The 72,089-nt window shown below is 34.6% G+C and overlaps 5 protein-coding genes across 10 annotated transcripts in view; 4 read left to right on the plus strand and 1 right to left on the minus strand.

Moving 5' to 3' along the window:
• The first annotated feature begins 21,740 nt into the window (after positions 1-21,740).
• Positions 21,741-29,176, plus strand: LOC108224588 (fimbrin-5). Of its 3 annotated transcripts, none has more exons than XM_017399257.2 (15): positions 21,741-21,877; positions 22,072-22,196; positions 22,332-22,502; positions 22,675-22,913; positions 23,013-23,184; positions 23,267-23,305; positions 23,481-23,549; positions 23,670-23,786; positions 23,918-24,129; positions 24,629-24,784; positions 25,045-25,244; positions 26,071-26,228; positions 26,318-26,414; positions 27,631-27,722; positions 28,084-29,176. In XM_017399257.2, the coding sequence occupies exons 2-15, from the start codon at positions 22,110-22,112 to the stop codon at positions 28,897-28,899; spliced, it is 2,625 nt and encodes an 874-aa protein (XP_017254746.1). In that variant the 5' UTR covers positions 21,741-21,877; positions 22,072-22,109; the 3' UTR covers positions 28,900-29,176. The 3 variants fall into 3 exon arrangements, with proteins under 3 accessions (XP_017254746.1, XP_017254747.1, XP_017254748.1); XM_017399258.2 differs by having other exon boundaries at positions 21,750-21,961; XM_017399259.2 differs by having other exon boundaries at positions 21,750-21,931.
• A 3,978-nt stretch (positions 29,177-33,154) lies between these two features.
• Positions 33,155-34,915, plus strand: LOC108225318 (V-type proton ATPase subunit e1). Its single transcript, XM_017400154.2, has 4 exons — positions 33,155-33,294; positions 33,382-33,491; positions 34,161-34,208; positions 34,615-34,915. The coding sequence occupies exons 2-4, from the start codon at positions 33,394-33,396 to the stop codon at positions 34,679-34,681; spliced, it is 213 nt and encodes a 70-aa protein (XP_017255643.1). The 5' UTR covers positions 33,155-33,294; positions 33,382-33,393; the 3' UTR covers positions 34,682-34,915.
• Positions 34,916-35,974: 1,059 nt separating this feature from the next.
• LOC108193006 (cell division protein FtsZ homolog 1, chloroplastic) lies at positions 35,975-39,524 on the plus strand. Its single transcript, XM_017359565.2, has 6 exons — positions 35,975-36,400; positions 37,093-37,192; positions 37,398-37,627; positions 38,076-38,243; positions 38,509-38,742; positions 39,073-39,524. Exons 1-6 carry the CDS (start codon positions 36,119-36,121, stop codon positions 39,334-39,336), a joined length of 1,278 nt encoding a protein of 425 aa, XP_017215054.1. The 5' UTR covers positions 35,975-36,118; the 3' UTR covers positions 39,337-39,524.
• A 344-nt stretch (positions 39,525-39,868) lies between these two features.
• On the minus strand, positions 39,869-43,367 carry LOC108224647 (F-box/kelch-repeat protein SKIP30-like). 3 transcript variants are annotated; one of them, XM_017399329.2, is made up of 2 exons: positions 43,246-43,367; positions 39,869-41,184 (listed from the first exon to the last, which is right to left on the minus strand). In XM_017399329.2, exon 2 carries the CDS (start codon positions 41,106-41,108, stop codon positions 40,071-40,073), a length of 1,038 nt encoding a protein of 345 aa, XP_017254818.1. In that variant the 5' UTR covers positions 41,109-41,184; positions 43,246-43,367; the 3' UTR covers positions 39,869-40,070. The 3 variants fall into 3 exon arrangements, with proteins under 3 accessions (XP_017254818.1, XP_017254820.1, XP_063934960.1); XM_017399331.2 differs by having other exon boundaries at positions 43,129-43,268; XM_064078890.1 differs by lacking the exon at positions 43,246-43,367 and adding an exon at positions 42,902-42,970.
• A 25,766-nt stretch (positions 43,368-69,133) lies between these two features.
• Positions 69,134-72,089, plus strand: part of LOC108227580 (uncharacterized) — a 7,567-nt gene continuing 4,611 nt past the window's right edge. The window contains exons 1-4 of one of the 2 annotated variants that reach the window (XM_017402812.2): positions 69,134-69,284; positions 69,436-69,881; positions 70,503-70,869; positions 71,147-72,089. The exon at positions 71,147-72,089 is cut by the window's right edge and continues 577 nt beyond it. In XM_017402812.2, the coding sequence (XP_017258301.1) occupies positions 69,456-69,881; positions 70,503-70,869; positions 71,147-72,089 (1,736 nt within the window). In that variant the 5' untranslated portion in view covers positions 69,134-69,284; positions 69,436-69,455. Of the gene's footprint in view, positions 69,285-69,313; positions 69,882-70,502; positions 70,870-71,146 lie in introns of those variants that run through there. The other variant, XM_017402813.2, reaches the window with a different exon arrangement.

Consider the following 72,089-nt stretch of genomic DNA (forward strand, 5'->3'; position numbering starts at 1 on the left):
CTCTGTGCAACAGTGCGATCATTAATGCCATATTCAACTAGTTGCTGATAACCAAAGTACGGTTCATCAGCAATAAGTGCAGTAGTCTTTTGTAAGGCCATACTCTTGGCTTCAGATGATCCACCACCATATATAATCTTCCTTTGTTCGAGTTCCATCTCAAACGTCTTCAGCTTTCCAAACAGTCTTTCCAGAGTCATGGTCCTGAAGTCGCTTCTTTCCCTGATGGTCTCAGTCTTCACAACCAAATGGGGTGGCATCACAAATGAGAACTTTCTGTTAATCTCTTTCTGTGGATAAGTCTTTCCATGCAGGGTGAGTTCATTTAACAGCAACATGAACCTTTCGTAGATTTGAGAAATGTTCTCTCCAGGGATTGCCTGAAATGCTTCATATCTGGCAATTAGCATATCGTATCTGTTTTCCCTGACTTCTTCAGATCCCTCCATCAATGCCTCGATAGCATCCCACATCTGCTTTGATGTTTTCAGACTCAGAATAAGATGTGTCATAGTCTTGGTCATTGATTCAACAATTATGAGTTGCAGATTATGGTCATGTGCAATATATTCCTTGTCAGTCTCAGTGTATTCACTTTTCTCTTTGGGAACAGACTTTTGTGGAATGCGAACACCACTTTCAACAGATTCAGGAATAATCTTCATTGGCACAAACGGGCCATTCTCCAGAATCCCAATGTACATAGGATTAGCAACTCTAATGTACAGCAACATTTTCATTTTCCAGTTGTTGTAGTCATCCTTGTCGAATGGAGGTACCTTGATTCCTAACTTGTGTGTCGACATTGTTATCAGATAAAATTACGATTGTACGGACAGCTAGCTTCTCAGATTGGTGACGGATCTCAGATCTGTATATCGATCAGCGTCGCTCTGATACCAATTGTTAGGTCCAATCAGACGTAGAAGGGAGGGGTTGAATACGTCTATACCAAATTCTTCGATTAATTCAATTGCGGAATATTACTGTTTAAGTCCAGTTAAATCAATCGTAAATAAACAACTCCAGCAAGTCGGGGAATATTCTTATATTAAAAATAATCCTCGGATGCTACAAACTCCAACACGAATGTCGGCTGCAGAGACTACAAGCACTCCAATACAAACTCTCGACTAAAATGATATTCTAACTTTGCTCTCGAGAATGTGTATAGTGTGTGCACTTTACAAAGTGTGTAGTAGCTCTCAAATGAAAACACAAAGCTCTATTTATAGACTTTGGGGGACAAACTCAGCTTGTGCTTGCTCTTGGCGCAAGGAAGCTTTCAACCAATCAGAACAAAGCTTCCTCGTTCCTTGTATTGGCTTCCTTGCTCCAATCTAACTTGCTCCTCCTTTAACTTGCGCCAAAACAATTCAGAAGAATTGTCTAAATAAATCAAACGGCGCAAGGAAGAAATTATGTGTGAATTCCTTCCTCGTTCCAGTTGAAACAATTCAAAAGAATTGTTTAATTCTGGGGCAACCAAACCAGTGTCTTCCTTGTTCCAATTGGCGCAAGGAAGATAATTCCTTCCTTGTTCCAATTGGCGCAAGGAGGACAAATCCTTCCTTGTTCCAATTGGCGCAAGGAAGAATTGGTTGGTTAAGAGTTGGCGCAAGGAGGGAATTAAATAGTAATTTCTTCCTTGTTCCATTCTTGGCGCAAGGAGGAATTATATTTAAATTTCTTCCTTGCTCCATTTATTCCTTGTTCCAATACAGAACAGGCTAGCACACTTATAAATATATATATATGTTTCACATATATATATATAAGTATTTACTAGTCAATTTGGAGGATGCTTTGCCTTGACTTGATTAAGTTATCCTTGACTGAATCCTTCGAATCCAATTCACACGTACTGACGTCCTGTGCACTGGTCTGGTTCACGAACGACTAATACAGAATTAATTCTCCGTCTTCTTTTCTTGAAAACATACTTAATCAGTCTCACTAGACTTGAGTATTGCTTCAGTGATTCTGATTACGAATAATCAGAGAGGATGTACTTGAATCTTTCAGAACTGAGAATCTCGATCTTTGGACAACCTTGACATCAGAAACCACTTAGACTTTATTCTTCACCGAGGCTTGAACATTTTAATGAACTTCTATCAGTGATTTGCTGTACGTCTCAGATATCTTGATTTCCTTCAACTTCTTGAGTCGTATCTTCAACTCTGTAGATTCCTGTACGATACTTAGTTATTGTTTCCTGTTCTTATTCTACTGTTGAGTTATCGACATTACATTACATATTACATTATGCTTTACAGATAATTATCGTATGTCTGGAGAAATACATGGAGGACGTACCATTCACATCAACACTGATGATGTGAATAGGATACTTGGGTTTCCGAGGGAGAATTTTGCTGAACTCCCTACTGAAGATGACATGACCCAATTCTTCGAGACGATCTTATATCAGGGAGAGATCAATTTGCCTAGGATTTTGAAAGGCAATCTGAAGCCTGAGTGGGACCTCTTCTTCGACACTTTGGCTAAAGTGTTTGCTCCGACCACTCGCAAGAACTTCAATGTAATAACTTCTTTGCTTCAGAAGATTGGGTTTAGTATTGTCTATAATCGTCCAATCAACTTTGGTAAGCTAATACTTCAATCCATTCTTACAAAGTTGGGACCACTGAGGAACAGATCAGTTGAGCAGAATGCCAAAGTCACATGCTTTTATCCAAGGTTTATCATGATGTTTCTGAATGATAAAATGACTGATGCTGAGAAGGAACACTATGTCAACTCTCCTGTGGCACCAGTTCCTCGTGCCTGTTCTAAGTTGATGACTCAGTTAGACAACAAGAACAAATTTGCAAATGTTCCTCTAATCACCACTCCTCATATGCTACAGATGTTCAACACTCCTCTGCAACCATATCAACTTCCAGTGGCTCCTCCTCCTCAGCAACAACAACATCAGCAGCAACAACAACCGCAAGAACCTCAACCCCTCCAAATCCAACAACCACATCAACAACCTCAACAACTTCAACAACATTCACCTCAACCATCTCAAGAAGCACAGTCTTCACACCATTCATGCAACCAATCATCATATCACTCCCCTACTCATCATCAACAACAATCTATCCATTCATTTGAAGATCAACCATTGGAATATGATTTCTTCGAGAATCAACCATCTTCATCTGAACCTCTCCCATATCAAACACAATCCCAAATCATACCACAAACACAATCTACCTCACAACCCCTTCACTCTGACTCTCCTATCAACCAGGAGCGCAGTCCTTTCGTCAGGACCTACAGGTAGCTCAGGTACTTTCTAACTTATCATCTAATTTTAATGTTGATACGTCAGATTATGGTTGTGATCTTGTTTGTGACCTTGATTTTGTTTTCCAGCCTGCCAGCAATGAACCTGACAACACACAGGTTCATAACCTAGCTAATGATTCACTTCAACAAACTCTCGTTTCTCCAAACACATCAACCAACACTACAATGCAACCTGTTCGTAAAGTTGCACGGAAACGGAGTACGAGTAGTTTAATAAGTCAACCCACAGCTTTGTCTCCCTCCAAGAAGCAAAGGGTGGAAGCCTTGGAGACACCTGTAGCCTCATCTTTGCCTTCCCAACAAGGCTCAGATTTTGAAATGGCAGAAAAACAGTCTCTGGACCCATTCTCTCTACAGGATGAGGCCATTGAAATTGACCGTCCGGCCGCGGTAACTTGTACAGAGTCAAGCACTGCGCTAGCACTCACGCTAGTGCAAGCCCAAACAGATACACAGGTTACTATGTTTACTGAGTGCACAGATTTTCAAAATCAATGTATTATATATGAAAACTTTGCTGATCACACTTTCTTTTCTGATCAGGCGGAACTTGGCAGCGTGCAAGTTAATCTGCCCTCACAGGCTTCCGGAGGACAATTTGTTCCTCCACTACCTTTGAACCCATCTCAGGGGACATTGGTAGTATATACAGGTACAGCAGGAAGAGTGAATACTATGAGTGAAGAAAGGCAAACACCGAGTGATACACATGCACGTGAGGCTAGTGAAACAGCTTTGAGTGTACGTGAGGTGAGTGCACACACTGACCCTGCTCTGTTTGAGGAACAAATGGCTAAGTTACGAGCTGAATTAGCCAGAATGATTGCTGAGAATGAAAAGCTCAAGGGTGCACAGTTGGTGACCCTACAACAGAAAGCTGAGGAAAGGCCATCCAGTTCTTACAGGGATGAGCTTAAAGAGGAAATCCATGAGTTAGCTGTTGAGATGAGATCCAATCATGAGCTTTACATGTCTAAATTTGAGACCATCGACAGCAAACTAGATCAACTCCTCAAGAACTCCAACAAGTCTGATGATCAACCCTGCGGAGAGGATCCCTCAACTAAGGGGGAGAATAGAGAAGACAAAGGTGACAGGGATGATAGAGGCAATAGCTCAAATCAAAGCAACAAGGGGAATACCACTTCTGGATCTGCCCCTGACAAAGAATCTGATAAGTCAAAAGGCAAAGAATTGTTACATCAGTCCGACAATGTCTTCAACTCTGATAGTTATGATGACTATCCAAATGATATGGATGATGATGACATCTTCGATGCTACCTATCGTCAAGCAGAAGAAGAAGGTAAATTTGATGAGGGTTATTTGTTTTAGGATGAAGAACCTGTTGACCTAGAGCATGAGGAGAATGTCCGGAAGTTCAAAGCTGAAAATGAAGCTAGGAAGCGTAAGCTTCGTGATTTCCAAAAACTTCTAGAGGACAAGTTGATCACAGAAGAGCAAATCAAGATCGAGAAACAGAAAATCTATGATGCTGCGTGCAAGCAGAAGAATCTTGATATTAAAAGGAAAGTCGGAAAAAGATGGGACATTGCAAAGAGGATATTCAATGGACCTCAAAGGGAACCTTTCAACGACAAAAAGTTCTTATCTCTGATCTATGATCTTCGAGAGGTAAACCCTGACGAGGATGTCTTTATGCATGCCTTTGCTTTGGAATTGAATTATTTGACTGTGGGAGTCAATAACTTGTTAGAAGAATGGGAGCTAATTGTCTATACACAGAGGAATGGTTCTTTCAGACTATCTGTCGAATCTCTGAAATCTTTCTCTGTATCTGAGCTCTGGGTGCTTCGGAACAAGGTAAAGCGCAACTCCAACCTGAACGACTCCTTCGTGACAAACTGCTGGAATGTGCTGTATTCAACAGTCCTCAGGTTGTCAGGAATCCGTACTGTGTAAAGTTCGTTCACAAGGAGATCTTCAGCACTGTCTATCTCAACGAAGAAGCCTTGCCAAAGTATCGCGCTAAGCAACTTGCTCTTGCCTCCACTCTTTTAAGAACCAAGGGCTTCGCTTCTGAAGCTAAGTCTGATGCTGATGATGTGATTCTTGCTTACTGCACTCGAAAGAATGTTGCTCAGTACTTTCGAAGGATGAAAAATGTTACAAAATCTCAGCCATCAGACTTCCGCGAAGACCCTGTGGAATTAGAAGTACTACACCAACTGGCTCTGGCAAGGGAACGAAAGAAGCGTGGTGAATCCACTACATCTGAAGTGCCAACCAGGGAAGAATCGTCAACTCCTATCCTTCACACTTCTGATATCGAAGAAGGAGAAGTTGATCTTTGGATTCATTAGGGACTTGTAATATATGTTCAGTAAGAACATCCTTTTGTAATCTAATGTAATCTTTTGAATTCTGGTGAATGTTTAATGAAATACCAGAAACTTTTTGCTATTTACAATTCATGTTTAATCCTTTGTCTTATCAATTAGTTGAGTTATCCTCTCGATAATTTGCATGTTATGTTAACAAACAAATAGGGGGAGATTGAAAGGCATAAATTAATCTGATTCTGTTTCAGATTATTTATGGAATATAATAGCTTGCAAGTATTAATATGATTCTGTTTCAGATTATTTATGGAATATTATTTTGTTTCAGATTAATTGATATGTGAAAGGCATATGTTTAGCCTATTTGTAATTAAAGAGGTACCAGCTCAACTTTGATAAGAAAGAAAGGTAAATAGCAAGTACTGTTGAAGGAATCCGTACGAAGAACGTCAAGTGATTTATTGAAATTATATGTCTGAAGAATTTCAGGATGCTGTTGCACACCACTGGAAGAAGTTCATTAATATGTTCAAGCCTCAGCGTACAAATAATCTTTTGTAGCACGTCCAGAAGTCCAGAAGATATAAAGTTTTAATACTTTATTTATTCAGAAGATTCCATACTATTGTTACTAATGAAGAGGAACTACGAAGACAAAGACTCGACGAACAAGCCACATCTCAAATGTTTATTTGATAAAGAATATTTAGTTCAGCTAGATACAGATGAACCAGACAATACATTTGTGTGTCAGCTACTCCGATTAAGTGTTCTACATCAACTACAAGTGGCCGTTCAATCAAGACAAAGATCTACAACGTTCGACAGAGTCAGAAGTCCCTGCTGCTGAAGGAATATAATTTTATAAGTATTTATTTAATTATTTCACTTATCAAAATAATTAAATTAGTTGTATAATTTTTTTATTAAATTGATTCAGCTTCGAATTAATTTAATTTATGAATTTATACAATTAATATAATTAAGTGAGTAATTATCTAATATTTATATAATTATTTAACACTGTTTTATACATTTTATAACTCGGTATGACTTTCTTGAAGAATGCCATACCGTGTTATTTATACTGACTTTAGCAGTCGGTATGTCTTTGCTTTAAAAATGTCATACCGTAGTCTTTTGTATGACATTCTGTACATGTCATTTTAATGTCATACCGTGTGAAGGTATATGACATTTTAAATGTCATACCGTGTTAATCCGTATGACATTCTGTTGTGTGTATGACTTGCGTGTGTATGACTTTATTAAGTCATACCGTTTAGGCCATTATGACATTATATGTCATACCGATTGTGTGCACATGGCTTTTGCTGTGTATGTCATGTCTGGTAACCCTTGGAGGCCAAGCAAGAAAGTCATACCGCCCCTGGCAGTATGACTTTGTTTATTTATGTCATTCCTTCTTTGTTCTATGGCATGGCTTTGTGCTTAAATGTCATATCTAAGCTAGATGTCATTCCTTTCAATGTCATACCTACTTCCAAGTGATTTGCCTATATATATGGCTTCACTTCTTCATTTCCAAGTTGCTCAAGCATTGTAAAAGCTTTCAAGTTGTTTATAACTTGCAATTGTTATATCCACAGTTTTCTGTGCTTTGATCACTCGGTTGTTTTAATCACTAAACCAGAATACATCCTGTCGAATTTATTCTACGAACTTTAGTAGACATTAAAACGAACCTTATAAATTATGTAACGACTTAAAACATTGTTATATTAATTAATTAAAATCTGATTAACAAGTTTAATTCAAATCAGATTATTCTGCCGCGATTTTTTAGTGAAGATTGTATTCAACCCCCCTTCTACAATCGTTTCAGGACCTAACAATATGGTATATATCTTAACACAAATTTATCTGATATTGTTTCAAATTATTATGAAATATAATAGCTTGCAAGTATTAATATGATTCTGTTTCAGATTATTTATGGAATATAGTAGCTTGTAAGTTTTTGAATCTGACTCAGTTTCAGATTATTTAATTATGGAAAAGAGTAACATACAAGTCTCTCTGCAACTATAAATACGTTGTAGGGTTTTGGATCATATAAACACAACCACACTCTCCCTCAAAACCACAGTGATATATGTTTGTTGGTTATTCCTTTATAATATTTGTTTTGTTCATCGGACATATTTGTTGTTGTTTGGAAGTTTACTGTCCATTTTATTGGGCGATCGATGTATATTAGGGCTGAGCAAAAAACCGAAAAATAATCGAAACCGAACCGTAACCGGTAAAAACCGGTTCGGTTTGAACCGAAAAAATCCGAGCCAAAACCAAAACCGACAAATAAAAAACCGAACCGATGTTGTGGGTTCGGTTCCGGTTATTGGTTAAAACTGAACCGGGAAAAACCGAACCGAACCGATTATTTAATTTATATAAATTTAAAATAATTTCAAATAAATAAATATATTATATTGTAATTGTCCATGCATTAGTTTATTAAGAATAAGGAAATCTGGATTATAATTTCTGCTAGGCCTGCACTTCTTCGGTGGACTCACCAAGAATCACCAGAATTCGAGCAGAATGCTGAGGTTCTACTTCTTATTTTTATAAAGCAGCAACTGTTGTATAAAAGTAGGCACACATTTCTCTGTTCAAATTTCTGTATTTCAAGTACTGTGATGATGTCCTCAAATGCAGTGTTTAAGAAAATATTAGATTATTGTTACTGACTGTTATATTAGATAGTGCTGTTCAGGGAGCAGCTTGATCTGAGCAGAAAAAAGAAATGATAGTATGATCCATTGTTATATTTATTATTATGTCTGAATTATGCGCGTCAATTTGTCTCGTTTATATATAAGTTTTCATTTTTATATTTGTCGGTTTTGTAACCGAAACCGAACCGATGATAACCGAACCAAGATTTTTTAAACCGAACCCGAACCGGCGGTTGCGGTTTTCGATTTTAAAAACCGGAGATATATGGTTGCGGTTCCGGTTTTATCCCGAAACCGAGCCGAACCGGCCCATGCTCTCCCCTAATGTATATGACTAGATGTCATCAATCAGTTTTAAAGAGCTGTATGCTTTTTATATGCAGGGAGTGGTGTATATGTCTAAGAAACAGTGTTTGGAAAAGTTAATGATAATGTTAGTCAAGAACATGATTATTTAAAAAAAACACAATTAAAATTAAAATTCGTCGTGCTTTAAATCGTTTTTTTTAACTGGTCGTGCTTTAAATCGTTAATTACATGTAGAAATTTATTATCATTTTTTCACTCATGAATTATAATTCAATTTTGCAATTTTAAATATTAATATTGGTGTTGCATCGAGATGTTTATAATATAAAATTTATTTTATTCTATAAATATTAATTTTGAATCATTAATATAATTTTTATAAGTCGTCGCAAATTGATTTTATTCTACAAATATTGATTTTGAATCATTAATATAATTTTTATAGATCGCCGCAACGCGCGGCTTCTCAACTAGTAATATTATAGGAGAGACGGAGTATTAAGAATATCTTTTGTTAGTTATAGGCCCTCCTTCCCATTTATATGATCTTTTTTGGGGGGTAAGTAGTTAAACAAATTATTTTTGTAAATATCAAAAATTATCAATAATCATCGTATTTTTGTACCAACACCTTTTCTAGAAACACTTTTCATAAGAGTACGACAATTTTTAACAACCACCCAAATTGATCCTTAATTTTTTTTATATAATTTTAAGTATGCGTAACAATCACAAGCTTAAAATTATGGTCGAACAATAATTAAATATATGCGAATTTGACTTGAAATTGCGAACCGACTCTATCATATTGACAAAACCTAGATTTGATACGTCCATCTTTATATATATATACAATTTATATAAATAATAAATATTTACATGATAATATATTGTTATATAATCAAGATATCATCAAAAGTTGAACTGGTTTACCAAGTCACAACGGATATCATAGAGAAGCGGCCATAAACTAGAAAGTCTCGACCAATTTGAAAGATCATTTGATATAGTAAAAATAACTAAATTTTAAGTTGTTCGATCAAGTAAGAAAAACTCGATGGAATTCATAATTGTCTCATTATCCTCTTTATTTCTTTTATGAACATATAAGTGGGATAACTGATTTTAGTGTGATAAATTATTCAAAAGCTTAAGTTCAAACTTAAACTCAATTATTATCGGGAGGCATTCATATATTTTATGAGATGAACTCAAATAACTTACGAATATTTTGACTCGTTTATATTCATTATAAAAGCCGATTTTTGTCATGATAACTGCTTCAAAGATTTGGGCACGTCTTTGACTAAAAAAGTTTACGAAACAATTGTTGTTTAAGGAGAATTTTAGATTGGTCCTCTAGAATTTTCAGAGTGTTGGATCTTCTCGAGTTATTTACGTAACTCTAGAATGAAGTCTACTTCTATTACGAATAATAACCCGCGTCGCTTAAAAATTTCTTAGTTACATTGCACCTATTTTTTGGGAGCAAGTCACCAATTACTCATGGTTTGTTCATGTAGGATTCACTACGCCATATATGGCTTTCAGCAACATTACAAATATGTTGCCAGAGGCTCATATATTGTTGCAGCAGGCTAAAAATTTGCAATGGCAACGGTTTTGGGCTGTTAGTATTTTTGGCGTTGCCTTAGCCAGCAAAGGCAACAGGTAATGCAACATATTAATTCCGTTGTCAAAAGGCACAATTTTGAAAAAAAAAGGACACCGCCACGTGGCAGCACTGCCACGTGTCCCCACTGCCACATGAGGCCCCCCTGCTGACTCATTTTTTTGGCAACAGTTTATTTAATGATTACAGTTGTTTTTTGTATTGTTTGCAATGTTTTTTATAGCTACTACAACAGTTTTGTAATGGCCAATTTGAAATGTGCTGTTTATATATATGACTGCCCAGTACATTATAGTACTTCTTTTCCAATCCAAATCATCAAACACAAAACAATAACATACCAAAGCTGATAATATACTACATTTCCAATCCAAATCATCAAACACAAGTACATGACACTAAAGATGAACTGCACCATCTAGCTAGATATTTCTAAGTACCAAAATATCACTTAGTGTACTATGTTCAACTGCTAGACATACATAGGTAAGTTTTAACAGCAAACACCTCCGTTCATCGACTACCATTTTCAACAAAAGTAAATATCCATAGTTGTCCTAGATAAACAGCGACATCTAATATATAATAAGTACCAAAAGATCACTTAGTGTACTATGATAACTGCATTATAACCTAAGGGCTTGCATCCCTGGTCAACGGAGTACCATTATCATTGTCACTAGAAATGGTGGCACAAAGATCTCCTAAATTAATTTGTAAATTTGGATTTGCCTCGCTTAACTTTTTCAGAACCACAGCCAGCTTTGAATCTACTTCTTCCTGGACATCTTTTTTTACCTTGGCTTCAATTTCCAGTTCGAGATTTTGCCTGATTTAAGATGTCAACTCCTGGATGTAAGTGTTCGTGGCAAGAGGGGTTGAAACATCGGCAGACTTGATTTTTCGTCCAATAAGCCAAGACGGGCCATGTGTTTTGCCATCAGTGACAAGATCATCAATGTTAGAACTACCCTCCCCTATATTCACCGCTTTTTCAATTTTCTCCTGAAAATAACGCCATGATGAGATACTCACATTAGATACCAATTAAGTAACATGTTTTTACTGGATTGACTAATTAACAAATTAGTTATTTACAAGTCTGTAGTTCATCACAGCAGTCTCAGACTTGTACTCGTTTTTGAAATTTCTCTTGCGCGTTTTTAAGAAAACTTTTGCATCTGATGCTTTGGGCTGCGAAATGTGATAATTTCAGCACACATTTAATTATAATTATTGAATTGAATTCTAAATAAGATAAGATATCTTTATTTAAAAATAATAAGACCGTCTAGATCTGATGTGAACATATAATGACAAACAAAGGTATATAGTATGTGTACCAGTTTCTTCCGAATTTGGGCAAACGATACAGGACCAGCCGTGTGTGTGTTCGTATAGCATTTACGATTTTCCGTATTTGTCACAGCCTTTTTCTACAAAAACAAGAAAGAAAAATCACGCTATTATCTCACATAAATTCATACCATATATTGGACAAATTTATATCGTAAATTAAACACCTGTTCTTTTGGATCAGCCCAATGCACCAATAGCTGTTTGAATTCCTCCAATGGAATATCCTCTGGCCTGTTTTCTAGCCTCTCCTCATCAGTCTCATATTTCTTATAATGATTCGTTTTAATCCGACTCTTGCACCCCCTCCAGGAATCACGAATTGACTCGAGACAATACTTTTCCAATTCGTCGGGAATAATGTTTCGTTGCTTAAATGAACATCAAACAAAAAAAGAATTAATATTCAGGATAGTGTACGAGAATTTTTATTTATTTAACTAAACTTTAGAATAAGTAATATAGTACCTGCACATAACTCCATAAATTAGTCTTCAAGCTTTTAGGAACTTTAGACCAATTTGTGTAAGATAGTGGCACACACCTCCGTAATGTTCCCAAAAAACTACCTAGCTCAGCTCTAATTTTATCATTATCTGCTACAGGTTGGAGCTTGTCATTCATTCCAATGACAACTCTTTTGAGTACTGACCTCGTATGGACTTTATCCATCGTAGTCTTCCCCTGCGTCTTATCAGAGTTTCGTCTTCGTCTACAATTATGACATATAGAAAATAATAATAACAAGGATAGTTATTATGTGAATTATTTACAATTAAGATGACAACTTATTAATAAAAGGCACAACAAAGGCAGATTACAAAAAAACAATATATTTGGAGGATCTGTACTGTATTTTGTGGCATCCAGATGAACACATTAAAAGTGCATAACTAGGGAATTTTGAGTGCCCTAAATGGACAAATCATTAATTGCTCGCCTAAGATCTAACAAGACCTACAAATTTCATTTAGATATCCTCATAAATTAGTATAGGCTATGCAGAAGTACATTCATTCCATTTTACAAAAGAATGTGCAATTTTCAGGTCTCATCTAAGTTTACATAATGGAATTATTTAGTGAATTATTTAAAATTAAGATGACAACTTATTAATAAAAGGCACAACAAAGGCAGATGACAAAAAAACAATCTTCACTGCAAGTTACCTTCAACTTCTTCACTTTCCAATAATAAGGAATCTTCACCAACAGCATTTGCAGCCTTTGCTTGATTTGCAGTGCCGCCTACACTTGTACTACCATTTTCATTATCTTTCCCCCGGCGGCTCCGCAAATTTTTATAAGCAAGCATCGATCCTAGTCCTTCTAATGGTAATTGAGCAACATTTCCAACTTTTGGTTGATTTTGTGCTTCCTTGTCAATTGCATCCTTGTCAGTTGCAGTTAAATCATTTGCTTTTGAGCGCGTTCTTGGTCCAATATGAACTTGTGTCTTCTCAGCTTTCTTGGTTTTCAGTATGCTCTCTTTCTCTTTTATATCTTTTTGATGTTGCATGAGTATCAATTATTGCTCGATGTTCCCTGTAATAGACGTAGTTAGTAAAGATTTTTCCTATTCAGAATATGAGTAATTCGATATGGAATTTAAAAACTTATTCGATTAAATTCTCGATTTCCTTATTACCACAGTTAAATAGGATGTACCGATGGCATGTCTGCCATTGGGAATCTTTAAGATGAACAGCTTTTCCTTCTTTATTTCTTCTTGTACCAATCTGATACTCCATCTATTGGGGAGAACTCTCAAATTTAGCAGAACTTGTGGCAATTTTCCCTACGCCTTTATAGCCTAAAAATCTTGAACATGAAATCAAACACTCCTCTACGAGATAACTTTCGGCAATAGATGCCTCGGGTTTACTCTTGCTACGAACATATGACTTCAGTTTACATAAATAACGCTCGATAGAATACATGCATCTAATATCTTCCGGTCCTCCCCATTCAATTTCCTTGCATAAATGAACCGGTAGATGCACCATTATATCGAAGAAAGCAAGCGAAAAAATCATCTCAAATTGGCAGAGGACTTCTGCAATTTCATTTTGTAGTCTCTTGAGCTCATGCAGATCAATAGCTTTGCTCCAAATATCTCTTAGAAATCTACCTAATCTTATCAAAGGTAATGCCACCTCGGGTTTCAATGCCTTCTTCACTGCAAATTGCAATAAATAATGAAGTATAAAATGAGCATCGTGGCTCTTATACCCCATTACTTTCCTTTCATCCATGCTCACGTACCGCCTGACATTAGCTGCACAACCATAGGGGAGTTTAGCATTCTGCAACACTGAGCAGAATAAATCTTTTTCTTTGTTCGTCATATCAAATATGGCAACCTTGAACTCAATGTGTTTCCCATTAGCTGACAAAACTGGATGAAGCACCTTCCTGATTCCCATTTCTTGTAGATCCTTTCGAGCATTCAAGTGGTCTTTAGATTTCCCTCCAATATTTAACAGAGTACCAATTATTTTGTCACATATATTTTTTTCTATGTGCATAACATCTAGGTTATGTCGACATAAATTGTGACTCCAATATGGTAACTCGAAAAATATTGATTTTTTTGAAAGGGGAATCAGTTTTTACCTTCTTGACGTTATTCTTCCCAAATTTGTTCTCAAATCCTGCTAATAATTCCATGATTTCAGTCCCTGTTAATGGATCTGGATGTGTTCCCAATTCAATTTCACCATTGAACCTCTTTTTATCAAACCTCCATTTGTGATCAACATCCAAAAATTTTCTATGACTCATATAGCACATTTTTTTACTATTTTTGAGGTACATGGAAGACGTCTCATAGTGGCATACAGGACAAGCTAACTTACCTTTTGTGCTCCATCCGGATAGCATCGCATATCCCGGAAAATCACTTATGGTCCATAAAACAGTTGCACGTAAATTAAAACTTTGATCCGTGAAGGCATCATAAGTTTGTGTGCCTAGCTCCCATAATTCTTTCAACTCTGAGATAAGAGGCTGCATATATATATATATATATATCAATGCTGTTCTTCAGAGACTCTGGACTGGGGATAATTGTCGAAAGTATCAGATTTTCCGTCTTCATGCACAACCAAGGTGGAAGATTGTAGTTGACCAAAACAATTGGCCATGTGCTATGAAGTGTGTTCATGGTACGAAAAGGACTAAACCCATCCGCTGCTACACCTAATCTAATATTTCTCTTTTCAGATGAAAACATTGGATACTTTGCATCCAATGTCTTCCACGCCTCGGCATCAGCTGGATGTCTCAGCTTTCCGTCAGTTTTTCGTCCCACAGCATGCCATATCATAAGCTCTGAATACTCCTTGGACATGAACATTCTTTGCAGCCTAGGTTTTAATGGAAAGTAGCGCATCACCTTGGCTGGTACTTTACTGATTACCTTCTCCAAATCATTTTCACCAGCCCCTTTCTTTTCCACTATAATCCACCTTGAAACGCCACAAGTTCTGCAAGCATCTTCCTTTTCATTTACTCCCCAGTAGATCATACAATCATTTGGGCAGGCGTGTATCCTTTGGTAATCGAGACCTAAATCTTTAATGATAGTTTTTGCAGCATTAAAAGATAAAGGTACACGTGCTTGTGGGAAAGCCTCTCGTATCAACTCTAAGAGATCCCCGAACCCAGATTCGGTGATTCCATGTACGCATTTTAAAGAATACAACCTGATGATAAAACTGAAGCTCGTAAATTTGGTACAACCAGGATATAATGGTTGTTTACCCTCTTCAAACCGACGGTACAATTTCTCAGCATGGACACTTGGTCCATCGGACCGCTTATCTTCAAGGTTCTGCATATTTCCAACTGTCCGGTGAAATAACTCATCGAGATTGTCTCCAAAATTCGTACCAGCATCATCCATATCTTCATTCATACCGAGATGTTGGCGAGAAATCTCAAACATCCATTTCGCATACATTGGACACGGACAATTGTAGACGAGATGGTCATATATTGTATCTTGATGACGCCACTTATTATTCTTATAATTTTTGCAAGGACAAGTAATTTCATCCCCTATGCTAAATCTAGAAAACGCATTTCGAATAAAATCTCTTACACCACTCATAAATTTCGGTAGTTCTGTCCACATTTCCCTCTCGTCGTCCATAACAGAACAGTAAATATCAAGACGTTCCTAATTCATTCCAAAATATCAAAGACCGAGTGAAAGGCATATGTTTAGCCTATTTGTAATTAAAGAGGTACCAACTCAACTCTGATAAGAAAGCAAGGTAAATAACAAGTACTGTTGAAGGAATCCGTACGAAGAACGTCAAGTGATTTATTGAAATTATATGTCTGAAGAATTTCAGGATGCTGCTGCACACCACTGGAAGAAGTTCATTAATATGTTCAAGCCTCAGTGTACAAATAATCTTTTGTAGCACGTCCAGAAGTCCAGAAGGTATAAAGTTTTAATACTTTATTTATTCAGAAGATTCCATACGATTGTTACTTATGAAGAAGATCTACGAAGACATAGACTCGACGAACAAGCCTCGTTTCAAATGTTTATTTGATAAAGAATATTTAATTCAGCTAGATACAGATGAACCAGACAGTACATTTGTGTGTCAGCTACTCAGATTAAGTGTTCTGCATCAACTACAAGTGGCCGTTCGATCAAGACAAAGATCTACAAAGTTTAATCAAGCCTGTAGTCTCTGCTGATGAAGAAATATAATTTTATAAGTATTTATTTAATTATCTCACTAATCAAAATAATTAAATTGGTTGTATAATTTATTTATTAAATTGATTCACCTTCGAATTAATTTAATTTATGAATTTATATAATTAATATAATTAAGTGGGTAATTATCTAATATTTATACAATTATTAAAACTGATTTATTGCATCACATGACTCGGTATGACATTATTTAAAAATGTCATACCGTGCCCTACTACATGTCTTTCCAGGGTATGACTTGTGAAAGTCATTCTGACATTTGATTTAGTCTAAATCAATCGGTATGACATTCTAATTGAAAGTCATACCGTTTGCCCTTAACAGACTTCATCTGGTATGACATTTAAATGTCATACCGTGTCCTTTAATCAGGCTTTCTGATTTGTGTGTATGTCTTGCGTGGTTATGACTTAGAAAAGTCATACTGAGTGGACTGTATGGCTTTTGTTGTATATGTCATACCGAATGACCTTGATGGCCAAGTCTGATTAAGTCATACCGAGTTTTTCAGTATGGCTTTCTCATAAAAAGTCATTCCTTCTCTTTGTTTAGCATGACTTTGTGTTTTAATGTCATTCCTTCTTTGTGTTTGGCATGGCTTTGCTTTATAATGTCATTCCTAAGCTAGAAAGTCATTCCTTTCAATGTCATACCTAGATCCAAGTGTTTTGCCTATATATATGGCTTCACTTCTTCATTTGTAAAGTTGTTCAAGCATTGTAAAAGCTTTCAAGTTGTTTGTAACTTGCAATTGTTATATCCACAGTTTTCTGTGCTTTGATCACTCGGTTGTTTTAATCACTAAACTAGAATACATCCTGTCGAATTTATTCTACGAACTTTAGTGGACATTAAAACGAACCTTATTAATTATATAATGACTTAAAACATTGTTATATTAATTAATTAAAATCTGATTAACAAGTTAAATTCAAATCAGATTATTCCGCCGCGATTTTTAGTGACGATTGTATTCAACCCCCCTTCTACAATCGTTTCAGGACCTAACAATTGGCATCAGAGCGGTTGATACCATTTTTCCGTATCAGATCCTATACACACTCTTTAACATCCAAATATTTTTTATTCGAATTAATTTTATTCCAAAAATTAATTCTGATTTAAAATATTTTTCTTTCAAAAATCCAAATCTCGTCCAAACACTATTCACTTCAAATCCTTAAACATGAGTACACAAAAGATCAGTAGCATCAAAATCCCACCGTTCAGCAAGGAACACTTTAGCCTATGGAAGAGGCACATGTTATTATTCCTCCGCACAGCCAATAGAAAATATATCAGGATATTAAACAAAGGTGTTTCTATTCCGATGAAAGTCATATTAGCACACGAAGAAGAAGGTGTGTTAATACCTCATCAGACCATTCCGAAAGAACTTCATGAGTACACAGATGAAGAGGGTGAACAGATGAACTTAAATGACGCTCTTCAACTGATTTTGGTAGAATCTCTAGATCCAGTAATGTACAATGCTGTTGTGGGTCCCTTATGGATGACTCATATGCCACATCAGCAGTAGTGGGTCCCCTATGGGTGACTCATATGCCACATTAGCAATAGTGGGTCCCCTATGGGTGACTCATATACGCCACATCAGCAATAGTGGGTCTCCTATCGATGACTCGTATGCCACATGAGTAGTAGTGGGACACACATGTGGGACCCGCATATATAAAAAATACTGATTTCAAATAATTTGTATTTAAAAATAATTTTTTTTGCTTATACAACTTTTTGGCAACAGTTTATTCATACCAATGCTAACATAATTAAAAATCGTTGTAACATGCTCGATAAATAGATAGCTACGGCAACAGCATCTACGGCAATGCTAGGGAAAATTGTTGCAGAAGGCTAGTTATGGTGTAGTGATTGTTCACATCATTATAAACCTTCAATATTGCGTAGATAACATTAATTACAAACTATACATGAAGAATTGTTTTAAAGTCATTCAGGGATATAAGTTCCTTCGATACAACTTATTTGGACTTTATGTTATTTATATAGCTTAATAAGAAAAAATCTAGAGTATATAAGGTCAAATATTTCCATCGTTCTAAGATATCACTCGAGAATGATATTTTTTTATTAGGTATGTATCTTTGTAAGGTCAAGTATTACCTTAAACTTGTTAAAGTTGGATTTTGAATTGTTTGAGATCCACCTTGCAGGCCCAATTGTCCAAAGCCCATTCAGTCGGTTCATTCATTTCTAGGCCCAACATGATAAGTTAATAATAACGACTAAAAGACTAACGTAGACTTTAGCATGTATAATGGTCCCGTTCATGGCTTTGCGGCACCATCCCTAGTTTTCCTTCCTTTGGTCATCGACTGTTCGAAGCGGGAGAAGAAAATGTACACACGCACACACACTAGTACAAGTTTGTTTATATATTCATTACATTTTTTATTCAAAAAAAACCACTTGTGCATTCATTCTTACCCACCTAATCGGTTTAATTTATTCTCACACCAGATATGAATCGGAGGGATCAACTCTCGCATTTTCTCTTTGCAGGTTAGAATGATCTTTGTTCTTGTAGAAAACTAGTTCCAACATTTGGCACCGTCTATGAAAATTTACAAGTAAGCTCTTAACTAATTTTAGCCTAAACACTAAACCCCAAAGTTATCATGCCTTCAGCAGTGTGTGATCTTTCGTTTTTCCCTTGGTTAAAGATGGGTCGAGTTGTGATAATGATCGAGTAATGGAGTTCAATAGGAATGCTTGTCGTTGCTGAGGTATTGATATTGATCATAAGGGGCAAACTGCCTAGAATCAACGGGATTGAAGCCTGGGTTCAATGATTTGAGCACTTCTATCTAACCTCTCGGGTTTAAGTGGAGGAATCGCCTCTATAGCCGTCGATGCGGTGACCTAACTGGTGGGTGGATCCTGAGTCTAAGGTGGTACCTGCATTCCAGTATCCTCTTATTCGGATGATGGAACATGAATTTTTGATAATGATATCTATGATCTCCTCATGGTTCTCATCCTTCTCATAAACGTGTCAAATGCTATGAAATGTAAAACGAGGAATGTAAAACGAGAGATGAATTTGTACTTTATGACTGCTCTCGTGTATCAGAAGTTGAATGAGTCCTCATGAAATGCCTACATATCTCTAGATGGGGGCAATGAAGGCATCAACAAAATTTTATGCTATTCAACATTCCTTTTTAATTCAATAATTGAATGGAATGATGGTAGACAAATCTAGACTACTAAATCATAAAATTAACAAAATGAAAATTAAAGAACTCGAACCTGATATAATATCATATATAATAATCATATATCTATAATCTATTTAAATGATATTGTTACTTTATATGTTTATGTGCGGAATGAAAATCAATTATAATTTATTAAAATTTGTAAATTTATTGATCATTTGTTAAAATATTAATAAATTTATTGATTATTCATTAAAATATATTAAAATCTGAATTTTATAAATCTAATGGAATGTATTTAATCCATAATTTATTGGATTAATAATGATCTATAAATTTTAATGGTTGTAAATGATTTTGATTTTACAAGAAATCTAATGAATTTGAGATAACATATGATAATCTCGTGGATAATGGTAAAATTTCTCTAAATATAAAATATAATGACCCATACTACAAAACTCATTATTTTATAAACTTCAAAAAAAATATCAATCTTTTAGTACCATAAGATTTTAATGGATTCGTAAGAATCTCAGTTGAATATACCATCAAATTTAAAGTATAATTTAAATTTTAATTGAATATCATTAGATTTTTTAGAATAACTTAAAATTATAATTAAATATCCAAAATTTCCGATATATTTAATAAAATCCGAACAGATTTCAAATGGAAAAAATTCTTAAAAAATCCACCGCGGGGCCTAATTTTTGTTCAGGTACATACTCCCTCCTTTCCACAATACAAGTCTGTTTTGAAAAAATTACGCATATTAAAAAAACATTAATTAGATAATATTTTCTCACTATTACCCCTGATAAATGCATGAATGTAGACTCTTATTCAACCTTATTAATTGTTATACAACTTTCAAGAAGGGTAATTTTGGAATAATGTCAATATATTTGCATCAAAAACTAAGAGGGGTTTATTGGATTGGGATTTTAAAGCATTTTTTTGCATTCATGAAATCCGAGAGTATTCGATTGGGATTGTTTGAAATCCATTAAAATCTTGAGGTATTTAATTGGGATTTTAAATTATGCTACAAAATCTGGTGGTATTCAATTAGGATTTTAAATTATGTTTTGAAATCCGATGGTATTCAATTGAGATTGTTTAAAATCCATTAAAATCTGATGGTATTCAAATGCTGATTGATTTTTTTGGATTTCATAAAATGAAGGATTTTGTGGCATTATTCAGTGTATTTTAAGTTTTTTGAAATCCCACCAAAATCAATGAGATTTTGAAGCATTGTGCTTAAATCCTATCAACTATGCGACATTTTATCAAGAATCTGCACAAAATCAAAATCATACACAATCCATTAAAATCCATTAACTAAAAACAATCCATTAAAACTTCAATCGAATACACCCCCGTAAAAGTGGACAAGTATTATGAGAAAAAAAAATTCTTTCAAAAGATACTTATATTTAGGCCTGGCAATTTGACACGTAACATGCTAACACGAAACGACACGAAAAAAATGGATATGAGTTTTGATTTTCGATACACGAAACACGAAATTACACGATAGATTTTGTGTCGGATATGAATTTTCATTTGGGGTACACGAAATACACGAAAGTACACGAAATACTTGTACATAATATTTATTATATATATGATATGATATATTAAATATATAATTGTGTAAAAAAATATATATTTTTATGTATGTGTGGATATTTATATATTGTATGTGTGGATTTATAGAGAGTTGTATACAGTATAAATATATCATTCAAATTTAATAAAATTATAAAGGAAAATATATATTAAATCTATTTTTTGATTAAAAAATATATTAATATTTTTATATATAATACACACGAAAAGTACACGAAATATACACGAAACGTTTCGGATCAGATACAGGTTTCAAAAACGTTTCGGATCAGATACAGGTTTTAAATTAGGTACACGAAATTGATAACGGACGGATACATGTTTCACCTTCGAATACACGATACACGAAAATACACGAAACGAAAGTATACGAAACGAAACGATGGACACTCCTACTTATATCACGGTGGAGGGAGTATTTTAGATTCGGTTGTGCTTTTGCGTGGGATTTATCCTCTCATAAATCAAAAGAAAAAGAATAATAGATATCTTTATTGCATTCACCAACAAGATATATACTGAATAGTCGATCACACATGGATATCGGTTGGACGTATTTGCCGGTGTCTAAGACAAAACAAAAACGCTCATCCTCTGTAACTGGCGTCCAGGCCGTGCCCCATGTTTTCTCGCGCTTTCACATCCTATGCACTCTCTCGTCTCTCTAACTAGGCAATTACACACACTCTCTCTCTCTCTCCCCTCTCTCCCTCTCCGGTTTCAACTGTCAGTAACCACCAACTACAAATACTACTAGTACTGCAATTAACTCGACATTTCTGCTAGAAAATTTTAATGCAACAACACTTTAATTTTAATTACTTTTTCTTGCTACACCATTAAAACCCTCAGTTGTTTCATCGCAGGTTTCTTGCAGGGGTGCAATTCTGATACACACACAAACATGTCTAGCTTCATGGGTGTTCATGTATCTGATCAATGGCTACAAACCCAATTCACACAGCTCCAGTTACTCAACCTCAAAGACAAAGTAAAATTCCTTCTCATTTTTTCGGTCTTAATGTTTCGTGTTCGAGTTACGTTGTCTCAAATTTACTGTTTTTTTATATGATATCGTGGTATATTAGGCTTTTTTTTTTAATAATGAGTTGATTTTAATTTGTAGTTTGTAGCGGTAGAGAAACAGAATGGTATGGTTACAATTGGGGATTTGCCATCTTTACTTGTACAACTTAAAGCTTCCGGGGAGGTGTTCACGGAGGAAGACATTAGGCTTATTTTGCGAGAATCGGAGTCTGATATGAGTAGTGAGGTTGATTTTGAAGGGTTCCTCAGGGTGAGATTTCACTCTTTTAATTAAATGTCTTGCACGTAATTTGCGTGAGGTTACTAATGTGCATGATAGGATGCTGTTTATACTGACTTCTGCACAATAATCTTCCTTTAGTTATAATAAGATGGTTTTTTTTCTGTGTATACTAACTTTATTTGTTGAATTTGTTGTATAGGCTTATCTTAACATACAGGCACGAGCTGTTGCGAAAATGGGCAACTCCAAAAATTCATCTTCATTCCTCAGCTCGACCACGACTACCCTTCTACACACTATAAGTGAATCAGAGAAAGCGTCTTATGTTGCGCACATCAATAGCTATCTCAGGGATGATCCGTTCTTAAACCAATTTCTTCCTATAGATCCGACTACAAATTATCTATTCGAGCTTGCAAAGGATGGAGTGCTTTTATGGTATATAAGTAGTGTGTGCCTTATAGTATTCTCTATGTAAACAGTTTTGGACATTGGTATCAGTTATTTAGTTTTGACAAATTGTATGTCTTGACACAGTAAGCTTATCAATGTTGCTGTGCCAAATACAATTGATGAACGGGCTATTAACACCAAAAGGTCACTCAATCCTTGGGAAAGAAATGAGAATCACACACTTTGTCTTAACTCTGCCAAGGCTATAGGCTGCACAGTAGTTAACATTGGCACTGAGGACCTGGTTGAAGGAAGAGTAAGCTAGAACTCTAATGTAATATTGAGCTTTCGGGTAATCATTCTATTCCTCTGACTGTTTCCATGTTCTGATTTTGCAGCCACATCTGGTACTTGGGTTAATATCACAAATTATAAAGGTAGACCTTCAACTTCATATAGTTTAAATTTTTTAGTTTAAGACAGTCGGGTGTGCTAATATGAGCAAATAATTTTAGTATACTGTACGGAGACCTAAATTCCTACGTGGCAGGGTGCTGATGTTGTTTACTTGCTTTCTTCAATATGCATTAACTTCTGAATTTGCGATTTCAGATCCAATTATTGGCAGATCTTAACCTTAGGAAGACACCTCAGCTTGTGGAATTGGTGGAAGATAACAATGTAACTGACTATTCATTGTTATATATTTAAAGAATTTTCTTAATTATGTATATCTTTCTCTGCATATATTTAACATATTAATGAGCATCAAGGCAGTGATGTATATTGACATGTGTACAGGATGTTGAGGAGATTATGGCTCTAGCACCTGAAAAGGTGTTATTAAAATGGATGAATTATCATCTCAAGAAAGCAGGCTACAGAAAAGAAGTAACGAATTTTTCTTCCGACTTGAAGGTAGTTTATCCAGCTGGGTAGTTTAATATTTGTGGTAAAAGGTTCCTCTTTTTTAAAGTTTACAGTTAGTAACAAAAGACAAGTTCAAATACAAATACACTCTGATTAAATTGAATATTTATTTGGTGTAGGACGGGGAAGCTTATGCTTACCTGCTTAACGCTCTTGCACCAGAGCACAGCAGTCCATCCACCTTAGATGTCAAGGATCCTGCCAAAAGAGCAAATTTGGTACTTGAGCATGCAGAAAAAATGGATTGCAAAAAATATGTAACACCAGAGGATATCATTGATGGTTCACCCAACCTAAATCTTGCATTCGTTGCTCAGATATTCCATCAGAGGTGCGTTCTTTATATTTCTTGCCATTGCAAGTTACCAACTCCTCTATAACCTTACGGTATTAGGAGGACTTCACTGCATCATATATCTTGGACCCCCCTCCCCCCACAAACACACTTGGAAGCCAATTTTTGATTTTGGGGGGTCAAGACCTCTCCCATCTGTGCTGTTATAGCTAGTTAACTTACCAAATGTCCTAATATTAATTGGATCATACATCTATAAGAGATATCTACTAGCAACATTGATTATATCATTTAAAAGTAATACACTACTAGAAAAATATAAGATCGTCTGTTTGTACTACATTTTCTTTGAACTTGCTCTTTTACCATTTACTTTGATATCAACAAACACCGGTTCTTTTTTATTATTGAGGACAAATTCCTTCTATAGTTGTGTGCTTACAGCTTCAGTGGGTCAAGTTTGTTTTTGTCTGTACCAAGTTTCAGATATGTTTTGGGAACCTAGAATTCTTCTGACAGTTTAAATCTCCTGTAGGAATGGCCTGTCTACCGACAGAAAGAAGATTTCTTTTGCAGAGATGATGATAGATGATGAACAAATATCTAGGGAAGAGAGATGGTATCGATTATGGATCAACAGTCTTGGAATTTCTTCCTATGTTAATCATATGTTTGAGGATGTAAGAAGTGGGTGAGTTCCTAATCTCTATGCAGAAATTCTTGATTTTATAAACTATCCAATTATTGTATATATTGCTAGTATTTGACAAGTTTAAGTTAGTGGCAGCATGTGCTAGGTTAAATTTCCGTGATCCTGCATATTGCCAATTAAAATTTCCTTTCATAACCCTTTCTGTAGTTCTCATTCAAATGATTACTTGCACTGTTACTTTGAAGTTACTAGACAATATGCAATACATTATGAACTCATTAAGTCTTCTTTGTATGAAGTTGGATACTTCTGGAAGTGCTAGACAAGGTCTCCCCAGGATCTGTAAATTGGAAGCAGGCAACGAAGCCTCCTATCAAAATGCCATTTAGAAAAGTAGAGAATTGCAACCAAGTAATAAAAATAGGGAAGCAGTTGAAGTTTTCTTTAGTGAATGTAGCAGGGAATGATTTTGTGCAAGGGAATAAAAAGCTTATACTTGGTAATGTGCTCAATCTCTCAAGCACCTACAACGTGTCCATGGAATTTATTCTACTATATTTTTGTTGATTGGTTTCATCCGGTTTCGACTTCGTAATAGATAAACTACTCACTCACTATATTCAACTCTATGTCAGCCCTAATGTGGCTTTTGATTGTACAATCTTTATCCTTGTTACAATCGAGGTTAGGCAGACTGCCAGATGTTGGTCTAAATTGTTTTTGTGAAATCAGGCGCAACTTGACTTAAAACTTAAAATATTGCGGGTTTCTTACTTTCTCTGACATTTATGATTATATGCATGCTATTTTACTTCACTTACTTGGATGAAGAGTATATGAGGCTTTTACGAGAGTGCCTTTACTGTTTTCAGTCTCATTGCAAACTTGCTGGCTTTTGAAACTGCTTAGTTACCATCAATAATAAAATGGTTCAACTAATTTGTCAAAAAGACCCTACAAACTTCAAACCAGTTAACATTTTTAGGGTTGGAGCTGCAAATGCTTCATTTCCTGTTCTTTCTGCTCCTCTAGTCTATGTCAGGAACACGTCAGTATTGCTATATTGGACTATCAGAGATGTGTAGCCTTATACAATGTAAACAAAATTACTGTATCTTTTTACTCTAAGCATGCAGTAGGTGTATGTTGTTTGACTCTTAATTGTGTCTAAATGATAGGCAGTCACAGCTACGTACATGATTATTATTTGACAGTGAGATAAACCAGCAGACTAATGAAATGTATATTGCTAGAGATCCATGGATTATAATAAAGGTTATTTGGTAAGATCCTGAAGTAATGAAGTTTGTGTACCTTGATGGCAGCTTTCTTGTGGCAATTGATGAGGTTTAATATGCTACAGCTTTTAAAAAATTTGAGGTCTCGCTCCCAGGGCAAGGAGATTACCGATTCTGATATTCTGACATGGGCAAATGAAAAAGTAAGAAGTGCAGGCAGGACTTCTCAAATGGAGAGTTTCAAGGTTAGAAGAAGTCAATTCTTCTTCGTCGTTATCTCTTTGTAAATATTTGTCTAATTGGTGGGTATTATGTATTGAAATTCTTTTTTCAGGACAAGAACCTTTCCACTGGATTGTTTTTTCTTGAGCTTCTCAGTGCAGTGGAGCCGAGGGTTGTGAACTGGAATCTTGTAACAAAGGGTGAAAGTGGTATGGTTCTTTCCCCCCAAAATTTATGTCATTAGAACTGGCCTCTGTGTTAAAGTGGCCTTGGCGGGGCAGTACTGCACTCTTTGCAGTAATGTCTTACCATTGCAGGCAGTGATTTTAATAGAAAAAGTGAACACATGGGTCATGGGTATTACCCAAAAAAACCGGTAACTCCTGGAAAATGTGTACTTAGAGCATTTGGAATGCCTATACCATTTACCTCTTTTTTCCGGGTCCCTTTGTATTCCACATATACACTAAGTGGTAAATAGCCAATTTTCTACTATGCAAATGACCACTTTATTATAAATATTGAAAGAACTGAAGAGTAAAACAACTAAAAGTGAAGTCTGAATGGAGTATAAAACAATTAAAAGGAAAAATGGGTTGGGGATAGAAGGTGTTCCTAGACCTATTTTTTGAGTATACTCCAAGGCATAAGATGAGGACCTAGTCATTTGCACGTGTCCCAAGGCAGTAGTTGTGCCCATGCTGGGATGCTCATGCTCTTATGTTTAGTTTTAATATATTGTTCTTCTCATGGCACTTTTTTTAGTGTATCCCCCGCGCAGAAACAACTATCATCTGGGGACACTTGCAAATAACTTGGCACTCACCTTATGCATTGGAGCATTATCAAAAAATAGGTCCAGGACACCTTCCCGTCCCTAGCCTAGTTGTCCCAATTGGTTTATATTTAGACTTCAATTGTTAGATTGGCTTACTCTTCAGTTTTTTTTAATATTTAACTTGAAGTGGTCAGTTGAGTTGGTCATTTGCACGGTAGGAAATTGGCTATTTACCACTTAGGGTAATGTGGTATACAAAGGGAACAAGAAAGAAGAGGTAAATTGTATATGCATTGCAGATGGTCTTAGTTCCTTTTAGTAAGTTATGCTGTCCACATCTGTCAAACTGTTTCTTCTCCTATTTTTGTTGACACCGGGGTGCTTGTAGAAGTTGATTTACCCTGGGGTTTTTTTTCGTTTCTCAAGTTTAGAGCATCAAGTCTCTGTTCATTAACTTTTATTCGGTTCCTTTACAAGTGAATGAAGAGATGATAATGAGGAGTACCAATTAATTTTAAATGAAAGTTGCAATACTTGCATGAAACTGATATAGAATCTTGTAATTATATATATTTTGCAATGTCCCCGTGTCTTTGAATTCTCTTGCTCATTTGCTATACCTCTTGCATTTGTTGGTAATATGATAGATGAAAAGAAAAAGCTGAACGCTACTTACATAATCAGTGTGGCACGAAAGCTTGGATGTTCAATATTCTTGTTGCCAGAGGACATTATGGAGGTGAGATTAGTACTTTCGTAGTTGTTGCAGGCTTCCTCTGTCTCTTTATACCTTATTCTGCTGTTGAGAATTATGACATTATGCATGGGGAGATGTAGTCACGACATTATATGAATAGCCTAAAATTGTAAGCTACTATGTACTATTGTACTGATTATTTTACGTACTCTGTCAGTAATATGTTTGATAATAAAAGGCAACAAAACAAGAGAAGAATAAAAGAAGTATCACTCGCTTACAATGAAGTTTGATTCTGAAAATGTAATTAATCAAATACATTGCTTGACAAAATAAGTTTAACTGCATCATTGGCTAGCTAAGAAAGATGTCGAGGTGATGATAAAAACATGGTATGTGGCAGGTGAATCACAAGATGATACTTATGCTTACAGCCAGCATCATGTACTGGAGCCTGCAGCATTCATCCGAAGAGCTAAAACCGGCTCAATTGCATGCTGCTACTAGCAATGGTAATACTTCAGCTGCTGCTTCAACTGATAGTAAATTGTCTACCTTTCCTGCGGCTGCAACGTCCGTTGATAGCAAATCATCTGCCTCTCCAGCGGCTGCAACGTCTATTGACAGCGAATCATCGGCTTCTCCTGCGGCTGCAACATCCGTTGATAGCAAATCATCTGCCTCTCCAGCAGCTGCAACGTCTATTGACAGCGAATCATCTGCCTCTCCTGCGGCTGCAACGTCCGTTGATAGCAAATCATCTGCCTCTTCAGCGGCTGCAACGTCCGTTGATAGCAAATCATCTGCCTCTTCAGCGGCTGCAACGTCTATTGATAGCAAATCAGCTGGAACTTCCGCTGATAGTGACGAATCTTTTGCCTTTCCTGTGGTTGCAACTTCCCCTATTAGCGAACCTTCTGCCTTTCCCGTGGCTGCAACTTCCTCTGATAGCGAATCTTCTGCCTCTCCCCCTCGGGATTCAGTTGATGTCAAGTCATCTTCATGCTCCCCTGCTTCCTCTCCTACTGCTAAGGATTCCTCGGGTGCATGTTGCATGGATTGTCACTCACCGCCGACTCCTGCCATTGCTACAAGCTCCGACGCGGCAACTATAGCTAATCTCAGTGATGAAGATGAATACTCCTCTCTCATTAAGAGAGAAAAGGAAAGGAAGGATAACACCTACGGGTCATGGCGAGGTTTTGAGCTTGACTATTGATGATGCCAGCTCTAGTGCAGAGGTTCACAATGACAAATCATCACTGCGGAGACGATAATTTGCTAGTGCACAACTAGGAGTGTCATACAAGTAGCCGATAGAAATGAAGAAACATGTAAACTTGTACATGAAGTTTCTAGGGATAAGATATAGGTCTTTTTAGGGTAATTTTAAGTATAAATTGCATTTTGCATGTCTGAAGTATTTTTGTTTTGCACTGAAATGGTTAAATAATTTTCAGACTAAGGTGATGGCTAAATTATTTTATATTAGTCAATTTAGTGAGACTGTCTAACTTGGGTTAGATAGCTAACAGTTCTTTCGCGAGACGATGGACAAATTTAGTAGTAAACAGACGTCCCACGATTATACATATCTATAACCTGTCATCAGTGAAAGATCAATATTGAAATTCTAATATTATGATTCTAAGATGCATAGATAATCCCTATATTTTTACCGTCTCACCCTCTCTGGAGAATCAAAAGGTATCTTCTCTGTTTTGTGAGCACGCCAAAGAATGGGACAGGGAGATTATCAGAGATATTTTCGATTTGAGAGATCAGCAACTCATCTCTGGTACTATTATTGAGCAAGACTTGGAGGATGATATTCTAACATGGAAGCTGGAAAACTCGGGCCAATACTCACTTAAATCGGCATACAAGTTGCTGCAACAAGAAAAAGGCAACTGGAACATGGGAAATAATATGAGTTTTTGGAAAAGTTTGTGGAATATCAAAGCTCCCCCACAGGTTTTAAATCTAATCTGGAGAGCGCTTACATATTGTTTACCAACCTTGCTTCAATTACAATCGAAGCATGTTCCAGTAAATAATATTTGTCCAGTTTGCAAAGAAGGAGTCGAATCTATTTGTCATGCTCTAGTTCAATGTAAGGCTGCTGATATGTGCTGGCAGCTTTTTCTCCCGGGAACTACTACAAACTCGAATATGGAGTTCAAAATTTGGCTGGAGAGGATTTTATCATGTAAACCAGATAATATAAAGGCAAAAATCATCACTTTATGTTGGTCTATCTGGAGGTCCAGGAATGATTTTGTGTGGAATAATCGAAGATGGCAACCGATGAAAATTGTTGCAAAGGCGTGGGAATATCTTTCACAGTGGAAAGCTACCCAGGATCGTTTGTTTAGTGCACCTGTTGTTCCTCCAGTAACAGGAGATGGTGCGGTTTGCTGGGTGAAGCCACAACATAATGTAGTAAAGATTACATCTGATGCAACAATTTTTACAGAGCAAGGAGTTTCGGGAATGGGTCTTATAGCTCGTGATCATGATGGGCACCTCTTCTCAGCTAAGTCAAAAACAACTCCGGAAGTCTTGAGTCCTGTATTGGCAGAGGCAATTGCAGTGAAGGAAGCTCTAAGTTGGGCAAAAGAGATGGGATCAAAGCAAATCATAATAGAAACCGACTGCTTGGTGGTTGTAAAGCTTATTCGTAGTGCAGCCCCTATGCGATCTCGTTTGGGTATGGTGATTGAAGAATGCAGGGATCTAGTTCGTAGTCACAACAACTTTAAGTTGTATTTTGTTAAACGATCCGCGAATATGACGGCACATGCTTTAGCTCAAGTGTCACATATGTTTCCTGATCGTACTTTTAACTGGCACTCCATTCCGGCTAGGCCTGTAAATGGATCGGATATCCGATCCGACCCGATCTGATCCGTTATTAAATAAATGGATATGGATCCTTGTTAAAAAAATCCGATCTGCTAATAATCCGATCCGATAATAATCCGGTCCGATAAAGAATGGATATGGATGTGGTCAAATCCGATCTGTTAACAATCCGATCCGATCCATGCTTAGCTATATTATATATTTTATATTATATTGTATTATATTAATATATTACATATAAAATAAATTTTTTTAAAAATACAAGATGGAACCTTCAATTATATTTTCTTATAAGCCATCAGTCGCTCCTAAGTCTTCATCAGCTCTCCCTCTTATTATTATCTAGTTAATCAAATAATCACTCTCTTTTTTTTGTGTAGAGTGAGTATAAACATAGGGGAGCTAAATTCTTCCACTTAACACCTCATCAATCACCTGGTTTCCTATTTAGACATATTTATTGATTTTAATCTTTATTAATAGAGGAGCAGATCATAATTTGCTTCCTCCAAAAGTATTAAACTAACTTATATATATTTTTTTTTTATTTACTTGATGCATTCCATGTTGAAGATTTTATAGGAACAACCATTAAAGGATTCCAGTTTTTTTTATGCTTGTTATGTTAAAATTCATGAATTAATATGACTAGAAAATATTACTTTTTTTTGTATGGAAATTAAAAAATTGTCCACGGTGAAAAATATATTTCGTAATTTTTAGTGGATCGGATCTCCGATCCAATTATCCACGATCCGAATGGATCGGATATGGATCGACTTGTAAAATATCCGACTGTTGATCCGATCCGATCCGAATCCGATAAAATTAAATGGATTAGGATATGGATTTAGCTAGATCCGATCCAAATCCGATCCGTTTACAGGCCTAATTCCGGCCAGTGTTAAGAATTGTATTTAAAATGATTTAGTGATCTAATAAACTTGCATTTCGTGTAAAAAAAAAAAAAAAAGATGCATAGATAGAATTTTTTTATCTTGTAGAAATTCTTTAATATTTCATATTTTCATTTTTGAATTATTTTTACTCTTAAAAATGATACTAGTAGTGAGTATGTTTTAAGAAGTTGTCCATTTTTTTATATTTTTTTTTGTATGGAAAAAGTTGTCCATTTAATCGACTACTCAGCTAACTAATTGTTACAATGCGTTCTACTAATTCGATCTTTAAAAATGAATAATAAATACATACATTTTTAACCAATATATAAACCTAATAATTTAAAAATTGTTGTATTCTTTCAACCTGATAAATTATTATTCTAATTATTTTTCTCTGATTAATTTATGATCTCCACGAGCCTATTTATGATGGCACATTTGGCCAATTTAATTCGGAGAGATATACCAGTGATCTTTTTCATTGCGGAAGCAAGATTGATTGGATTAGCCTGCTTTTTCATATATTATGGGCCGTTTGGATGAATTTATAGGCAACTGCTTGTTTCCTAAAGTAAAAAGTAAATTAAAAGTCAAAACAAGTTAAGACTTATAAGTGATTAAAGTGTTAGGTAAATAAAAAAAAGTCAGGAAATAAAAGTTAGTATTCTCAATTTTTTATAAATATTTCTTAACTTTTAATACAAACGGTACGAATAAGTGATTCAAACTTATAAATTTAAAAGCTGGTCTTTTAAATCCGGCCAAACATATATGCGACTTATTTGATTGCCTTTCCATCGGACAATTTTTTTCTTTTGTTATGTTTTCTTGGGGACGTTTGGATTAAGGTTGGGAATGAGAATGGAAGGTATGAGAATGGGATTAATGAGGAGGGAAATGTATGATTTAACCACCTAAAAAAGATTAGGGTTCCCATTCCATAGTACCAAATAACTAATTCAAACACTTGTCATGGGATTAGGATTCCGATTCCCGTTAACCGGACTCATTAACCATGAACCAAACACCCCTTTAGTTTATCCAACATCCAAAGGAGTTTATCGAGAAAAGGTTTTGAAATTGGATTCCAACGAATAGAGCATGGAACTAACGAGTTTATCGATAGAAGGTTCTGAAACCGGGTTCCAATCAAATAGAACATGGAACCAATGAGTTTAGTTGAAAATGTAACGAGTTTAAAAGTGGGATCCAGGGATCCGGCCCAAATAAAAAGAGTGGATGGATATAATTAAGCTAAATTTGTATTATTTGGTTGGGATGAATATGTAAGAAATGGATTGAAATTTATACGAGCAAATGTTTAAAATATTTATTATTTTGTCCATTTCATTACTTATATCTTATAGAAGAGATCACACTCTCGATATGAGAAGAAAAATTCTGTTCATATATTTATATGTTTCTCAAATCTCATCATTATAATTATGCATACACCTAATATTTTTTTTCAAAACTTACCTCTCACCTCGACTTTTTTCACTTTTTTTATTTATTTTATTTCATTCTATCGAAACAAACACAACATAATAGTTAAAGGGAGTCACAGCTGTATAATTAATAATATTTTTAATAAATAATAAAAATATCCGATCACCGGTGGGTAAGATAGCAGTTGACGTAGACTTGGGCCTAGAAGATTAAGGCCCAAATAAGAGCAGCACTACACACTCCGAATTATTGTTAACCAGAAGTAAGTTAATTCGGAACGAGATCAGACACGGAGGAAAGCTTGACCTCTCATCGGAGATTCACTCTTCTCTCTCTGACTCTGTATAATACCAACATCTCCTCCCCTCTATCTATTAATCACATCATCAACATCTGAGGTTAGTTACACTATAGATCCGAATATAATTCCACCAGCCTTTATCAATTAATCGACTCATAAATTTTGAAAATTTGTCTAAGTATAGGTGGGAATAAAGATGGGTTTTCTGGTAACAACACTCATATTTGTTGTCATCGGAGTCATTGCGTGTCTCTGTACCCGAATCTGCTGCAACAGAGGCCCTTCTACTAACTTGTATGTCTTTTCTATCCTCTCTTTTTTATACTTGTGATTAATCTGAGCTTGTGCATTAGTTATTTTTGACTGAGGACTTGAAAACTAGAATTCGAGATCCTGTGTAGGTAGTGCTGTGCTTGATCGATATACGTTAATAATTGATATATGTATCACCCAGATTTCTGTTTAGTTTGTTTGCAATTGTAAGACGTTTCGCTGCACATCTGGCCTAGCATACATTGCGTAATTTGAGATCCAAGGATTTTTATTTTTATTTAGTTAAGAATACATGGTATTGGCAGTTGAGTTATGATTTGATCACGAGCTTTTGAAATTTTAATTTCAGATTTTGATGCTAGTAATCTTCTGACATACATCATTTCTAAAAGTTGAGGGATGACGTCGTCTTAGAGTTATGAAGGAGAAACTTTGTGCTTGAAGTTTTCAAGCTGTTTGTCACTTTGATATGGATGATTGTGTATTTGTTGCTAAAAATATTATATGTTCTTAATTCCAACTTATGTTTTACTTATCGACCTGTTTGTTTCTGCTCTCACCTTTTCCATTTCTGCTGTCTGTTTTTTAATCTCCGCCTGCCTTTCTAGATTTGTATCTGCTATGAATATTGTGTTTTTGCCTTCGGTGTATAATACAGTATTTGACTGTAATCTGTATCTATTGATGCAGGTTTCATTTAACACTGGTCATCACGGCAACAGTGTGCTGTTGGATGATGTAAGTTCCCTTACCTCTAACTTTAATTGTACTGTGGACACTCAAAATTATTTGAGTATAATTATTCGTCTACTTAGCAAGACCAAAGTTTGGTCTTCGCTCTCATGCCTATTAATTTTAGTCTAGTATCCTAAAATTTAAAATTTAAAATTTAATGTTCTTTATCGTTAAGTGGAGCTTAAAGTATGGAGTCTTACTACAAGTTGTTACTTACAATCTTACATTGAGAGTTCTGTAGATAGGGTTAGCAAATTTGTTATCTTTTTTAGTATGAACCTGATGAACTGCATAAGAAGACATGACGGTTACTACTACTAAGTTGTGGAAATAATGTCTCTCTGTCTAATAAGTAGACTAGTCTGGGTTTCGGTTCATTTGGTCATAAATTTTTTCTTTTGCTTGCCAGGTGGGCAATTGTGTATCTTGCGCAGATGAATCCACTTATAGTCCCAATTTTGAGCGAAGGAGAATGAGCTTCTGCTTAAAAGAGTACCTGATTTCTAGGCAGCCAGCATTATGAAAAGGGAGTATCAGAGAGCGAGGAATAATTATTTGAGGGCATGTTACATGCAAAGTGAGATTATATCAGATGTATATTTAGTTTGAATTGTTGCAAAAACTTTGCTTAAGATTTCTCTCCCTGTGTTTTATCTCGACATGATTCCATCTATTCTTTTATGATATTCCAGGTGCCCAATATTCTTAGATTTGCTGTTGCTTCAATAATATATTAAGTAGCGATAAATTATGATGCATTGTGGGAAAACATTGTCAAGGCAAGTCCAATAGCACGACATACTCCCTTATGTTTATGAAGAAAATGGTAGTTGATTTTTTTCATTTATTTTCTTGTATAATGCTAATAATTGCAGTATTTGGCTGAATGTATTTTATATTAGTCAAATAATGGAAATTGTAGTTTAAGTATATTATTTGGAAAAACATACCATGAGTTGTTTTGAAAAGAGGACAAATATTTTGGGATAATTTCTTTTTCTAGAAGGGACAAATTTAAGGTGATAGGATGAGTAATTTATTCTATATCAATTGACAAGTTCAGTAAATCTATACAAATATGATCATGATCTGAGCTTATAGTATGAGTACTATGAGCATAGACAACTTGCATAATGGGAATTTCTGCCAGCAGCTACTGTCAGCGAAAGCCCTATAAAACTTCTCGCGCACCCAATTACCTGATCGTTCACCTTTCTCCCACATATATTTATCCTCAGATGAATTGGGCTCAAACAAACTACGCAAATTAGATATTTTGACGCGGATTGAAGTATGTGTTTTGACTAGTAGATTGAATTAACATTTTCTCATATAATTGCTTGGTACATAACCGATTGATTAGTTTTTTTTTTGACACAAATCAAAATCTTTAATCCAAAAAACTCTTCAAAATAGTTTTTTCAAAATTAATTTTTTGGATCCAAACCTCTATTTCAATCCGCTAACTACCAAACACTAACACTGATATCAACGAATTCTGATGATCGAACCTCTGAAACACCTCGAACCCCTAATTTGGCCAAGAACATTTAACTTCCAAACAGGAACACCATCTTCAATCACATTCCTTAAAACTATAAACAATAAACAATTAAATCCTTTTTTAAATAATATATTATATAATAAATTAAACTAATATATCAAACATCATTATAATAATTAAAAATATCTAATTTTTTGAATCCCATTAATCCTTTCAGCCCTTCAATGAGTTCAATCTATTTTAATTTTTACAACCGCGCTTGAGGGATTTACCTTTAAGCGAAGAAAGTGAAAGCGAAAATAGCAATAACGAAATCGTAAAACCCTAAAGAACACACTCTCAGTCAAGAGTCAAGAGTTTGAGCACTAGAAATCGAAAAGTGTGAATCTGATAACAATTCCAGCAAGTGATGTCTGTGCTTCAGCTCAGAGGCCCAACTCTGATGTCTTCATCTTCTCCATCCTCATCAATTGGAATTGGGGGCTCTTATCATCATCATCCCCACAATGCACCATTCTATCCATCCATTTCTAAACTCACCTGCCCACCAACCACTTCCACTTCTTCTACTAGGCTACGACGTCGCATTGCTTGCTCCTTGTCTCCTCTAGACTCTGCCAAGATTAAGGTTGTTGGTGTCGGTGGTGGCGGTAATAATGCCGTTAATCGCATGATTGGCAGTGGCTTACATGTTCGTCCTCCCCTTTTGCTCTACTTGTTTTTTTTTTTTTTTTCATTTAATTAAACAAATTCAGATACCATTGAATCAAGACCCATGTTTGTTTTTATGTTTTTCTGTGTGTTTCTTGCAGCAATTTGACATTTTGAGCTTTAACTAATTATTTGACTTTTTATTTTTGTTTTTTATGTGTGTATTTTATCTTACTTTCCCTTTGTCCTTGTGGAAGTTTGTATATTCTCAATTATTCTTGTGCATTTTTCTTCTTGGATTGGTAGTTGTTACTTGTTAGGTACCGAGCCTTGTAATTTAGTTTGTATGCAAACTGTTTGGGTATAGATGCAATGTTATCTTACTGGTGTAGTATGTTCGAGAGAACAAGTAGTTCAGAGTGGAATGTAAGGTCCGAATTGTAGTTGGTGGTACAAAGCTTGCAAGTAGCAGCGTTATTATGAAAGATTCTCTGTTCCCTTCTTGTTCAACACTATATACCAGTGATTCACTGCTTTGTAGGTTTTCTACTTGGGATCATTTTCCTTTACTGTCTGAATATTGTTTTACAGAAAAAAATGGCTTGGTGAGAACGGAATTTCCTATTATTCTTTATTGTAGTACATCTTCACCTGCATTTTTTATTTGCTTTAAGATACATTGTTGTAATAATCAGCTTGAGCAATGATACTGTTGATCTGTGTGGTATATAGGGGGTTGATTTCTTCGCCATAAACACAGATGCTCAGGCACTGTTTCAATCTGCAGCTGAGAACCCTCTTCAAATTGGAGAACTTTTGACCCGTGGACTTGGTGTGACACTCTCATCATTGTCTAAGTTTCTTTACGTTAATTTTTTATTAGTTGATGTTTGACTTGAGTATCTTTGCAAAATGAACAAAATATAATCTTCTTTAAGAAGCTGTTGTCAGATAATTTTTCAACATCACCAACTTTGCGCTTTGCCTGTAAATGTCTATGTCATGATTTCCATTTATAAGTTTATGTAATGATGCAGGTACTGGAGGAAATCCACTTTTAGGAGAACAGGCTGCAGAAGAATCAAAGGAAGCCATTGCAAATGCTCTGAAAGGATCAGATCTTGTCTTTATAACAGCAGGCATGGGTGGTGGTACAGGATCTGGTGCAGCTCCAGTAGTCGCTCAGATATCCAAAGAAGCAGGTTATCTAACTGTTGGTGTTGTCACCTATCCATTTAGCTTCGAAGGACGTAAAAGATCCTTGCAGGCAGGTGCTGTTTTTCCTTTCCCGAGCTTTTGCTTCTTGGGGTTAATAACATTTAGGCTTTAGCATTCAAAAATGTTATACCATCTACAATGTTGTGTACCTGAAGCATAATGGACATACTGATGTCTAAGAGCTGCTAACCAACAATATTATCTTACTGATCTGGACAATGCCATGTAGAATAGACATAAATTAGTACTTGCACACATGGTTTGCAGCATTTTTCCAATTTTTTAAAATTATTTGATTGAGTCATTCCGCCTGCCTATGAAAATGTAGACCTCATATATTCTTTTGACACTTGCATATCCTATATATTTTATTTGTAGTTATATTGATCTAGCGAGACTACATCTAGCTGAGGTTGGTGCAGCAGCATGAAGACTAGTTTACATATTCTCTGTGCTGAAAGTGAACTTCATAGTTCTTGTATCTGCTTCATTTGCAGGCACTGGAGGCCATTGAGAAGTTGCAGAAAAATGTCGATACTTTAATAGTAATTCCCAATGACCGTTTATTGGACATTGCTGACGAACAGACTGCCCTTCAGGATGCTTTTCTTCTGGCAGATGATGTCCTACGTCAAGGGGTCCAAGGAATTTCAGACATAATCACGGTGTGTGTTCTTTCACAGTACTGACTAAAGATATACCTGTTAAGGTTAGAAGAAAAAAGTATATCATGAGGATATATACAACTTATCTTAGAAAGGAATGAAGTGTAAACTCCCGCTGCAATTGGCTTTCCATTAACGGGGTTTAGTGGCAAATTGGGTTGCGACCCTATTATTACTTGCTACTTGTCTTTAGTCTGTATTTGTATGTTTAGCACGCATTTGTACTGCTGATTGATGCTTAGTTTCACTTATATTTGTTTTGTAGATACCTGGGCTGGTCAATGTGGATTTTGCTGATGTAAAGGCAGTCATGAAGGACTCTGGAACAGCAATGCTTGGAGTTGGTGTTTCGTCTAGCAAGAATCGTGCTGAAGAAGCAGCTGAACAGGCAACTCTGGCCCCTTTAATTGGGTCATCAATTCAATCTGCTACTGGAGTAGTATATAACATTACGGGAGGGAAGGATATAACTTTGCAAGAAGTGAACCGGGTGTCTCAGGTAGTGTTAATTTTTTACAATAATATGTTTGACTCGTCAACATAATCACTAGCTGGACAATTTAGGTCTTACAGAAAGGACAATAAAGTCGTAGGTCAAATTAATCACCCAGCCCCTGAAGTTAAATCTGCATCTTGATACTGGAACAATCTTATAAACACAAATATTAGAAAGATTGGTCACGTCTGTGCATGTATTTGCACCTGTGAATTATCTGAAAGGATGTTGCTTCTGATTTTTAGTTCCAGACTAAAGTCATTGACTACTGAAAAGTGAGACTCAGAACCTGCAAACGTCTTGTATAGGGATCTCAATATTGCTAATGTGCAGGTAGTAACAAGTTTGGCAGATCCTTCTGCCAACATAATATTTGGAGCAGTGGTGGATGAAAGGTACAACGGGGAAATCCATGTTACTATAGTTGCCACAGGTTTTGCACAGTCATTTCAGAAGACCTTTTTAACAGAACCTAGAGGATTAAAGTCAAATGAAAGAGGGGCAGGAGGCCAAGAAAGCATAAAGACAACTGTTCCGCTGAAGACACTAACACCTTCTGGCACTCAAAGATCAAATCCGAGAAAGCTCTTTTTTTAAACAATGTCTTCACATATTTTTGTATGTTGCATTTGTCTAGGATCTGATTAGATTTTCCACCCCCATGTCCCCATCCCACTAAGAACAGTCAAAGTGGGTCTTTTAGGCATTTGATGTGTAATGATATTTAATTAATCTTATAGATGGCCAACTTTTGCTCTTAAATATATGGATCTTGTTTTTACTAATTACTTCAGGGCAATTGATCTTGTTTTTGCTAATCACTTGAGGCCAATTGTTAGTTTGTTGCTATAAGAAAAAGAAAAAAGAAAAAATTGTTAGTTTGTTGCTACTTAAATGACTTCGAATATTCTTCTTTGTAAATCAAACATAAAATGATGCAGGGTTTACATCCTCTGACTCAACAGTAACATGAGGACCTCTGCCCTTCAATAAACCAGTTCTTTGAATGTTAACCGGAAAGGAATTAATGCAATCACTTATTCATACCCATCGGATGTTCGTTCACTACTCTGTATCTCTTAACAGAATAAGTGAATGAAAGGAGTAGGAATCATATTCGGAGACCTAGTTCCAAGCAAAAATCTATAATTCATCATAGCTAATAAGATATATATATATTTGGTGTACTATTATAACAGAAGTTCCTTCAAAAACATATAAAAAAAAAAACAATTATGGTTTACAGGCGAGGGAACTTCTAAAAGTTGATTCCTTCATATCAAGGACAACAAAGTTGAACGCATGAAATTTAACCCCCAACCAAGTAAAGCCTATATTCTCAGCTGTGTACAGCCAAATACAGTTCCCCTGCATCGGGTCATTGGAGTGACTTGCCGCCAAACAGGCCTCTCAGACCCAAGTGACAGGACATCTACATCAGACACCTTCTTGATATCCCAGTTCCATCGTTCTGGTCCAATGACTCCTCCAATGATGTATATATCATCTCCTAAACCTATCATTGCACAGCCAATTCTCCTACGGAACTCAGATGCAGAAACTACCACCTTCCTCTCTTCTCCCACCTGCTTCTGTATCAAACCATGACTCATCACATACACCTCACCTTTAACTACTGCCATTGCACCCTGGAGCCATGAACAGTCATAAACTATCCAACGCTGTGCTTCCTTATCATATATCTGCACTGTTGACAACCCCTTGTGCAAGACGTGCATCTTGCCCCCTATAACTACTCCCGTGCAAGCAGTATTGTGTGCGCGCTGAAGGTCAGGTATTGATGTCCAGACATTCTTTTCAGGATCATAAATTTCAGCTTGCGAGATGGATTTTCTGCAGCTAGTGAAACCACCAGCCACAACTATCTTACCATCTAGTACGCAGCATGCAAACATTACACGAGGCACTAGCATGGATGCACACATAGCCCAATGCCTGGTAACAGGATCATATGACCAGACAGCATCCGTAGCGAAGCTTCCATCATGGTCACCAGTTAAAGGATCAACTGCATCACTGCCACCGCCTAGTACAAATAATTTTCCAGCAGTGGAGACTGCACCAAAGTATGCAAGATGCCTAACTTGTGATTCAAGGACAGGGAGGGTGATCCAAAGGTCATGGAGGGGATCGTAAAGCTGCCACAGATTCTCTGGATCATAGGCACAGACGCACAAGAATTCCTCCGTGGAGTTAACTTCTTGCCTGGTTTTGAATAACTCAGCACTGTGAACGACAGCTCGCCAAGAACGAGACACCAGTTCTAACTTAGGGTGAAGGTAAAAGGGGACACGTGCTAGGCACCTTAGAGCAACAGCATCAGGGAGGCCTTCAATCAGTTCAGACATAATGGTAACTATGGTGCCCGCTTTGCAAGTACTCCACCCACCGTATATTTAATTATTTGGCCCGTCTTCTAAATCACTGTGAAGTACAAAAGAGATGATTAAAAATAGTCCAAAGTAAGGTTTGTCAATATAAAACCGTGTACATCATGACATTGGCTAAACTGAAGACATAATTTGCCCTATGTTTTATACCCTCAGCCATTGCATATATATACTAGCTATAACTAAAATCTGGAGACACTCCCATCAGAGCTGCTTGCTTTTGTTTTTCCTATGGTATTAGGTATATAAAAAGTTTTCTTGCTTCTAAAGTTGTACAAAGAATTTTTCTTACTGAATACTAAATGTATTAGTATTTAAAAATACGTAATCAACAATACAGTTTCACGTAGTTATAATTCTACAAGTAAGAACAATCGAATTGGAGTTGTACATTCAGAAATCCAACTGAATTCCTGGTATTGAACAGAGCGAAGAGAATATGCAAGTACCCAAATTTACCTTATTTCTTCCAAATATATATCTATACATATATAGCAAGCAAGTACCACTAAAACCAAGAGAAGTAACAGAAAGTCTATTAGTCTAATCATCTCCGTCACAACATATTGTCCCTCATGGGAAAAAAACTATCACTCTCATTGAGATCCATGTTATCCATCACAAAAAAGGGCATACAAAGTTCTCTAAAGTACTAGGAAGTTTCTTGTATTGAGAAGTTAAACACCAAATGCTACAACCAAAGTAGAGTCAGTCTGCACCTTTTAAGGGAACCAAAAATAAAAATAGTAGCCATTTACCCAAGTGTTAATTTTGCTATTCATCATAACTTTTATGAAGCATGATGTAACTGATGTTTGGTACTGTAGCAATTACTTTATTTCAGTCTGATGACTTGACCAGTACCATAATTTGGTTTAACAAGAGTAACTTTCCCATTCAGCTACATATAAAAAAATATAAGATACAAAGGTGGTAAAAAACAAGCAATGATATTTTTAATAGGATAAGGTAGCAAGAAACCACAAGTGGCTTTAAAAAGCAATCTAAGCAAAGAAAAGTGAAATGTTAAACCTTTGAAATAACTGGTAAGAGCTCTGAACGACCACACATTAAATTGGTACTAAAAAGGTTCAGCGAAAAGTCAATTGACACATTGCAGATACTTACATGTGTAACCTGATTTTCGCAAATCTTGAAGTTGATACACATGTTTCAACACATGGAAGTAATAAAATTTTCAAACCATTAATTAAATAGTAAATTACAATAAACATATTCGAAAATACACAGCAAAGTGAAAGGGGAACAAATCCTTCTGCTGCTGTTTGGTTTGGGGGATTCAAGATTGTGATCAAGACTCTTTTCTTCATTCATAAGAGCAAGGCCAATTTTCGTATTCTCAATCCTAAACTGCTTGTTTTCGGAGTATGCTCTTGGGGACTCGACCGTGTTCCAATCATAATAACCAAACGGGGTACCAAAACTAGAAAGTCTAGGGAATCCAAGCACTGAAGCTGGTTCCTTTACAGGCTCAAAACTAATGACACCCTTTGAAAGAAACCCGTTAAAAAACCTTGGAGAGCCGAAAAAACAAGAATTGGAAGTGGTTTGTTTAGACTTGGAAGCCGGAACAGAGTTATGGTCAGCCATTACAGACTGTCTCTTCACTGCTCTAGATCTATTTCTAAGCATTCTATAGTTTCAAGAAGATCTCAACAAAAATCGTACACCAATTTCACAAATTACCTAGAAAAAAACATTAAACAAATATCCGATTCTTAAAGCCCCACCTGTACTATAAATATGTTCCCAAAACTCTTCTCAACATAAAGATTCCAACTATACTTAAGCAATTTATAATTGAAAGCACATAATCACGCAGCAACGCTGGCATATCGACTGAATCTTGAGATGTTAAACACACAAAATCTAGTAATAGCAAATTAAAATCCAACAGGCAGTCAATCAAACTAATACATACATACATACATACATACATATAGAGAGAGAGAGAGACCTAATTAAGCAGCAAGACCGCCATGAAGATAGAAACACACAACTACAGGATCTGAGCTTAATTAAAAGATAGAATTCAGAAACTGAGTTGAATTAACACAACAAAGAGAACACTTACAAGGTAATGAGAATTGAGAAGAGAAAAAGAAGTAAAGGCCGCCGATAGAAGAACTATGCAATTATGCATACATCTCATTTCTTTATTTATTATTTTTCGCTTCGAGAAAAAATGCCAAACATGTCATAATTTTTACTTGGTACAAGAATTCCATTTTTAACTTGAACCAAAATTTCACTTTTGAAAATTATGATCAAAAATATTATTTTATTATCTCTTTTGAGAATGAATAATTCGATTTATTCATATTTGTCATCTATAATATGTTGATAAGGGGATAATTGATAATAAGATTATGATGTTGATGATTGTTAGTGTTAAATTGAAGATGATATATATGTAGATAAATGTGTGGTGTTTTATATGATAAAATTGAGAAATTTACAAATGTATATAACTTTTTAAGTTATGTTTTCAGTTTTACTACTAGTTACTTACTGTTTCAATTTTATATTATCTTTTTTTTAATTATTACTATGCCCCCTTTTCCTTCAGTTTACCGTTTTCAAAAATACGATTTTTTCTTCTTCTTCAACTCACTCTCACACACACACTCTCTCTCCCCCTCTTCTCTCTTTCACGCCCTCTCTTGCTTCTCTATTTCTTGACTCTCACCGATTCAGCTGTCAACGCAGTCTCGACCACAGTCTCGTGGAGGCGTTGCTATTTCACAACAATAATGAATTCAATCATCGACATAGTTTTCATCATTCAAGCAATTCCGAACTTTAGCGTCATATTAGCTCTTCTCCCTTGGTCAATTGGCCCGCAAGGGAAGTTTCATCGTGGTTTTGAGTTGAATCAGAGCGGCAACGCGAGTTTCACGACGACGACTGAGATTTGTAAATATATATATGGGTCAGGTTCCAGATAGAACTGCTTAAACTTAGAACCTTAGAATCATATTAATAGGCATTAAATGAAAGTAATTTGAATGTGTGAAATTAAATATATGAATGTGTTTTAATATGGTACATATTTAAATATATGTGTCTTCAATCAATGCACATTCTTAATTTATATTTGATCATTTCAACAATAAAAATATATTTAATATTTAATTCATATATTTAAATAGTGTGCTGCAACAGAACTCCAAAATACGAAGAGTTGGAATATGTATGTTTTAATATTTTATTATTATTTATATGTACTACAACAGAATTTCGTATTTTGTAATATTATATGAGTTAGATATGTACTGCATCAGAATCTCGTGTTGTGTAATATTATTTTAGCTAGATATGTACTGCAACAACATCTCATTTTTTGTAATATTACATGTACTGCAATAGAATCTCGTGTTTTTTTATATCATATTATTAAAATTAATTGAGAATCATATGTTATAGGTTTGATTTGCATTTATGACAAAGTGCATATATATAAACTGATTATTTATAATGAGTAGGTAGTAGTTAATGATTATTTTGATTTGTAATGATGATTTACATATAAGATAAGGTATCTTAAATAGCATTAAGTTGTAATTTAAATTTATATAGCTAAAAAGATCATGACCATTAAATTCATATTCATCTAATGGATGTGTGTGGTCCTAAGTTCTAATTTTAATATTGGTTCTAATTTGAACCTCACCCTATATATATATATATATATCTGTGTGTGTGTGTGTGTGTGTGTGTGTGTGTGTGTGTCGTGTATGTATATATGGACAACTGGCAGTGGTACAGAGATATAGATCTAATTGAGTGGAGATATATTGTTACAGAATGAGAAAGTATATATGTATGTGTATTTATGTATGTATATGTTCAGAATTGTAGTATAGAATGATTGTTTTTGTGTGCTTGAATTAATTATATAGTGAAAGATTAAGCATGAGATCAGGAATAAAATTGTGATGAAATGTCGTGTCCAATCTGATGTACTCCTTACTTGTTTGTTGCAATTATGGTTGCAGAAGTTGCAAACAGGCTTTGTGTAAACATATTTTGTGCAACTGTTATGTTAGCTGCTAATGTGATTAAAGCCCTAATATTGTGTGTTTATTTGAAATTTTGTTGATTTGATTATTGCACAAATTTTAAACCTAATGGTGGAGAATTTCAATCAAGTTTTTGATACTATGTAAGCTTGTTGATGAGCGGAGAACTTGTTAATGAGTCAAGTTTTTACAACTTGGCTGGATAGTGGGATGAGTATGAAGAAAAAGTATGACTTCACACACACATATATAAATGTATTTGCTAGTTATATTTATTTTTGTTTGTGATATCATTATAGGCTCCGCAAAGGCACAAATCTTAATTGTATATTTATGTGGGTTGCAAGCTTTGCAACCGCGTTTGCAACTTGGGCAGCTCTGGTTGCAAATGTTGCAGTCATAGTTGAATCTTATAATTATGTATTTGTAAAGGCTCACATCTGCCTAACACATGTGATGAATATATTCTTGCAGGACAACTACATTCTATTCAAAGAAAAATAATGGGATCAGGCCGCCTTTCAATTTAAAGGATCATTCAGTATCCCAAAAGATATGATTTCATACTTTAGACTCTAAAGGTTAGAGTGTGGTACTCATAGAAGCAGGTTTACCTTATTGTTTTATTCGTATAGAATTGCAAAGCAAATACACAGCTATGAGAGTGATTCCGATAACACTGCAAAAGTTCCATAAAAAAAGCCTCCAACAACAAAGGCATATGAGCGAAAGAAGAAGACGAAAGATGTGAAGACGAAAGATGTTAAAGAATGACTTGTATTCTTTGTTTAATGACATTAAGTAGTAGTTCTTTGTTTAATGACAGTACTTTGTAATTATTTTGGTTTGATGAATTCGATAATTAAACCTTTATGCAATTGTTAGTGTTGATAATGTTCATTATTTTGAAATTCTATGATTTTAAATAAATTTTGTTTCAGTTGATGTTTTTATGTACGATAGGCCCCGCAGGGGCAACCATCTTAATAGTATTATTTTAAAAAAATCTATCAATTAAATCATATTATGATCTTTTTTGTAGGAGTTGAAAATTTATTTGCAACCTTTGCAACTATGGTTGCAATCTTTGCAACTATGATTGCAACCTTTGCAACCGTAGTTGCAGAAGTTGCAACTATGGTTGCAAAACCACATATTTTACTCATGACATACTTTTTCTGTTTAAATACAATTTTTTTGAAACTTAAAGAACATGTAATTCTTGCTCAAAATCAAAAGAACTTGAAAATTATAAACACGCATCATATCGGTTCCACTAGTATTTTCAACTCAATCAAATTAGCAATTCATACATAATATATTTCATATCTTTTAAATAATTTTTGTTTCATTTGATGATTTTATGTACAATAGGCTCCGCAGGGGCAACCATCTTAATAGTAATATCTCAAAAATACAATCAATTAAATCATATTATAATCTTGTTTGCAAGGGTTGGAAATTTCTTTGCAACATTTGCAACTATGGTTGCAAGCTTTGCAAACCATAGTTGCAAAGGTTGCAACCATAGTTGCAAAGGTTGCAACTATGGTTGCAGAAGTTGCAAACATGGTTATGGTTGCAGAAGTTGCAAACATGGTTGCAAAGGTTGCAATAATGCTTGCAGAAGTTACAAACATGGTTGCAAAGGTTGCAAAATCACATATTCTACTTATAATATATACTTTTTTTGTTTAAACAAAATATGCAATCTTTGTGAAACTTAAAGAACATGTAATTCTTGCTCAAAGTCAAAAGAACTTGAAAATTTATAAACATGTGTCATATCGGTTCCACTAGTATTTTCAACTCAATCAAATTAGCATTCACCCATAATATATTTTATATTTTTTCAATAAATTTTGTTTCAGTTGATGATTTTATGTGCAATAGGCCCCGCAGGGGAAACCATCTTAATAATAATATTTCAAGAAAAAAACTATCATATAAATTATATTATAATTTTGTTTGCAGGGGTTGGATATTTATTTGCATTTTTTGCAACTATGGTTGCAACCTGTGCACCCATAGTTATAAATGTTGCAACGATGATTGCAGAAGTTGCAAAAGTTGCAATCATAGTTGCAACCCATTTTAATAGTAAAATTCCAAAAAATATGTCAATTAAATTATATTACAATCTTTTTTGCAGGGGTTGAAAATTTGTTTGCAATTGTCACAACCATGATTGCAGCGGTTGCAGTCATGGTGGCAGAACTTACAACTATGGTTGCAGCAGTTGCAAACCACATATGCTACTTATGACAAATAGTTTTCTATTTAAACAAAATAGGCAATCTTTTTACAACTTAATGAACATGTAATTCCACTCAAAGTCAAAAGAACTTGAAAATTATATAGAGTAGGTATATCAAATTATACAATCAACACAAAGAAGAAATAGAAAAAGTCCTTTCTGTCTAATATGTGGATCAAATGAGTTTACAGGGCAACTTAGAAGCCATGGACCTAAGGTATGATTACAGAATAGCATTATAATGGGACGCATACACAGTAATGTAAATACAAGTATTAATCGCTCAGGTCTGATCAACAAGAACATCTTTGTAAGGAGTTGGATTTAGAGTTGGGGTATGTTGAACTTCTACATTATTCATTTTTCTCCTCCCCTGCTCTTCTAGGATAATAGGGACTCGGACTTCCCGTTCATCAGCTAATCGTTCTTGTGCTCTGCGTCTCAGTTTCTCTAGCCTTAGACCATTTACTTGTTGCATCTTGAACACTTTGATCACATTTGTTAATCCACCGACGAAATACTGAAGGCTTCCAAATATACATAACCAGATCAATGTTTCAATTTGCATCGAACAATACATTATGTTTAAAAAGCATATCCTAAAAAAATTCTAAGAGAAAGTAAAATACACAGCCTATAATTCATAGAAAATAGATTAATATCATGTGTGCCACTCTTTGTCCTCTTTTTGCAGGGAACATAATACGGTGCCTCCTCAACAGAATGTCACAAAATACTAAACACTTAATCTAATAAAGAATGACAAACATCATAAACAAAGTCTCATTTAATCACAAACATATCTTAAATATGCATTCACTTGCCAAATACAAAACTACACTCAAACAAACACTCATGACAGCATAAGATCGATACGCAACTAAATTTTTTATGTATTTCTTCAGCTACTTTTACCAGTTGCAACTTTGCTACCTTGTTTGTAACTTTTATTAATGTTTATATGTATTTGTTCCTGGTCATATGCTTCTGTCACACTCACGACTGCATAAGGTCAATACGCAACTAAATTTTATATGATTATTCAACACCTTTTACCAGCTGCAACTTTTGCTACCTTATTTGCAACTTTATTAATGTTTGTTCCTGATCATATACAATTCAAGCACAACTCTTAACAACCAATATATATACTACAATCATGGATATATACATACAGAAAGCACACAAATAACGTACATACATACCGCTCTTCTTGATCACAAAACTCATAATCTCAGTTTGCTATCTCTATCTCAATTAACATTCTTCATATGTACATACATTAAACACATAAATTCACTTACAAATCTCAGTCGTTGCCGATTGTTGCCGGTTCAATTCAACTCCAATTAGTTGTCAAACTACCCCTGCGGGGCCAATTGAGCACAGAAGAAGAATTTATGTTGGAGAAGCTGCGTGATTCAGAGACGAGAAGCTGCGTGATTCAGAGAGATGAGAAGTTGCGTGAGAGAGACAAGAATTTACGAGTACAGAAGCTGCGGTTGAGAGATTGAGAGAGACAGAAACGATGTGTTTGACTGAGAGAGAAGCAGCTGGTTTATAGTGAATGTAATTTTAAAAGTAGAAACTGTCAAAACCGTATGTTTGTAAGGTGAGAAAAGTTGGGCCGTATATTTAAAAACCCAATAGTTAAGTTGGGTAGTTATAAAATTAACCCTAAAAATTTTAGAATTAAAAAAAATGAAAGTTTTATTCGGTTAATTACCTCTTATGAGAATGATCAACACATGACACCTTGTTATGGAATACATAACATCTTTTTCGGAAAAATTATAAAAAAAAAAAGAAGAAAAATTCTCAGTTTGTTATCCATTCATTATTACAAATTTACAATGAGTAACACTAATCAAGCATTATGATGATATTTTTAATTATTGATAGGTGGTGTTTACATTGAGAACAATGCTAAAATATGATAGTTTTCACCTAAAAAATAGACAATGAATTTTTTTTTCCACTTATTTTGGAGTTTTTTTTAATTCTGGTCGGGATTATCGCAATTTCAATATTTCAATCCACTCTCGATGTCAGGTTTTCATTTCCTTTTGGAGTCAACCAAAAAGATTGTATTTAATTTTAATTATTTGACAAACGAGTAACTCTATTAGAAGATATTCCTTCCGTTTCCTTTTACATGTTCATTTTGATTTTTCATCAGTCAGCTTGACCATACTTTGACTGAAATTTACATGTATCATATAATTTTAAAAAAATAATAAAGATTATATCATTAAAAATTATATTTTGTCTATTTTAATATACAACTTTCGGATTTCAAAAATAATGAATAGATAATTTATAATATTTAATCAAAAATTGGTTAATTTGACTCTTTAAAAATAAAAAATATACATATAAGAGGGGAGAGTACGTTGCAAACAGAATTAACATAAATGCATTTACTTTTAAGGATGAAGGTGGCTTCAAAATAAACTATTATGATTTTCTTTTCCTTGTGTTTGGTCTCAGCTTCGTCGCCAAACTGAATGTTACTATGACATGCCGCAGACCAAACACACTACATGTTTGGTGATTTAAACATGTCTCTGGGCTGTTATTCGGTCCGGGTGAGCCGAGTTTCGAGTTGAGCATAATTCGAGCTGAGTTTTATTTAGTTGAGCCGGCTCGTTTAAGAAATTGAGTCTAAATCTTTGCCCGAACTCGACTCGTTTATTTTCACGAGTCGATTCACGAGTCGAGTCGAGCTGGCTCGTTTAGCTAAACGAGACGATTTTAACGAGTCGGGCGAGCCGACTCGTTTAATTTAACACTAAATCAAGGCTAAAATGCTACCCGAATCTGACTCGTTAATTTTCACGAGTCGAGTCAAGCCAGCTCATTTAACGAAACGAGCCAAAACCTCTGTCCGGACTCGAGCTCATTTAACTAAATGAGCCGAGCCGAGCCTATCAAAACGAGTTCGAGCCGGGGGAGCTCGCGAGCTGCCCGGAACGAATTACAACACCGCATGTCTTATTCTTATTGTCCATTTATTAACTCGGCTGGGTAACTGTATTTTTTTTTTTTTGACAAAGCTTGGTAACTGTATTTAATATTACACTATAGTACTCCCTCCGTCCCTCTCATTTCTTATCAAATGGGTTGGGCACGGAGGTTAAGAAATATGTATAAAGTAGTGGAAAAGAGAAGGAAAAGTGGGTGAAGTGGTGGAACCCATTGATTTTGGGTTAAATGGCGTTTTGGTCACTCAACTGACCGGAAACTTGCAATTAGGTCATCCAACTCAAAAAGCTTTCAATCACGTCATTATACTCTTAAAAATTTTCATTCAGGTCACTGACCGTTACACTCCGTTAAATATTTGACGGAAAGCTGACTAAGCGTCGTGACTTGACTTAAATAAATCTACCGTGGCATGTACAGTCAGCTGAAGCGGCATTTTGGTCACTCAACTGACTACAAACTTGCAATCGGGTCATCAAACTCAAAAAAACTTTCATTTAGGTCGCTTATCATAATATCCATTAAAAATTGAAAAAAAAAAATTAAAAAGAATTAAAAGTTCATTTTAGATGGACTTTATTCGTAAACTTCAAACTTATCAAATATTACTTCTTTGTAAACTTCATACATATTAAATTTTTGATGGACTTTATTTGTAAACTTCATCTCTTATAAAAAATTTAGTGATTTTTTCCAAAATGGATATATAAAACGATAAGACATAAACAAAGATTATGTTTTTGTGGGTGAAACTATTGATTTTATGTGTGTGTATTTTTTTCATTTATTAATAAGTTTCGAAATTTTTCATTCTCAAAAAAAAAAGTTTCGAAATTTTTAAAAGAGAAAAAAAGTGCTGCATGATAACTTTTAATTCTTTTTCAATTTTTAACGAATATTATGATAAGTGACCTAAATGAAAGTTTTTTGAGTTTGATGACCCGATTGCAAGTTTGTAGTCAGTTGAGTGACCAAAATGCCGCTTCAGATGACTGTACATGCCACGGTGGATTTATTTAAGCCAACTCACGGCGCTTAGTCAGCTTTCCGTCAAATATTTAACGGAGTGTAACGGCCAGTGACCTGAATGAAAATTTTTAAGAGTATAATGACGTGATTGAAAGCTTTTTGAGTTGGATGACCCAATTGCAAGTTTCCGCTCAGTTGAGTGACCAAAACGCCATTTAACCCCATTGATTTTTAATGTATAAAAAGAAGATAGTGGAGTAAAGGTAGTGTGAAAAGGAAAGAAAAGTGGAAAAGTGGTGGGACCCATTGACTATTGTTGGGTAAGTTTTGAAATGTAAAGAATTGGATGGGACACCTCAAAAAAGAAAGTGTAAAGAAATGGGTGGGACGGAGAGAGTAGTTGCTAAGCGAAGGTTTTAAAGATTTTGCATTGACCGGATGAAATTTTATGATGTGAAACTTATTTTCACGTATAATTAGTTAGAGTTAATTATAATTCATCTTGAATACACGATTCTGAAATATACAATACCATATGACTATGAAAGTTTAATCTCAAATTATGCTAATTATCAACTAATTAAATCTGGGCCATACATATCTACACAAACTATTTACCACAAGGCTTACTTGTAGATTTTCATTTTTGTGGTCACTTTCTTGCTAAAGGCAGATTGTAAAAAGTATGATACATCCTTAAAACAACTGACACATGAATCATATGATGCTCATTTTGCTTGAGGCCGTAATTTGACAGATCTTTCTGCCATTGAAACAACCATATGGTGATATGAATTATATGATGCTCTATCTTGCTTGAGGCCACTCTGATATTTTACTTGAGCCCAATTGTTACTACTTAAAGATTGGTAAGTTTTTGCTCTTTGAATCATACATAATATGATGCAGGGCCTGTCATATGGGGTTTTTGGCATCTGCCTAAAACACTTGATAAACAAATATGAAAGTAGTACAAGATTATTTTTAAAAATTAAGCATTATGAATTACTGATAGTTACAAGCATGTACAACGATGTAGGAATACAACGACAAGCATGAGCAGGGAACAATGATTTAGTTTCCCCGGAGAAAAGATCTTGTACGTTTTAATTGTGGGTCAGTGGGTGTCATCGCCTTCAACTTCTTCAGGAAGCACGTCTGGAAAGAGATCACTGCTTACTATATTCTTTCCTTCTTTACCATTTGTGCAGCTGATATAATTAATAAACGTAAGCACATCAAGAGAGGAAATACCACACGTCCTCCTCCCTTACAATATATGGCTTACTCCTAATAATGGAAGCCGCACAGGTCTTGAAGTAATTCATCTCAGGTCATGACACCGGTTGACGCATCTTTTCTCTGAGTGCCGGTAAAGGAGGTTTTAAGCATCATAAATCAGTGCAACTTGTTAACAAACCTCTCTTTTCGTGTATATAAATACCCTCAAAAATCGTAGAAGTGTGACCTGTGTTGCAGAGATAGTCAACAATGGTGATATACTTGTATGATTTGATAAAATATAAGTGAGAGGCATTTGATCGAGCACAAACTTAGCATATTGATTAGAATGGTTTAGTGTTATGGTGAGGGTTTGGGGAGGAGAAAACATGTGAGTTAAGTGATGTTGAAGCATGATTTTAAAGAGGTACTGATAACAAGATAAGGAATGAAAATAAAGCCGGGGTAGATACAGTTTCCCTAGAAGACGTTCAAATAGATAGCGTCACAAAATACACCTTTTTAACTTATTTTATCACGCTGTATAATGGAAAGTGGACTAAGCGGTTCTTATCGCAATTTTCATACTCTGTTTATTTTTTTTAACTGATTACCATTTCTCATGCATGTGTTTTTTGAGGGCATAATAATAAATAATGAATTATAATATTTATAATATATTTTTGAATATTAATGATTTTTATTAAGATATGGATCGAAGAAAAAGTCGGGCTAGATACAGTTTCCCTAGAAAACGCTCAAATAGATAGCGTCGCAAAATTATCACGCTGCATAATGGAAAGTGGACTAAGCGGATCTTATCGCAATTTTCATATTCCGTTTATTTTTATAACTGACTACCATTTCTCATGCATGTGTTTTTCGAAAGCATAATAATAAATAATGAATTATTATATTTATAATTTATTTTTAAATAATAATAATTTTTATTAAGATAAGGATCGAAGATAAAGTCGGGCTAGATACAGCTTCCCTGAAAAACGCTCAAATAGATAGCGTCAAAAAATACACCTTTTTCGCTTGCTTTATCATACTGCACAATGGAAAGTGGAAGCAGGTCTTATCACAATAATCATACTCCGTTTATTTTTGTAAGTGACTACCATTTCTCATGCATGTGTTTTTGGAGAGCATAATAATAAATAATGAATTATAAATATTTATAATATATTTTTGAGTATTAATAATTTTTTATTAAGATAAGGATCGAAAATAAAGTCGGGCTAGATACAATTTCCCTAGAAAACTCTGAAACAGATAGCGTCACAAAATACACCTTACCTTTTTAGCTTGCTTTATCACGCTACATAATGGAAAGTAGACTAAGCTAATCTTATCGCAATTTTCATACTCCGTTTATTTTTGTAACTAACTAGCATTTCTCATGCATGTGTTTTTCGAGGGCATAATTAAATAATGAATTATAATATTTATAATATATTTTTTAATATTAATAATATTAATCCAATATTTGAACCACAACATGTATGTAATACTCCCTCCGTCCCAATGAATTATATACATTGGGATCGGACACGGAGACCAAAAAAAAGTGTAAGAAATGAGTAAAGTTAGATGGAAAGTGGGTAAAGTGGTGGGACCCACATATTTTTTAATAATAGATTTGAGATAGTGGAGTAAAGTAGAGGGTGTAATAGTGTTTTTATTATTATATAATGGAGATAGTGGGAGAATGTAATGGGTGTAGTAGTGTTTTATATTATTAAAAAGTGCTATTTTGGGAATGTATAGAAATGATGGGACATCCCAAAAAGGAAACTGTATAGAATTGATTGGGACGGAGGGAGTATCAGTTTGCAAACTTAAACTGGACCTGTATTTCATATGTGATTGGGCTTCTAGAATGACAGTATCATCTAGTTTTCGCTGCTTCCAAACTTTGAAACACGTGAATTGCGCTTGTTAATAACAGCGGGTCTAGCGCGGGCCTGAGTCTGCTGATGTGGACAAAAGCATTGTTCTAAAAAGCGCATTAAGCGTCACTTAAGCGGAATCGATCTTAAAACGCTTCGATTTTGTACTAAGTGGGAGATTAAGCGTTTTTAAAAATTAAGCGGATTAAGCGGTCGTTAAGCGGACTAAGCGCTAAATAAGCGGTCAAAATAATGTTAACTTGCTAATTTTTAAAAAATATTAATTTTGAAATATTAATTTTTTAATAATATAACTATAATTATATTATAAAATTAAAAAAAAATATTATCAAAAATATTAAAAATGCATATTCTTAACACAACATAATATTATTTTTAAATATATTTATATTATAACTAAATATTTAATTATATTTAATTAATCCGTTTATTTATCTGCTTAAAATTTCAGTTAAACGTCCGTTTTATCGCTTAAGCGCTAAAAAATCCTCTTGCCGTTTAGAACCGATTTTGCGCTTTTCACAGCGCCCCTGTTCCATTTGCACCACTGTAAGGAATGTTAATAAGTTAGCCAAGCCTGAAAGCTGGGCTGGCCCAACTCTGCTCCATTCATATTAGTTTTAAATTTTATCGGTTTGGCTAGTGTGTGCCCATGGGCACATCGCGGAAATTTTTGTATTTGGGAGATTTTGATTGGTGTGGTTGGTGTATTTGCAGGGGGTCCACCATTATCATGAGATAGGAGCCAATCAAAATGATCCAAGCACAAAATTTTCCGCGCTTAGCATATGCCCATGGGCACACCATAGAAAAACCGAAATTTTATATATGTTTCACTTGCTCACATGCTTACATCTGTTTGAATGCAACATTAATTAAATTAAGCGTCTTTTGATGAGTTGCCATGCGGAACAGTGAATTTGCCGGTGGACTTCGGCTCGTTCACTGGACTTGCTCTAAGAGTCGTTTTGAATTTTGACATGTAATTTGAAGTCTAATAAAATATTTTTATATATTATATTTAAATTTTTTTTTTAATAAAAATATAGATATATATTAAATTTTTAACTAAAAAGAATTTGAAAATATTTTTTGTGCATCTCAAATTACGTGTAAAAAATCAAAACGACTCTTATTATAAGACAGAAAGAGTATTTTTCAATTTTAGTTGTCCGTTTCATATACGAAAATGAGCTCATTATAATCGAACTTGTTTTTCAAATCAAAGCCAAACCGGCGAGTATAATTTTCAATTCTTAGAAAACAAAAATACATGGCTGTGGTTCTGATTTCATTCAAAAATGGATCCGACTGGCAGGTTATACGATACAGAATAACAGAAAAAGATTATACTACCAACATAAGTATTTCGGTAATAGAATAAGATATCATGTCATATTGATGATAGAGTAAATCAACTAAAATCTGACACAGTAAATCTACTAAACAGATCATTACACGGCTGTAGAAGTGTGATCTGTCTTAGATTAATTCAAATAAATATAAAATAAATTACAAGGCTGCCAAGGAGAAGGGCCTGGTTTTTGAGATTGTAACTGTATTGTAACTTTCAATTGTATGTGCCGATTTCCGATAGCTTTTTTCTTGAAAAAGATCTATTGCTCTGCCAACCTCGGATTGACATGAATTGAGGTTGCACATACCGTGAATCAACCCATAGAAGTGTGACCTGTGTTGCACAGATAGTTAATAACCAATGATGGCGTAAGGAGAAAAAGAAGGGTGATGGCTTGCTTGAAGCATCGATCGAACAGAAGATGAGTAATTTGGGGATCGATACGGGGGCTAGGGTTTGACGTGAAGATAATGGAGGATGTAGATATTGGAGGCGGAGTGATGATTTTGTAGCCAATTGGATATATATAAAAGAATTAGTTGGGCTTGGATAACTACCAGTCTACTACTATAGCATCGTGCTGATATGTTGGGCTTCTGCTTGACTATTGATTATGATTCCTTTTATTTACGATATCACGTAAATGAAAATCATTGACTTACTTTTTTTTTTTTTTTTTTGACAATGCAGGCTTATATGCATTACAAACTAGTATCTGTTCTAATAATTCTCGGGGTCAGCCAGAGTCGAATCCGGGTGTCCCGGGACAACAGAGGATATGCCCGCCACTTGGGCTATCCAATCGTTACTTAAGTTTAGAGATATTTTAAGTTTGGTTCGAAGAGTGGTATCGGGTTGGAATGAGGAATCGGGTTAAGCTGGTATGAGTTTGAGGTATCATATCTGATATCATGTGTTTGGTTGAGTGCTGGAATCAATATATACAATTTTGTAAAAAATAAGTTATTAATTTATATTAATTGAAAAAATTAATAAAATTATTATTGTTATATATTTTTACATCATTGATTTAATTTTTTATAAAACATTAATATTTGATTACTTAAATAGAAACAAAAAAAATTCAAAAATGAATGGATTCTCATACCTCCATCTCATACCCACCTCCCCACTTAGGTATCAAAAACTCATAACTTGGGGGTTTAAGATATGGGTTTGAAATTTTATTTTCACCAACCAAACATCATGTATGGGTTTGAAATGGACAAACCCCATACCTAATTCCACGTACCTATGAACCAAACGACCCCATAGGGTGTTAAACTGAAAAATATATATAGATAGATAATATCTCAAAATCTCACACTCCAACTATACGCTTTACTCATTTATAATTTTAACAAAACTCCTGTGGATGACCGATCATATTTGTCGAACGGTTACAGATATATAACGAAGATCACGCCGATTACATATTAAAATAATACATTTTATTAATAATAAATTGTAATAATTACAATATATTATTTTTAAAATATATTCAATCAATATATAAATTATATCAAAGCAAAATGTATTACATATTCTGCAAATTTTACATAATATTTTATAAATCCAATTTAAGTAATTATTATAACAAATCACATTAAAAATGCTCTTCATGTAAAGTTTTTAATCCTTTATTATCAAAATGTTTAGGTTATAATATTCTCTCCATTTTATGATCATTTCAATCCACTTGGTAACAGTATTTTTAAATAATATTTTTTTCCTTTTTATTTGTATTAAAGTATAACAATTTATATCTTTATAAATAATTAGGAAATCATAAAAATATTATTTCAAGTACATTTAGTCGATGCATTGAAATGCGTGAAGAAAGTGGTTCACCTGTTTTGGGTCATAACGAGTATGTAAAAAAAATAGACTCTCTAATAACTCATCGCCTGACAAAAAATATACTCAGTTAACTATTTTATAGCTATAACTTATCGATAGTTAAAGACATTTAGCAATATTTCATACATCTGTTAATACATAAAAATAATATATTTATTTATAAAAATTTGAAATAACAATAATAAAAATATATTTTAAAGTAGTTTAAAAAAAAAAATTTATATTTTAAAGTATAGCCAATTAATAGTCACTTCCCCGTTCAAACAGATTCTAACTAATATCTTGCAAATTCAATTAAGCTAATCTTTTTTAGCTAATAATATTGATGGGGATACTCTAATAAAATTGAAATATTGTTCAGCTAAATAAACAACCACCGATCCTCGTACGTGTCGGTTGAGGACAATTATTTCATTACTTTTTTCTCATAATTTCTTGATACCAATGTTCTGAAAATTAGTCTCGCTGATCGTGTAGGGGCACCGAAACGCCCTTGTGCATATGTAGACAACGAATTAGATATTTTCTACAAAAATGGTTGGTATTTATCCTAAACGGTTAACTTAACATCCTGTCTAGACGGTCTAGGTAGTCGATAAAGAAAAATATTATAAATAACTAAAATTTAAACTAATTATAATAATTAGAAGAAATAAATTAGTGTCTTATACTTAACTTAATATTTTATTAAAAATCATAATAACTAATTTTTATTTCATTTATATTTTGCATAAGAGATGTATTGATATATATTTAGTTAATGATCTTGTGTTGTATGTCAAGAAATTACTTCATATATGATATTTGTACTAGTCAAATACTCTACTAGCAGTGAAAAATTAAAAAAAAAATATATTATATTATGTATATTATAATAAAATTAATACGTATCATATTAATACTCTCATAAATTTTTCCGATTAATCCATGATTTTCCTATTTATTGCAAGAAGGGAAGCCTCACGGCTTTTACAACACTGCTTAAATTTGTAAGATTTCTGTATTAGAATTAAACATAATATGAAAGTATAAGTTTTGATCATTAAGCATTCGGAATTCCTAAAGTAATGAGTGTGTAAATAGGATATAACGATTTAATTCTTTGATCATATGTATCATCTCCATATAATATTCAGTGGAATTACATATGAATAAAAGCATTCTTTCGCCAACATCTCTGTGTGTAGGCTGTTAATTAAGAGGTGATTGCAAAATGTTGTCCATCTTTCCTTTTTGCATGTATCTCAAAACATCAGAGAAGGAGAACATGAAATTTGTTTCCAGAGATAGCACCAGAAGCTTTCCGTGTTTATACAGCTTGGAAGAACAAGGATAGGAACATAATCATCATGGTTAAATTAATCTACCAATAGAGCATTGATTCTTTATAATACTTTTTATAATACAATAGAAGCTCACTTATGAGAACAAACTACAGAAAAATGTTTCTAGTACATTTCTAGTATATTTATTCTTTACACAAATTGCAGAGACATTCCTGTCGGAAGGAATGTGGCGTAGGTTACAATATTAGCTTTACAATCTCACTTCTTCGGTTCCCCTGTATCTGAATAACCTCGTGGTAGAAGTGTGGCCTGTCTTATATAATAGAACGGAGAGGGCTCATTGGGAGAATTTGATCAAACCAAAGAATAGCATTATCAAGCTTATTGGAATCAATTGGGGGTGTCAAACCTTCAATCTCAAGGAGCTTATCTGAAAAGAGATCCATTACTCTTTTCTTTCCTTCTTTACCATTTGTGCAACCGATATAGTGATCGTAATCACACCAAGAGAGGACATGCCACACATCCTCCTCTTTTACGATGGCCTACTCCCAACGACTGAAGTTGCACTGATCTCGAAGTGATTCATAGAGGTCATGATACCGGCTGACAGATCTTTTCTCCCGGTGCGTGAAATGAGGCCTTAACAATCATCAGCTAGTTTGTCTTTGGACAAACTATCGAGGAAAATCATAGAAGTGTGACCTGTGTTGCAGAAACGGTCGATAATTGTGATAAACATAACCTGATAAAATTAAAGTGCGAGATATTTGATCGAACACGAACTGAGCATACTGGGGACTAGAATGGTTCAGGGGTGATGGTTTCGGAAGGAAAAAACATGTGAGGTAAGTGATGTTAAAGCATGATTTTTAAAGGGTCGCAAGTAATAAGATAAGGATCGAAGATATGGCTGGGCTATATACAGTTTTTATAGAAAACGCTCGGTGATGGTCTGAGGAGGGGAAAACATTTGATGTAAGTAATGTTAAAGCATGGTTTTTACAGAGTCGCACGTAATAATTAAGATAAGGATCGATGATATGGCCGGGCTAGATACAGTTTTCCTAGAAAACGCTCGGGTGATGATCTCAGGAGGATAATACATACTCCCTCTGTCCCATTTAATTCTATACGTTTCTTTTTAACTGCTCGACACGCATTCCAATGCTCTTATAAAATATAGTTCCACAACTTTTTTTTGAGATTTTCTTTTTCTGTATAAAAATATAACATCCAAACTTTAATTCAGAAAAGAAAAATTTTAAAAATATATTGCACAACTACATTTTGCAGGAGCATTAAAGTCCGTGCCGCGTCCCCGTCCCCCAATGTACACTACTCAGGGGGACGGAGGGAGTATGAGGTAAGTGATGTTAAAACATGGCTTTTAAAGAATCACATATAATAAGATAAGGATCGAAGATATGGCCGGGCTAGATACAGTTTCCCCAGAAAACGCTGAAACTGATTCCGTCATAAAATATATCTCTTTTAACTTACTTTATCGGTTTTTTTTTATAACTGACTTCCACTTTTTGCATGCACGCGTGTTTTGTTTGGGGGTGATTTTTTTTACGGATATCTATCAATTGAATGCTCAAATTTAATATAATTTTAATTCGAATTCCCAAGATTTAAATTTATTATTTTCATGTCGCCTTTGCCTTCTTAAGTTTGTTGGAAGCTATCATGAATTATTATTATGTGGTAGTATTGCTCGTTCATGTAACTTTAAAATGATGACTTAAAATTTATAATGATTTAACAGTTTTTCTCTGGTGTGCCCGTGGGCACACACTTAGTGCGAAATTTTTTGTGTTTAGATCATTTTGATTGGCTCCTACTTCTTAATAATGGTGGACTCCCCTGTAAATACACCAACCACACCAATCAAAATGATCTAAATGAAAAAATTTCCGCGCTTAGCATGTGCCGATAGGCACACAGTAGACAAACCCATGATCTAATGTGATGCACCGTCTAAATTATCTTTGTGATTAAATTTACATTACAGGTGACTTGAAGCATCTCTAATTTTATAAAAAGTTTAGCAGAATATCTAGGTAGCAGGTCATAAATAGAAAATATATAATCTACAGGATGTCAGATGTTTATGAATATTATAGGATAAAAAAAATTAGATTTAAATGACTAGATTGTATTATATCCAATTTTGTATTCCAATACTACAAGATTTTTGTGTACTCCAAAGAACTTGACCCCGACACATACATATTTTTTTTTGAACATGATTTTCCTTGACATTTTGTTATTAATCCAACCATGTTTCATAAATCATCTTGGAGGTTCTTAACAACCACAACTATCTAAGTCTGCAAAAGATAGCCGAGCTTAGTTTTGTCTGGACAAAGCCGATTTTAACTTCTTCTTTTTTTGAAACTAGTCGAGTCGATTCGATTTTAACTTCTTCTCTAATAAATTTGAAAGATTGTTCAGCTTAAAAACAACCATCGATCCTCGTACATGTCTGTTGATGACAAATATTTTATTACTTTTTGTCATAATTTCTTAAGACTAGTGTTCAACAAATCAGTCTCGCCAATTGTGTAGGCGGCACCGAAACGACCTTGTGCAAAGATAGACAGCGAATTAGACAATTTCTACATACAAAAATCGGTTGATATTTGTGCTACACGGTTAATTTAACATCCCGCCTAGACAGTCTAGGTGGTCAATAAGAAAAAATAATATCAATAACTAAAATTTAAAATATTTATAATAATCAGAAGAAATTAAGTAGTGTCTTATACTTAACTTTATATTTTATTGAAAAATTAAAGTAACTAATTTTTATTTCATTTACATTATGTGTAAGAGATGTATTGATATATATTTATTTTGTTAGTGATCTTGTGTTATATGTCAAGAATTTATTTCATATATGATATTATATTATGTACAAGTCAAATATTATACTGGCAGTAAAAGATTAAAAAAAAAATATATTATGTATACTTATAATAATTTAAAATTAATATGTATATGATTAATACTCCCATTAATCTTTGCAATTAATCCATGATTTTTCTTTTAATTGCTAAAAGGGAAGCCTAACGGCTTTTACCAAGCTGCTTAAATTTGTAAGATTTCTGTATTAGAATTAAACATAATATGAAAGTACTCCCTATGTCCCTCTCATTTCTCTACGTTGCTTTTCGGCACGCTTTTCCACACTCATTTAAATTATAGTTCCATAATATATTTTTTTAATTTTTTTTCTTTGAATAAAAGTTTGATACTTAAACTTTTATTCAAAAAAGAAAATTTTAGAAAAAAATTATGCAACTATACTTTATAGGAGTCTCAAAATGCGTGCAAACAGTGAACGTAAACAACCACGGAGATGGAGGAGTATAAAATTATTTCTATCATGAAGTATTCGGAATTCCTGAAGTAACGAGTGAGTAAAAGGGACAACGATTTAGTTCTTTCATCATATGTATCATCTCCATATGTTCCGTGTGGAATTACATTTGAATAAAAGCATTCTTTCGCCAACATTTCTGTGTGCAGCCTGTTAAGAGGTGATTGCAAAATGTTGTGTAGCTTTCCTTTTTGTATATATTAAAATATCAGAGAAAAACGAGTACAGGAAATTTATTTTCAGTGAAAGCACCAGAAGCTTTTCGTGTTTATACAGTTTGGAAGAACAAGATGGGAACATAATCATCATGGTTAAACTAATCTACCAGCAGAGCATTGATTCGTTATAATAATTAATACAGGAGAAGCTTATGAGAACAAAATATAGAAAACGCTGAAACTCATTCCGTCATAAAATATATCTCTGTAACTTACTTTACCGGTTTCTTTTTTATAACTGACTACCACTTTTTGCATGCACGCGTGTTTTGTTTGGGGGTGATTATTTTTTACGGATATCTATCAATTGAATGCTCAAATTTAAAATAATTTTAATTCGGATTCCCAAGATTTAAATTTTTTATTTTCATGTCGCCTCTGCCTTCTTAAGTTTGTTGGAATTTATCATGAATTATTATTATGTTGTAGTATTGCTCGTTCATGTAACTTTAAAATGATGACCTAAAATTTATAATGATTTAACAGTTTTTCTATGGTGTGCCCGTAGGCACATGCTAAGCGCGGAAATTTTTGTGTTTAGATTATTTTCATTGGCTTCTACTTCTTAATAATGGTGGACCCCTAAATACATTAACCATACCAATCAAAATGATCTAAATGCCAAAATTTCCGCGCTCAGCATGTGCCCATGGACACCCAGCAGACAAACCCCTGATTTAATGCATGTCATGCACCGTCTAAATTATCTTTTACAGGTGACTTAAAGAATCTCCAATTTTATAAAAAGTTTAGCAAAATATCTAGGTAGCATGTCATAAATAGAAAATATATAATCTACAGGATGTCAGATGTCTATGAATATTATAGGATAAAAAAATTAAATTGAAATGACTAGATTGTATTTTTCCAATTTTGTACTCCAATACTACAAGATTTTTGTGTACTCCTAAGAACTTGACCCCCGACACGTACATTTTTTTTTATGAACATGATTTCCCTTTACATTTTGTTATTAATCCAACCGCGTTTCATAAATCATCTTGGAAGTTCTTAACAACCACAACTATCTAAGTCTGCGAAAGATAGTCGAGCTTAGTTTTGTCTGGACCAAGCCGATTTTAAGTTCTTCTTTTTTTGAAATTAGTCGAGTCGATTCGATTTTAACTTCTTCTCTAATAAATTTGAAAGATTGTTCAGCTAAAAAAACAACCATCGATCCTCCTACATGTCCGTTGATAACAATTATTTTATTACTTTTTGTCATAATTTCTTGAGACTATTGTCTTACAAATCAGTCTCGCCAATTGTGTAGGCGGCACCGAAACGTCCTTGTGCAAACATAGACAGCGAATTAGACAGTTTCTACATACAAAAATCGGTTGATATTTGTCCTTTACAGTTAATTTAACATCCCGCCTAGACAGTCTAGGTGGTCAATAAAAAAAATATTATAAATAACTAAACTTTAAAATATTTATAATAATCATAAGAAATTAAGTAGTGTCTTATACTTAACTTTATATTTTATTTAAAAATTAAAGTAACTAATTTTTATTCAATTCATATTATGTGTAAGAGATGTATTGATATATATTTATTTTGTTAGTGATCTTGTGTTGTATGTCAAGAATTTATTTCGTATATGATATTATATTATGTGCAAGTCAAATACTTTATTGGCACTTTGGCAGTAAAAAATAATATATATATATATATATATATATATATATATTATGTATACTTATAATAATTTAAAATAAATATGTATATGATTAATACTCCCATTAATCTTTGAAATTAATCCATGATTTTCCTATTAATTGCTAGAGTGGAAGCCTGACGGCTTTTACGAAGCTGCTTAAATTTGTAAGATTTCTGTATTAGAATTAAACATAATATGAAAGTATAAGATTATTTTGATCATTAAGCATTCGGAATTCCTGATGTAATTGTAAATAGGATATAACGATTTTGTTCTTTGATCATATGTATCATCTCCATATAATATTCAGTGGAATTACATATGAATAAAAGCATTCTTTCGCCAACATTTCTGTGTGGAGGTTAATTTAGAGGTGATTGCAAAATGTTGTCCAGCTTTCCTTTTTGCATATCTCAAAACATCAGAGAAGGAGAACAGGAAATTTGTTTCCAGAGATAACACTAGAAGCTTTCCGTGTTTATACAGCTTGGAAGAACAAGGATATGAACATAATCATCATGGTTAAATTAATCTACCAGTAGAGCATTGATTCTTTATAATACTCTTTATAATACAATAGAAGCTCACTTATGAGAACAAACTACTAAAAAATGTTTCTAGTACATTTCTAGTATATTTATTCTTTACACAAATTGCAGAGTGGCATAGGTTACAATATCAGCTCTACAATCTCACTTCTTCGGTTCCCCTTATATCTGAATAACTTCATGGTAGATGTGTGGCCTGTCTTATATAATAGAACGGAGAGGGCTCATTGGGAGAATTTGATCAAACCAAAGAATAGCATTATCAAGCTTATTGGAATCAATTGGGGGTGTCAAACCTTCTATCTCAAGGATCTTATCTGAAAAGAGATCCATTACTCTTTTCTTTCCTTCTTTGCCATTTGTGCAACCGCTATAGTGGACGTAAGCACATCGAGAGAGGAAATGCCACACGTCCTCCTCTTTCACGATGGCCTACTCCCAACGATTGAAGTTGCACTGGCCTTGAAGTGATTCATTAGAGGTCATGACACCGACCGACAGATCTTTTCTCCCGGTGCGGAAAAGGAGGCCTTAACAATCATCAGCTAGTTTGTCTTTGGACAAACTATCGATGAAAATCATAGAAGTGTGACCTGTGTTGCAGAAACGGTCAATAATTGTGATAATACATAACTTGATATAATTAAAGTGCGAGATATTTGATCGAACATGAACTGAGTATACTGGGGATTAGAATGGTTCAGGGGTGATGGTTTCGGGAGGAGAAAACATGTGAGGTAAGTGATGTTAAAGCATGGTTTTTATAGGGTCGCAAGTAATAAGATAAGGATCGAAGATATGGCCGGGCTAGATACAGTTTTTCTAGAAAACGCTCGGGTGATGGTCTGGGGAGGAGATAACATGTGAGTTAAGTGATGTTAAAGCATAGTTTTTAAAGAGTCACACGTAATAATTAAGATAAATATTGAAGATATGGCCGGGCTAGATACAATTTTCCTAGAAAACGCTCGGGTGATGGTCTGAGGACGATAAAACATATGAGGTAACTGATGTTAAAGCATGGCTTTTAAAGAATCGTAGGTAATAAGATAAGGATCAAAGATATGGCCGGGCTAGATACAGTTTCCCCAGAAAACGCTGAACTGATTCCGTCATAATATATATCTCTTTAACTTACTTTATCGGTTTCTTTTTATAACCGACTTCCACTTTTTGCATGCACACGTGTTTTGTTTGGGGTTGATTATTTTTTACGGATATCTATCAATTGAATGCTCAAATTAAAATAATTTTAATGCGGATTCCCAAGATTAAAATTTTTTATTTTCATGTCGCCTCTGCCATTTTAAGTTTGTTGGAATTTATCATGAATTATTATTATATTGTAGTATTGGTCGTTCATGTAAATATAAAATGATGACTTAAAATTTATAATGATTTAATGTGATGCACTGTCTAAATTGTCTGTGTGATTAAATTTATATTACAGGTGACTTAAAGCATCTCCAACAAACTTAAGACCGACTCATTTATTAATAAATTGAACACGAGTTTGCTCATGAACAATTCGAGTCTAGTTGTCCATAAGCATTAATTCGTCATTCATTCATAAAATTTAGGTCATAGTCTCATAAGTTATATCTATATCGGTATAACACTATTGCAATTAGGGGTGAGCATCGGGCGGTTTGGACGGTTTCAATGTTCTAAACCAAACCGAACCGAAATAATCGGTTTTTCAAAATCTCAATCCAAAACCAAACCATTATGTTTAAAATCCAAACCAAACCAATCCGTTTAAAACGGTTCGGTTCGGTTTGGTTTCGGTTTAAACCGTTTTTTATATGTAAAACAAAGTTAGCAACAAAATTAGATTTTAACTTAAAAAATAAGGAATAAAAAATTTAATTTATATTTTCTATTTAATCATATTTAAAGAGGATACAAGAATGTATTAGCTTGATATATAAAAAGAGACGGAAGAAATAAAAAATGTGATTCGTATACTTTTATAAAAAATAAAAATAAAAAAAATGGAAACATAATACATACATCAAAATTAATATCATAAAATATAATAAATAATATTTTTAAAGAAAATATTTATTAGGATACCTTTTATATGTTTAAGATCTTACATTTTTTTTTAGATTTTTATTTAACTTTTAATAATACATTATTAGTACATGTATATTAATATTTAAACCTACACATTCGGTTCGGTTCGGATTTATCGGTTGGTTTTGAGATAAAAACCGAAACCAAACCGAAATAATTCGGTTTTTATAAATTGAAACCATAACCAAACCAAACTGTTATTAAACCGTTAAATTCGGTTTGGACGGATTGGATCGGCCGGTTTCGATCGGTTTGGAGAATTTTTGCTCACCCCTAATTGCAATAATCATACACTTACACTCAGACTCATTAACAATTCTTGTGTGTTTTTTACTCGAGCAATGTCAATTAGTAAAATATAATTAATAAGTTTACAAGTTATTCCTTTCATCATGTGTTGGGAATGGAGACTAAGAAAGATATATAAAATAGTGGGAATACAAGAAAATCGGGTGAAGTTACATGACCTATTAAAATTTAATTAATAGGTTGGGAAGAGTAGATGAAAGTAACAGATGAGAACAATTTTTATATTATGATAAAACTTTGTTATTTTTATAAAGTTTTGAAATGTAAAGAATTTTTGGGACGAAGTGAGTACATTCAAACCCGTATTTTTTTTTTTGACAAATATGACTCATAACCTTACAAGTATGTATCTGTTCTAATAAATTTTCGGTGAGTCATGGTCGAATCTAGGACATGTCTAAATTCTTAAGTGAGTTAGGGTCGAACCCAGGACTCGTCTAGGACGACAGAGGATAAGCTTTTATCCACTTGAGCTATCCGACTAGTATTTTTTTTGACAAATGCAAGAAGATTTCATTAACTTGAATATAATACAGTCGGGACAAACCCCCAACTGTCGATACAACCAGGTGGTAAAACAAATAGCATGCTAAAAACAATTAGATGATTTGTTTCCTGATCGTTTAACATATAGAATTTAATAATTCTTGAAGCTAATAACGAAATCAAAGACATTCCAAGCGATCCAAATTGCACCAAAATCTCTGGAAACAGTAACATCACAATTGACCATATCACATAAAAACTATTGATAGCCCAATGTTCAGAAACACCAATCGCATAGATGGAGATTGGAGAAGTGGCACCACAGCTATCTACATGCCGGATACCAGCTATAGACATGCCGAAAGTATAAACCCGTAAATGATGAACAATCTTTGATTGTGAAAGGTAAGCTCTTGCAATAACCACCACCTTCTCAGATTCGATACAATTTTTGTAGATCACCAAAAATATCAATAAACTCGTTTTCAACTGATCCAACACGAAATCAACCCAATCATGACTAAACAAAGACATAACAAACACTCCAAAAGGAGAGACACAACCACACACTCCAGGAGGAGAGACACACAAACACCCAAAAGATTGGGTTTTATTGAAAAAAAATTAACGAGGGTAATAATAAATAATAAAGGGGTTGGGGCTTTCCACCGGAGAAAACCAGCGGAAGCCCCTCGATTTTACTGGAAAAAAGATAAACCCTAGTAGAAGAGGAAGAGAGGAGAGGCTGGGAGAGAGAGCGCCTGAAGGATTATCCGACTAGTATTTAATTATGATGAAATCATACACTTACAATCGACTCGCATAATTAAAGTAAATATTTGTTTTATCTCATGTATCATTTCATCTTTCATGTCAAGTTCTTGATTATAATGATTAAAAATTTATTGTTTAAAATAGTTGAATTATTCATAATTTGTAAAATTTTAGAATGGATATATAAATTTTATCTGATCCTGGTCGAGTTAACTTGAACCGAACATGTAAAAAACTCGGTCCAGATTTGTTTACAATACAAACAGATTTCATGTTCAAAATCAAGTTCTTCTGATTATCGAACGGAATTGAGTCCACCTAAACAAACCGAACTCAAATTTTGTTAAAAACAAATTTGTTCATTTATAGCCCTAATTTTATCCATTTCCACTAAAATATAACTAAAACCGATATAACGCGGAATTGGATGAAATTCGGTACCTAGACTAAAAACATTATTAAACTTTTAAAAAATATATTTATCCATTACAGATGAACATTGTTTTACTTGAAATTTGCTGTAAATTTAAAATTTAATTTAATGATTAAATACTAAAAATTTGATACACAAGGAGAAACGAGGGTCAAGGTCAAACACAAAAGGTCCGCGTGCAAAAGAAAAAGAAAAATCCAATTGAGTTTGTGTTTTATTATCCTCTGCTCAAGTTTTTGAGCCCCAAAACAAACTCACTCGCTAACTCGGTCTCACCATATTATTGTGTACAACCCCTCCTGTTTATATCTTGAATTAACCCGCCAATACGCTTCCCCGAAGGTACTATTATATATACTTACTTATGATTTGTAATTTCATCTCTCTGTTTTAAAATCTCTCTCGCTCTCTCTCTAATCTCTCTCTCTCTCTCTCGCTAGGGTTTTTAATCTCTCTCCACGCCTATGGCCACTAATCTCTCTCTTCTCTGCAGGTTTCGAGTTCTGTTATGTCATGACTACACAATTGATGGATTCAATTGGCGTGGCAGAGGCTTCTGGACAGTCTGTGAGGTCCGAGGGCTCGAAAAGGCTTTCGGAGAATGAGGAATTGGACGTGAGGCTTGTTAAGAAGGCGAAAAATGGAGGGGAATTAGGTGATCGTGTGAGGAAAGTGGCGGAGATTGTGTTGGTGTTGGCCACAATGGGGAAGATTAGGGGAGGGGAGGTTCCGTCGGGTGTCGAGATGGAGATGATGGAGGATGCTAGAGCTAGGTTGGTGGAGGTTTCGGAGCAGTTTGCTCCTAAGGATGTTTTTCCCACTCAGGTGTTTGGTTCGATAATTGAGGATCTTGGTCTTGATTGTTCGAGAGAGCGGAAGTTAGGGTTTCAACCTCCTAAGGTTTCGATTGGTCAGAGGGTCAATATTACCAAGCAAAAGGTTGTTTCTTGTATGATTTTAGTGATGATCGTTTTTGTTTATCAATGTTTGCTTATTGGTTGGAATAATGCGATGATTAACGACCCGTTTTCTTTTCTCGGATCTCGCTTTATTGCATAATTTAGAGTTGTCTATAGTTTCTAGGAGAAAAATGAATAAATAGGACCACTATGAATTTGAGCTGTTTGGTTATAAGTTTCACTGATACAGGATCATTTCATTGGAAGCTCGATTAATTGTTGCTATAGAAATAACCCGAGTTTTTAATTAAATAGCATTAATACAAGCTGTGAACTTGATCGAAAGTGAAAGATAAAGGTTCAAGCAAAATGCAAGTTTTTTGTATGTTTTTGCAAGCTGGTTATGTGTGTTCAAGTTTTCCCTTTTTAGTTTTATGGAAAGATAAACAAGTTTCCGAGTTCTTGTTTTTGTTTGGTTTCAGCTTTCTATATGCTTGATTCTAGCCAGTCCTGGTTGTTATACACGTATTACAACACATATAATTCTGGGTTGTAGTTACATTCTCTGTCACATTTTCCGAAATGATTGGATCACTTATTTTAATCGTCAGTTGTCACATTAGCTAATGTTTTACTTGTCTTTTACCCTTTTACATCTCAGATGGAGAATTCAGAGAAATATGCTCTCCAATCAGCTAATTATATATCTCAGGCAGCGGAATCAAACATACGCTCATCAGTTCAAATTCATTCTGGTGTGCAAACATTTTCTTTAGAGAAAACAAGTCCTGGACCATCTTCATTAGGTTTGCAACCTGTATCAGCATCAGGTCCTGTGTCTGCAGCAAATTCCACATCTTTACCATATCAGTTGCCCACCAGCGAAGTAAGACCCTCGGTTTCCAGTGGATTGCCTAGCAGGAATATTGGAAAGCATAATTCTGCATTGGCATTGGCTAGAGCTGATAGACCTTTTTATACCTTAACCGGGAAATCTAATGGAGTTTCCTACACTTCACAAGTTCAAGGTAATATTTATTTTTTCTACAGTGCAAACTGACAAATTATATGAAATTCATAGCCAAACAGTAATTTTGGAAATGGCATTGCATATCGATATAGTGTCAAGGGTATGTGATGGCATGGTCGAGGATCGGCATGCCTCCCCTATCTGGATGCTGTATTTATTTGTTATCTACAGTTTCCAGTTTTGTATGTATGGTATAGTACACACCTATATGAGAATGTTTGTCTTCCTCGTATCTGTTGTAATACTTCAATAACAAAGCAACAATATTTTTTCAGCGAATTCTTTTGGAGATAACACAAAACCTCCAACATGGACTGTGCAATCACAAGCTTCCCCATCAGCTAAAACTGTATTAGATAATAATGCATCTTTCCATGCATCTATAAAGGGAGGAGCTACTGGTATGTCAACAATGTCTAGACCATTTATGAATCAGACCACATCCGTGAATCCACTTGGTGCACATCAGCATATCCAGCAGGGTGCAAGATTTGTACAGTCTCCATCTCAAAGTAACAGCCATGATGATATTGGTAAAATTGTTCAAAAGTTATTGCAGCAACAGATCTTAAAGCACCCCATCTGGACTCCTCCTTCAAGGGATTACATGAACAAGTCTGTACCTTGTCAGATCTGTAAGCTCGTCATTAGTGAAGTAGATAATGTTCTTGTTTGTGATGCTTGTGAGAAAGGGTATCATTTAAATTGTCTCCAGATGCTCAACCCAAAATCTCTTCCTAAAGCCGAGTGGCAATGTGGAAAGTGTTTCTCCCTCAGTGGTGGGAAGCCATTACCCCCCAAGTATGGTCGTGTCACACGCAACTCAACTGTGCTAAAAGTTTCTTCTCCTGCAACAGAAGTTCATTTATCTGCAGATCAGAATGTAGGTGTAATTGATGTCAAGGACAAATTAAAGAGAACAGCAATAAATGTCAATTCTGGTATACAAAGTGCCCCTCCAGGTGCACTGGACAAGTCAAACCATTCTTTAGCTACTGCACAGATGGGAGATGGGAAAATAATGCGTGGAAATGGAGCAACATCAACTGAAGGTGAATGCGTCGAGGAGCATCCTAGTAGATGCAGCCCGAATAATTTAATGAGAATCCCAGGGGTTCCCATTGGCACCAGTAATCATTTTGCAATTGATGCGGAACTGGCAGATTTGAAAGTAATGCAAAGGAATGGCTCACTTTCCAGCAATGGCAAAAAAGCTGG

This window comes from Daucus carota, chromosome 6 (genome assembly GCF_001625215.2).
Source record: "Daucus carota subsp. sativus chromosome 6, DH1 v3.0, whole genome shotgun sequence".
In the NCBI taxonomy this organism is placed as follows: domain Eukaryota; kingdom Viridiplantae; phylum Streptophyta; class Magnoliopsida; order Apiales; family Apiaceae; genus Daucus; species Daucus carota.

Coding starts and splice junctions, on each gene's coding strand:
- LOC108225318 (XM_017400154.2), top strand. CDS start 33,394: ATGGGTTTTCTGGTAACAACACTCATATTTGTTGTCATCGGAGTCATT. Junction 33,492..34,160: donor AGAGGCCCTTCTACTAACTT/GTATGTCTTTTC, acceptor CTATTGATGCAG/GTTTCATTTAACACTGGTCA. Junction 34,209..34,614: donor ACAGTGTGCTGTTGGATGAT/GTAAGTTCCCTT, acceptor TTTGCTTGCCAG/GTGGGCAATTGTGTATCTTG.
- LOC108224647 (XM_017399329.2), bottom strand. CDS start 41,108: ATGTCTGAACTGATTGAAGGCCTCCCTGATGCTGTTGCTCTAAGGTGC.
- LOC108193006 (XM_017359565.2), top strand. CDS start 36,119: ATGTCTGTGCTTCAGCTCAGAGGCCCAACTCTGATGTCTTCATCTTCT. Junction 37,193..37,397: donor ACTTTTGACCCGTGGACTTG/GTGTGACACTCT, acceptor GTAATGATGCAG/GTACTGGAGGAAATCCACTT. Junction 38,244..38,508: donor GAATTTCAGACATAATCACG/GTGTGTGTTCTT, acceptor TTTGTTTTGTAG/ATACCTGGGCTGGTCAATGT.
- LOC108224588 (XM_017399257.2), top strand. CDS start 22,110: ATGTCTAGCTTCATGGGTGTTCATGTATCTGATCAATGGCTACAAACC. Junction 23,185..23,266: donor AGGACCTGGTTGAAGGAAGA/GTAAGCTAGAAC, acceptor CTGATTTTGCAG/CCACATCTGGTACTTGGGTT. Junction 27,723..28,083: donor TGCCAGAGGACATTATGGAG/GTGAGATTAGTA, acceptor GGTATGTGGCAG/GTGAATCACAAGATGATACT.